Consider the following 69115-nt stretch of genomic DNA (forward strand, 5'->3'; position numbering starts at 1 on the left):
ATTTTAGAGTGTTTGAGTAAGAATAGAGAGTTTTTTTTATGGTGGATAATTTGTGGGAATGATTTGATATTTATAGAAGTGATTGGAGGCTTTAAAATATTTGACAAAAAATTTCCAAATTTGAAAAAAAACGGCTATAAACGGCTAGTATAATTTTTGGGTTTTTTTTTTATATTTTTATTATTTTTTGAAATTTTTTTAAAAAAAATCAATTTTAACGGATATAAACGACGCCCACTCGCCGGCCGGCGAGTGGGCGTCACGCACGAACCACAGCTCGCCAAGGTGCGTGGCGAGACGTCTCGCCAACTGCCTCTTCGAAAGGAAACGCGGGACGCGACGGAGACGAGATGGCGATGAGACGGAGCTTGCATCGCTGTCTCGCTGCCGAGATGGAGACATCCACGCGATGCGCTGTGGGTGCCCGTAATGGAATATGTCTAGTGAAAATGTGTTTTATGAAGAGGTAATCATTTTCATAAAACAACTACACTATAACAATCTACAAATACTTGATGTGATAGGCTTACCCTACATAGCTAATAAATATTTTGATGAAATTCCGACTTAGGACATTTTTGTTAAGAATTGGAAATTTCTAGAAAACAATTAAAGCCAATTTGGCCAATAACCGAACCAAGCCATGATTGAAGATGTAGGAGAATGGAAATTGGACCGAACGCTGAAAATTGAGTTTAATTATTGTGAGTGTATTGGGCTAGGTATCTCAAACATTAAAAACTAATACTAGTAGTAACAAATAAAGAAAAAATGTTGGGCTGAGTTTAATGAATATTCAAGTACACAAAACTGGGCTGATTTTTTGAGTCGAGTAAGAATAAAAAAAACACTACACTGACCTCTATTTGGCAAGAGATTATCTTAATCAAAAGTTGGAAACACAATAAAATTAGGCCATATTAAAAAACTAATTAAAAGTTGTTAAACAAACTTACGTGGCCCAATCTCGTAAAATACGCAGTAAAGTGCAGAATTGACTGGAAAAAGTAGTAAATGTCTGTTTCCATATTAAGAAATTAGTACATAGCATATTCCCAATGAAACAAAACGTGCAACAGGCATTAGCCAGTAATAATTTCTTTGATTTTAATTCCATGATTAACAAATTGAGGTCTATCAGATCATGAAATATATTCTGTACTTTTCAGTATAGTAGTACATGACAAATCCTCTAAGCAGAAGTATTAAACAAACAATCAAACAGGAACCCAAATTTTTTGGTTCATTGTCCCGGGCAAAAAATGTACTAGTGTCTAAATTTTTTTTAAAATAAATAAATTAGGAGTGATATTATGTAGTAGTACTACTGTACTATATAAAAGGTTCTGACAAATAAACGTAATTATATGCTCCATTTATAAATGAACAATGAAAAAAGAACTATGCCTATATATACATATGGAACTGAACGCATGCATTTGTGCTCAGCTCATTCTACAAACAGTGCTTTTCAGATATTCTTTTACCTTTTGATATTAGTATTATTTACGCCTATTTGAAATTTACAATAAAATAAAATAAAATCCCGATGATACTTCATGAGGTGTAGCTTCTTCTTTTTTAGGTATAATAGAAATACGATCGAGCTGTTGATTGATTTCAAATACTAGGATACTTGAGCCAAAAAGAGAGAAAAAATAATTCAATCATTTCCCACATATTTGCAATAATATAATCTAATCTTGACATTCTCTCAATGTGTACTTTGCTACCCCTTTTCTTTTCCCCCTTTATTGGTAAACTAAAGTTTTACTAATTGGTAAAAACGTAGTCAAATATAGGAAGCTTTCGGCAAAACACCATCTTTTACCTTCCTTCACTTTCCTTCATAAACTTAACAGTTTAAAAAATAATTAAATTTCAAACAATTAATTAATTAATTAAGCCACTTTAGTCAATTCCGCTAAACACAAAAAAAATCTCAGAAACTGCCAATATATAGCCATAAATAAGCCGGGCGATGGTTCCCATTTGCTTTATGTGACTAAGACAGGAAAATGTAAGATAATGATAAAAAAATAATATGATGAGTTTATAAAATTGATGATTATAGAGATGACTCTTTTGTCTCCACTCTTTATGAATTGGAGGCCACTATCACATTTTTTTGCAGACGCTCCTCTCCATTAATACATATATATACTAGTAGCTCTATAGCACCTCTATTCTTATTCCACTCTCTTTATTTTTTTCAGCTCCTTTTGTGGCTTTCCAATTGGGATCCAAAGCCAATTTTTTCTCATCCTTTTAGAGAGAATTGAAACACATCTTTTAACAAACCTATCATGTTCTAAGCTTACATCGCTTGCAAAGTTTCACGTGTGATCTTTGCTTTTCATTAAAAAATCTTGATGAAAATGCCATTTTTCTATTTATATACTCTGACTACTGTTTATTGCATTGGGCAAATTTGTGTTATGAACTTTATTGTCCCATATCGATTGTAAAAGACAACTGCTATCTCCCTAATAGTGTGATTAAGTTGGTAATCAAGATTTTGACACGGAATTAATAAGGATTCGAAAAAGAAATTAAGGAATTAGCGTATGAAGTTCGGGGTGGTGATAATGATGATAACATAAAATTCTAGAGCAAAATGATTATAGCTAGAACAGTCGATAAGTAATCATGCACATTGCATCATGTTTTTATTACATCTACATTCCTCTCTACATCACAACCATGGCACTTTGCATCTACACACATATTGCATATATATAGGCCCCTATGTATATATGATTGCCTCAAATACTATGATAACGAAATTTTATCAACATATATATACTTGAATGTTCTCTGAAAAACATCTTCTCTCTTTTGCAATACACTCTGGCAATTTTCAGTTATGATGTAAAGTTTTAAATAAAAATTGAATTATTTAATGGTTAAATTATTTCAGAGTGATGTAATTTAACTAGCCATAACGTTGTTTGATTTTACAAACAAAATAAGTTCAGTTGCTAGTGGTTTAGTAATTAAAACACTTGATTCACCTAAAAATCATAATTTTTGTTATGAATTATACTATATACTATTCATTTGCAAATCATTATCTAGATCTATCCGAAATAAGTAAAAAGAGGTACTAATAATTTTAAGAGATTTGATCAATAAATATAAATTAATAATTTAGCATTATTATTGCTTTTATCAATTGATAAAAATAAGTTTTTATAGCTAGCCACAATGTGGTTGCATAGCTTTATTCAACAAATAAGGCATTAAAAAGCATAATGTTTCTTATGAATATTATAAATGAGTAATGATGTAAATATATGGAGTATGAACATAAATAAGATAATTCGTTTATTATTAAAAAAAATTATAATATATACTTTTATGGCCAATGATATTGTTCATGTTCGATTATGTTTACTATTTTCCCTCAACTCTAAAAAGGGGGACAACAGAAATGCAAGTGATGCTGTCTCGCATTCAGCATAAAATCTCTGCTCTATCTGGAAAAAATAAGAAAAATTTTGTAAGAGAATTATTCCAACTTTTGAAATAAACTCTCATTTCAGGGTCCAATAAAAACGCCCCACGAGATGCACGTAATAGTCTTACAAAAAAAAATGAAATAAAAGTTTATAAAGCTGAATTTTTAGGTCATCCTTTATCTTTGTCACACATATGCCTAAAAATGTTTGAAAATTTGGATTTTAATTGAATTAATTTTGATGTAAAAAGAATAGGAGAAAGTGACTGAAGAACGCTCCTCTATACCCCTCCAATAGATGGATTTCATGGGGAGAGAGAAAAGTTTTTTTGGCTTTTAGGAGAAACACCACTTGGGATTCTCTTTATATTTATACTCACTTCGACTATTCAAACATAGAATGTAGTGTTGGATTTTTTTCTTGTTCATATTATAAACTCATCTCCTTTTCCATTTTGCCACTCCTTGTTTCTTTTTTCTTTTTTTATAGTTATTCTCTTTTTTAAATGATTAAATAGATTTGATTTTTAAAAGTCGCGTTATGGTGAACTTGAACTCGAGACATTAGCCTTTGTCATTAACCACTCTGCTGTTAGCTCAAATCAATACACTAATAAGGAGAGAGAAAGTAAAAAAATGACTAGGAAGGATGCGAAATCATTTTTCTAAAAGAGGAATCAAGTAATATCATGAATATGTACTATACTATGTAAGGAACAACATGAGAGATCGTAAAAGGTAAAAGAAATTAAATGGAGTATTTCTTCAAGATTTTGTTCAAAATTGAAGATTCAAGATTCTAGCTATCCATAACATTTGTGATTGATCGATATATCTATACTGTGTAATTAATTCTTTAAAAATTAGTAGTATAAGTATTGTGATGGAATTGTGGGACGTGTAACATGCAACTGATGGAGCTTTTCCAGAATGGTCACTAAATAAAGTGGAAATCCAATGCTAGCCGAAAGAGAATATTCAAATAATAATCTATTTTACTTAGCTAATTTACAAACTTATGAGCATTGCATTACAATACGACCCCACTTCCTAAACAAAAATTTCCATGCATCGTGCCAATATTATTTATTTAACTCTTATCTTTAACTTTTTCTAATACACACATGCATTAAATAGTTAGCTTTATGACTGTTGTGGATAAAATTAGCAACACCAAAGAACATTTAATAGTAGTAGTGTTAAATATGTCCACTCCTCCTTGGCAAACTGCCTATTCACATCATAACACGCAGCCAAATTATGGTTTCTAATTAACACAAGCCATTACACATTAATACATTAATGTGGGTTTTGTAGTTTATGTTCTGAGACATGCCCAAAAAAATATATCAATTAGTGAAATGTCTATTTTGCCCTTTCACTGCAGTCTCTTCAATTCATGTCAAGAATAAGAAAGAAAGTTAAAGCTGCCACTGCGATTGCACGCCACTCGTGTCTTATATATTACTATCTCCTTTTTTTTCACTAATTTCCTTTCATTGCATAAAGTATTTTTGTTTTGATGTAGTTTAGTGTGGCCTGGTGGCCTGGCTGCTATTGCATAATTAATCACACTTATTGGTTGCTTATTACCTAACAAACCCACAAGTAACATTTTTTAGAGGGAAAACATCAAATATCAATATATATTGCTCAAAATTCAAATACTCCAAAGTCTTTAAGACTTTTCCTAGAAAATTGATCTCTAATCTAATTGGCATTTGCCACGCACCCCAAATAATTGAAATGTAGATAGCTACTTCTATCATGATCCATCATCTTAAATAATTAGCTAAAATGAATTCAATTTTTTTGCTTATGGGGGCCACTCCATATGGTTAGATTCAAATTGGTATTAGGACTTTGCCTAAAGCTTTAGTGCAATTTCAAAAGTTACAGCCCAAATTTCTAAGTTTTATCTGAAAATGTAAACTGATATCAAGGTCTGAAGCTCTGGTCCCACTTACCCCTTAGTATATCAAAAAAGATTACAAAATGCACATATATATTATTCAGTGTAAGAACCAATCAAGGCCATCCATTTGCTCAAGATCCACGGATCACATTGATTATGAGAAACCCTATGGCCTGACCAATCTCCATATATGGGGGCAATGTGTTTTGTTTTTGCTTATTCATTATTAAATTAGATGCCAGTCTAATGAGGTAATCTCAAGCCTCTAGCTGACAAAAATTGTCACAGAGTGGTTATATTATATGTGCAAAGTGGAGCACACACCAGCTGTTGGATATAATAAAAAGAAGCATGATTGACAGAGGGAATCCCCTCATTTTTGGGTACTTAGTAATTTTGTACCATGTTAGATCTTATGTTTAAAATAGGAGGTGGATTATGAAAGCACAGTCACTCCCTTTTACAGACCACATTCATATGGACACGAGCCATGTTTCTTTTTAAAAACAACTAAAATCGACAAATTGTATGTCGGGTATATGGGGGAGATATGAACAACGAGTATTCTCAAAATTAATTAGAATTTTAATAATATGCAAAGGCAAGGTCACGAGAAGAGGGAGGTTAAGGAGTCACATTCATTGATTTGGATGAGTCGTTTATTGCAGGAGAGGGACCAAGGCTCAGTCCCTTCATCTACAATCACCTCCACCACTGATAAACCAAATGGCTAACCTACAAAATCTTCATTTTCAGTCACATGCACTCATGGGTCGAGGTCGGTTTGGTGGGGGCAGCTCACACTATAAATTTATAAATAATCTTTTCATTTTTTTAATTATTTCATCCAAGTACAAACAACAAGAGAAACAACCAAGAGCGAAAAAATGAAAGAAATTCCACAAAATTTAAATAAAAAAGGCCCCAAAGACCTCTGTATGGTTAGGCCACCTCTTATCGGCCAGAGAAAGAAAAAAAAAGAATTCGATATATGTGCGTACATCCATATACGCACATATGTTCGATCTTCACCCGAGAAAAATTGAGTCCAGTATATGGTTAGGACAAAAAAAAAGGGAGAATTCCCGCAAAAAAAAAAAGCACACATACTCAAAAATTGACAAACGGAACGGTAGTCTTGTTTTTCTGCCTCTCCTCGTTGTAGCAACCTTGAATCTTGATTGATATTGGAATCCCCATATAAATAATTATCTCTGGATTCTGGATCCCACCAAACTCAAATCCAAATATCACTTCTCTTTCTTTCCACACTCCCAACTAAATTATTGATTTTCACTTTCTCTCACACGAAATTATATAATTACTATGTACCAAACCCCCCCCCCTTTCCCTCTTGGGAATCTGCGAGATGTAGCATTTCCCACTAAGAAATGGGTGACCAATGAAATCTCTCTTGTGCATAACATACCATACATTATACTCCCTAATTATCTACATCATATTCTTTACCCCTCACTCACCCATGGAATTAAAAGAAAAACTTGAGGATTTGAAGTCTAGACAAACCTTGGACCACCACCACCACCATTATTATTATATTATTTTAGTCCCCTCCCCTCCTCGTTTTTTCTTAATCAGAGCTCCTCTTGTCATCACCCACCCACGCCTTGCTATTCACTCTCCTCCTCTTATACGGTGGTGGCGTGGACGACGACGACGAGGAGGCTGACGACGATGTGTCACTAGACGACACAGCAGCACTCACCCGCAGCTGCGGCAACACCTTCGGCTGCTTCCTCGGTTTGTTCTTTCCCGCCACTTTTTGAATCAGTTGGTGGCATCTTGTGATGCTCTCCTGCAAAATAAAACATTTCTTTTTTTTTCAGTTTTAATCACTTGCGAAATGTACGTACGTATATATTCATTTTTTTTACATTTATTCTTACTTTGTCGAGTCCATCACTCCATGATTCGGCATGTTGAGCGCTGATCAACGAGAACTTAGGTAGATCGTTTGCCGCGGTGAGTATGGCTGCCGCAGCAACGCATGATGGCCGAAACTCAATGAAGCTCACCTCTGTTTAATTTAACAATTCAAATTTTTATTATTTGTCTTTTTTTGGTAGTTAAACATAGTAATTGATAATGTGTATAAAAGTCAACACTAAATGAGTATAGTAGATTAAGATGATTTTGTATAAAGAATACCTTGCATTGTTGAGAGGATGACTTCTTTTGCCCTTGAAACAAGGAAGCCGGTATATGTCGCAGTCGGGTCGATTTTCAGTGCAAAAAAGCTTAAATACCAAAATGGAGATATTGATCTTAGTCTCCACTCCAAGACTCTTAGCACCAGAAGCTCCATTCTTTGGATATTTTTTGGTTCAAAAATAAATTTTGAGCTTTCAACCTATAAATCAATGAAGAATTATCAAAACCATTTAACCCCAAAAATAATTAACTACTATTAGTATTAGCATTATTAATTTACTTACCTGAAGATCCAAAAGAGAAGGAACAATGGGTTCCTCCATCTTAGCAGCTAGTGACAAGCATGCAACCGACAACAGTTGCAACGGCCACCCGTTCATTTTCTGAAATTATTGTACAACTATATTCATCAGCATGCAAAAAAACAAAAAATAAAATAAAAAGATTAGGTGTACATACTAGTACAATAATACGATGCATAAATTCTGAGGATGTAGCAGACCACCAGGGGACAAATGGACCAGTCCTTATTAAATTATGGAGAAGATAATTTTGCTAATTAATTATGATTAACAAGCATGCTTAATATTGAGTCATCATTCACAAACTGCATAATCTCATCCAAGTCATCAAATAATAATGTAATTAGGAAGATGCTACCCCTCAACAGTATTTATTGGATATAAATTAATTGTTGTTATTTATTACTTAGTGTTTACTTAGGAGGAAGCGGAACTAATTGCCTTTAATTAATGAAAGCGCCCTCCATACGTGACACTTTACGCCAATTGGTATAGTATTAATTTATTTAGTGGGCACCAAGTGGTGGGACAAGAATACTGTTTATATATATAGGAATATACATGGATTTAACCAAAAAGACATAACTGATACTTTTTAATAATTTTAACTCAAAATCATGGAGTTTAATTAATAATTTATTTTAATATCTACCCAATATAAATTTTATATTGAGGAAGGATTCCTTATTTATAGCTATAGGTCATTGTCATATTGGTATTAAAAGTCAATTTATATCTAATGCTTTGGAAAGGAACAAAGTCAATATTATTCATTCACGCTAATTACTGAGTGGATGAAAGTTTGGAGATTACTGCAGCGTGATTTTGACTAAAATGAATAAGATTTTGTACGAAATACTTTCATTAATTATGTTGTCGAGATTAAATGGGCAGTTCAGAAGCTGATGGATAGATATTAATTGCTGGAGTGGTGAAAAAATAAGATTTAGATTAAATGAATATTAAAATAGTAATAACCATTGCATTAATTAGTGTTATTGGTGTATTTGCCAACTCAAAAAAAGAAAAAGTAGTGTAGTTGACGGTAACGGAGTCTTACCGGCAAATGATGAGAGTGAAGGAAACGATCGAAATAGTTGACGGAGAGATACGCCGTTAGTGGCTGGAAACAGTAATATCGTTGTACCTGCATCAAAGCAAAAAAACTCTCCCGTCATAAAATGCGCTGAAAACACTAAAGTGCGCCGCGAGCCACTGTTTCATCGCGTTGCGTTCTAGAATACTCCGCCGGTGGAGTTTAGCGCCTCTAACCTGACCAGTGAAACGGAGTCTGGAATGAGGAAAATACCTTGAGAATCCATGCAACGGAATCCGCTCTTGTAGATGCGTCGATCGATTCATGAGAGAGAGGCCAATTGATTCCGGCGAGATCTCTCTCGTCTTCCAAAAGTCCGGCGATGGATTCCTCGACGTCCGGCGGGCCGGAATCGATGTCCGATGAATATTCCGGCAATTCATCCACGCCGGCGGCGAATATGATATTGGAATCCTCGCCGCAGAGAAGGTCGGAGCACGACAGTGACATAGCGATTGGCGAATGCGACCACCGATGATCGGCCGTTAATCTCTTCTGATCATTCCACCTCGAAAATTTTTGGATTCGGTTATTGCCGGATATTCATCGGAATTGTCGCCGGAAAATGTGGCGGCGGCGGGAGGTGTGTGTGCTAGGGTAGAAATGTGTGTGTTTGGGTTTGGGTTTGGAGTCTCTCCTGTTTGCGTCGGATATATAGATAGATAAAATTAATTTATTTTCTTTTTTTCTATGTAAAGTTTGTGGTATGTTTTTTGTACGTTTCTATAATATAACGAATCTCTTATTTACTGGAGTATAATGTATTCTTCTTAATTAGCTAAGAATAGAAAGTTAATACTTTGTTAAGAAATGGTAGATTGAAATGAATGGATGGGAGGTGGTGGGGAAAAGAAAATAGAAAAACTAAATTTGTAATTAAGAATGCACGAGTATATATAAAGATTATTGTAATATGAGTATGAGCTATCATATTCATACATAGTATAGACTATAGATAGGGATGGGGTAAGATTTCAGCTCTTGTTTTGTTCCATTGTTTCTCTTGATGTGTATTTGTCCAAATTTAATTTTATGAGGACCACATTTATGCTACTTGGAGAAATTATTTTAACTGCCTTATGTACGTTATTCGTATTGCTAATGCTATAGATTTTATATACTCCATGTTGGATATTCAATATTCATTCTTTAAGCCGTTTAATTTGACTTGTGCCATTGTCGAAGCAATTAATCAATGAATATGATAATCTACACATACTCCGTTTATTGTTTGTTGTGAGTTGTAACCTGCAAGAGTGCTATCTCATGTGAAGGAAGAAGGATTAGTTAAATAATATTTATCTTTCTTTACATAAGTATCATAAAATGTTTTACATAAGTATCATAAAATGTTCGAATCAGCATCAAACAATGTGGTAACAATGTGGTGAACAGGACCAAAAGATGACCTACAAGAGTATTGACAAAGACAACAAAAAAAGCAGCATAACATTTACTACAAGAGAAGATTTCCAAACCAAAAAAAGCAAAGGAACAACAACCAAGAACCTAGATCGAACCAACATTAACATCTAAAGCTACCAACACCAAGCAAGTTACAGCCATTAAGGAATCCTCAAGGCACGGAATCGATAAATCAAATCAGTGTACTCCCAGTGTAAGAATTCACTTGGAGTAGTAATTAGCAATAAAAGAATAAGTTTTACAACTCAAATAAGTGGGCAAGTTTGTGGAGAAGCTTGAATATCTTTCAATGTCGGCAAGCGTGCGAATTATAATGACAAGTTTAAGCTAATGACAATCATCAACAAATCGATTTCATGAGCCCAAACTTGGGTATATATATGGAAAAGAATCTCCCATTTCATTAGAGCAAGGATCGAGTTATTCAAATTGTAATTATGTCTGTTTGTTCATTTTTAGCAAACTCGTAGAATTTGAGAATACACATTGATACAAGTAAATTATGTGTTTTTGTACTCCAATATAGCATAGCTTTGCACAAGTAGTCACTAACCCAACAAGGCCCGATCCAGCAGCAAGATGTTATGTACGATTGCTTTTGACAATTTTAAATTTTATTGTATTTTTTTAATTGGCACAAAAATGTGCTATTTATTCCCACATTTGAACTCTCGATTAGCATCTGCAGCTCTTCAGGCGTAATTCAAACCATAAACAATTAATTCTCTAGTATATATATGCGTATCTATGAAACACAACACTAACATCCTGAAATTAAATTCAACATTTGTGATTATATACAATGATGTAGCTTTTTATAACACAAACAATTGCATGCATGCTACCAAACGATGTGTTTGGGCCGGGCCGGGATAGCCCAATTGCATGCACGCAACCAAACATCGGCCCAAATATGAACTAAACACGAACCTCAGTCCGAATCCTAGCTACCAAAATCTGGCTCAAATATAGTAGTAATAACTTATGATGCAATTTGTAAAAGTAACTATTATATGTACAAATAAATAAAAAATAATTATTCACAGTATATAGAACAGTAAATTCCGTTCCTGGCCTTTTTAATGTTCTCATTGACGACGTCGTTTAGGCTGGGAGCATGAACGCAGAGTATGACGGCGTTGGAGTCTTCCTCCTCCGGCGAGGCCTTGTCATCCATGGTGGCTTCCGGCCAAAGTGATGATGCTTACTTCTTCGTCATGGCTCTAAGCCTCTAACTCTCCAACTTGCCTTGATCGAGATTCATTTTCGTCGAATACTCGGCGTAGTTGCTTTAGTTGTTAATATTTGAGAAGCTGAAAGATGGGTTTATTTTGGTAGTAGGTATTATTTTGAATATAAAAGATCACTTGGATTTAATGATGATTGATGATGGGTAAAATTCGTTTTAATTTATATAGTACATGCTACTACATTTTATCATTTCTCCAATATTATGTGCTCCCGTCTTGAATTGCTAATTCTCAATTAAGATTCTTTCCTACGAATAATTTGGTCCCCCATTTGTTTTTTTTTTAATAGAGGAAAGCATATATTTTTACCAAGGGTAGTGATAAAATGCAAACTTATATATTATATAAACTCAAATTATTCAACACAACTTCAACACAGTTTCAATACAATATCAATACAGTGTAAAATATCAAGATTTTAATGTCAACACAATATCAACACAACATCAATCATTGACTACCGTTGAAATTCTGTTGACATTTTCTTGTTAATGTCTTTTTGTGATCTGTTGACATTTTTCAATGGTCCAGATCATAGTTTTGAGTTTGTACAATATTTAGAGTTTTCATTTGATCACATCCCTTTTTACTGAACTCTTACAATTTTTACTAAACGCATTATGTAATACATTGATACTATTAACTATTAAGGAATGTCAGTGCAGCACGTGGTTTGTGGACTGACCTGAATAGCCTTCTAAACTTAGAGGATTATGATTGAAAATTTTCAATCCGATTAATCCGCACTCGATTAACCTGCAATTGAGTAGGGTGGACCATAATCTGATAGGCTGACTCGATTGACATCCATAGTGATATTCATCATTTACGTTGGGCAACATGTAAATCGAGCAACCACTTTTCTTTATTTTCATTAAATTTATGTATAATATTTTATTTTGAGTTATTAGTGTGGATATTTTCCTATGTTTTCCGCTCTATAGCTAGAGTATAATCCTATTACTAATATAAGTAATACTTTCTCCGTTCCTTAAAATTTGTCACACTTTAACCGGACACGAATTTTAAAAATTGTAATGAAAATTGTGTTGAAAAAGTTAATAGGTAGTGGGTCCTACTTTTAAAGTATTAGTTTTATAATATAATATAAATGGAAATGAGTTAGTGGAATATGAGGTCCATCACAAAAAATGGTAAAAAATAAAATGTGACAAAATTTGTTGGATGGACGGAAATGGAAAAATATGACAAATTTTTAGGGACGGATGGAGTAGTTGTATGATAAAGCTTTTCCATCTTTTTTTTATAGGAGTAATTTTTATATACTCCCTATGTCCCACGTTACTTGAGTCATTTCTTTTTTGCACTCGTTTTGGAAAAATAATAATAAATAGTTAAAATGGAGAAAAAAAAAGTAAGAGAGAGAGTAATGTAGAGAAGAGTCTTAACTATATTATTGTTTTTTTTACTTTATTTTCTCTTCACTTTAATTATTTATTATTATTTTTTCAAAACGAGTGCAAAAGAGAAGTGACTCAAGTAACGTGGGACGGAGGGAGTAATAAATTTACAATGTAACACACCCTTGATATGATCAATCAGTCGTGATTAATTTATTGATCGTAAATATGTAGTTATTCATTCAAATTTGGTGCTCAAGGCACTCGTTGTTCAAGTATATATATGTATTTTTCATGATTTTCAATATTTCATTTCAGTTTGGACGTACTTTAATTATGAATTGGTATTTTAATTTATAGTATGTGGTTTAATTTTTTCAATCCAGCGATGTAATTAAGACAATTTATTACTTTATCATAAATGTATAATTAAATTGATATAATTAATGTGATGGTAATGATCATTTATTTATGAGCATAAGTGTATCCACCCATAGATTGTTATTTATATTATTTAAATATAAAAAATAAACATTAAATATGGGGTAAATGAACTTAAGCTACACGATAACTCGTGTGACCTGCAACATGATTAGGTGAACAAGCTAATATACATGTATGTTGCCGTCTGACTTTATTTATTTATAATCGTTTTTTTTTTATTTAATAAATACGTACTCCTATATTTGATTCAGAGCATGACTTTAATTTATATTATCATAAAGTCACGCTTCCAATTTTTGAATTAGTAAATCTTGTGCGCATGGGTAAACTAAGATAGAATTACGCTTCCAATTATTAAATTTATATTTTACATAACAAAATTAGTGGGAATGTGGAAGGGTTACATTTTAAAGATTTTGATCAATTCAACTATATATGTATAGTCAATCTAAGTCACTATTTACACCATATATGTTTCCAACTTTTCTAGTGTTATACATGACAAAAGTCTCATTTCACTTACGAAAACGTGACGAGTTTGTGCACTATAATTAAATCAATAAGCTTAATATGGAACATAAATTACATTTTATCTCATCTAGTACACCCCACGAATTTTCTCTCTTTTTCCTTTCTCATATTTTTCTCTTTGCCAATTAAATCCATGAAGAAATAAAATTATTATGGTGCCCTTCCCACCAACAACTGAAGTTGAACCAAATAAATAAGAATAAATATACATGGAGAAAGGAAAATCTGCCCAAAATGTGGGGACTACAAACATTTCTACCTCTGCCTAATTCAATTAATACTCATCGCATATCTCAACTATATATTGCTAACCTACTAGCACATTATCTGTCACCTCAATTTATTGCCCATTCATATATATAATTCTTCAATTACTTTCATGTCCATATACAAATCAAGTTAATCAAAACTTATTTTTAGACTAGTCAAAGTTTAAAACACATTTTGCTTGACCCCTTCTTTAGCATATGTCCAATTAATGCGTGGTATATCGAAAATGATCTCGATTTGCATCTTGTTATACTAGTCTCTGGATTGAAAATTCCATACCAATACATTGATGCACAAACAAAAATCCTCAAATTATAGTGGTTCAAAATGGCACTAATTTAAGGCAATAATGAAAATAGAAATGTAGTCAACATCCCATGAATAAAGCATAGTGCCCATATCCTGAGGAAGAGAGATGGGGTGTTGCTGGATGTGGGATATGCATATGCATCTCCAAATTGAGTTTGTTTTCTAACACACCTCCATAATTCTATGCTTTGTGACACAATATATGAATCATGTATGCATACTATACTTTTACTATAGCATGCCCAATTTATTATTATTGAGAACGTAAAAACACATGCATTTAACGTGTCAAAAATAAATATATTTGCTGTAAAATTTAATTACACTCCAACAAATAAAAATTTTGTCTCCTCCAAATTTTAAAACAAGGTCTGCATCACTCAGCAAGAGAGATACATCCTTAATTAGATCTTTATCATCTAATGACTAAATATACTTCTTAATTTCATAACCGAAAAATGATTTTATTTGAATTCCCCATATGTGTATTGCAAAGTGGAAGTGTCATTTGCATCACTTCTCACATGGTTTGATCAATATCACTCCTCTTTATGTTTTTCAACATTGCATTATTGCACTTTGACAAAACCTTAATGGTCACTGTTATATTTGTGCGTTGTGCATTTCCCATTTTTCCCATTTCCTATTTTCCATTATTTGGTCTAAGAGAGTATTAGCTTGTCACTATTTATCCTTGAGAGCCGGATTTGGTGGAGTAGAGCTTTGCAATTGGGTGGTGTAGGTCCAATGCAAGATCTAACAATTTTAATCATAAATAACAATAAAATTGAGCCCTCATCTCTAATCCTTATATGAGTGAAGGATAGTACTGGACTACAAGTTTGTGGCAAAATTAAAGAGCCATTTTTATATATTAAATTATTACTATAAATTGAATCCAGTATCCATATTAGTGGGGGATTATTTATAATAATTTTAACATTTTAATTGAAGCCATTAATTAATCTCGACCTATATAGCTAAAGCCACTTGTAGTGCATGGTGGGTAGATATAAAATAATTAATATGCACTCACTTTGTATAATTCATCACTTAAATTATTATTCAAGGTAAATTTATTACACATGTGGCGAATACAATTTTATACGAAAGTCATTATTCAATTTCCACATCAGTGAAAATTTTTATTACACATGTATAGTCAATCTCGAATTCCTTGATGCATGTATCTTTGTCGCTTTTTCAAGTCTGATGACTAATACTAAAGTCCAAACAAAGTTTAAAATTTATAATTAGATGAATGTATAATGTCTCTATTATTTATAGGTGGCTGCTTATATAAAAAAACATTGGAAAAATCAAGGTAGCATGATGCCACTGAATTGGAGGTTTGTGATTTGATTCCAAATTAGTATGTAATTATTAAATTATGAATAAATTGTATATGAATCTATATAATTCCAAAGGAAAATAGACAATACAGAACTTTTCAACATAAGCTCAAAATGATGTCTTTTCTTGAAGAGAATATAAGATATCCATGTTTTAATGATAATTAAGTGTGTTTGTTTGACCAGAAATCGGTAATATTAGAACAAAATGTGGAAATGGACAATTATGCTAACAACCAAAAATATAGTGAAAGTGGTGTTTTCATTCTTGTTATTCGGCACAACTCTTGTCTTAACTCTTAACATTTCCTCTGCTAAGTGTCAATTATTTGGCTTCATTGTATAATCAATAAACCCTAAGCTTATCCGCTCCAGTAATTATAGGGATTGGTTAACATCAAATCTTCTTACTATGAGAAAGTGACAATATATTTGTATTTCATGCATGTATAAAGAAATTGTTTTGCAATGAAAATTAATTAACTGCACTAAAAAAATAAGTATACTCAATCGAGAACTTTTAGGCCTTCTGAGCCCAATTTCCTAAATTCAACTATATATATGGTTTATTTAAACTGGGTGAGATGCTATTAATTTTCTTTTGCAAAGTAATGTATCTAGTTATTATAATTTGTTAGTGATATTTTATGAGAAAAATAATTTATTCACATAAATATGCTATTGTCACTAGACTAAACAACACCTCATGTTACACTATTGGTTATAAGAAGTATATAAATCTGCACTAATTAACTCATAAATTAACATATGAACAGTGATTGTCACGGTCGATACGATTATTTTTTTAATGCAACTGTAGAAAACGACTGATTGGAGCCATTCCGACAAAACTTGTCAAATCGAATTAAGGATTAGTAATTATTATTTGGGCCGTCTAGAAGTCTATAATATGATTCAATCAAATCCTCATTTTATGACTAGCTAGCTATATATATGTGCAATCACAATTGAAATAAAATTTGATAGTAATATTGAAGTAGAATCGGTAAAGCTAGTTCCCACTAACGAATGGTAGTCACTTATATTGAGGGGACATAAATTAATTATTATGATAGATTAAGAAAACATAAGAACGATGATTGAGTATTTAAATGATAAAATGATGAAAGAAATTCAAAACTAACCTATCTATCAGAAATATACTAGTATAAATTAATTTGAATTATTAAATCCATGGTATTCCTATTAATCAAAGTAAACACTTTTTAAGATTCAATATCCAATAATAATTGGGCCATTATTTTCGAGAGAGGTGTATATCAAAGAGAATTTATATGGGCCTAAATAAAGTAATTATTTGACGGACCGGCCCATTCAGTGCGTCCAAACAGATTTTCCTTATCTGAAATTGACTCTATGAAGTGTGAAATCCATTGGAGCTTGTAATTGAGAGAATCGCGTGGAAGAAATGCTGAGCCTTGGAAGATTTCCTGCCAAGTTACAGCACAATCCCATCACAAACAATCTTCAAGTTCCCCCCAAATCCCACTTCCCGTATTCAACCCACCTCAACTTGGAAGCTGTTCTAGCAAAGACGCGAACTGAGCTGTGCTGCAACGCCTTGAAAACCAAGAAGAAAGGCGGCGGCGGCTATATCGTGAAAGAAAAGGAGGAAGCTGACGAATTCGAATTCGAAGACGAAGATTTTGACGGCGAATTCGTTGATTCGACTGAAATTGAAGACGGCGATGACGAGGATGACGTCTTTGTTCCTTTGAGGGATATGAAGAAGTGGCTTGAGAGGCGGCCGCGTGGTTTCGGCGAAGGCAAAGTGTATGATACTTCAATTGAGGATAAGTTGATGGAAGAAATCGAGCAGAGTAGGGTAGCCCAGCTTGCAAACCTGAAAAAGCTCAAGGAAAATTCACTCAAACCCACTCCCAAGAAAGAGAAAGGTTTGCCATTTTTGGGGATTTTAATTTTGTAATATTTGATTTCTTCATGTTTTGACATTGGGTAAATTGAGAAGCTTGATTTGCACACTAGTTTTGAGATGTTTTTGGAGAAGTGGGAGGGCTGAAAAAGATTAATTTTTTTGCAGTTAAACTGTTTGTACATTTGTTTAAGGTATAAGTCGAATACTTACTTGTATGTTTGGTTGGATTGTGTCTTGATTTGATAAGAAAGAATTTGAGCAGCACAAGTTTTGGTGTCTTAACCGTTGTGCCTCGCTTGTTTATGCTTACTTGGCTCACTTAGCGAATGCCGTCGATCGAGTAGGATGCTTAATTTGTACCCAATTTCTTGGATAGCTTGTATGAGCCGGGAGCTGGTTTAGTGGTTCATCCCTATGAGTGTGCAGCTCGACCAATATCGACCATATCTATTTGTTTGAGAACTTACTATCTAGTTACTACCTTATGTTGCAAAGGCACCTTACTTATCTTTTCTGCATGTTTATGGCATTTTGTTGTAGAATAACAAAACGTGCACGGCTTCTGCAGGACCTCAGCCTCTCTTTGATGGATTTCGAGTGCGTTTGGTCAATCTCCCTAAGAAGAAGAACATTCACAAGGATTTACGAATAGCATTTCAAGGAGTTCCTGGAATAGTAAATATAATCCCAGTAGTTTCTGGAAATGAAAAAACAAGGGATCCAGTTTGCAAAGGGGTTGCTTTTGTCGACTTCAAGAAGGAGGACGAGGCACATAGGTACATCTACCAGACTTGCATATGTAATTTGAGTTTTCATATATATGAAAATATTCAGTTGGCTGCACTTGTTGTTGTGTTTTGCTAGATTTATGCAGAAATTCACAGGTAAAAGCATAGCCTTCGGCAAGGTTGAAAAGCAGATAAAATGTGAGATGGTGAAACTAAAGCTGCCAAAGCCTGAATTTGATCAATCAGTTGATGGTAGTAGTAAGGGCCCCTTTCAACAACAACGCATTCTCAACTCCGATGAAGAGATCAGTGTTTCACTGCTGCATTCATCGGAAGAGAGTGTAGCTAATGAAGCGGGTGAGAAGATGCATGATGTGTCTGGACAATGGGAAGAAGATGATGGAGGGATCAGTGACGCCTCAACCACCACTGGCTCTGAGTTAGCTGATGAACCGGAAGAAAGAAAAGATCCTGCTATTGAGAAAAAGGAGATGAGAAAAACAAAGAAGCATCCGAAAAAGGTGGCATCAAGACGAGTGAAACCCAATGTTCCAACCCTAGACATACCGGGATCTGCTAAGAAGTAAACCTCCCTAATACTATACAGAAGCACGAGAGCAGTAAACGTTCTTGTTTCCTTGCTAACATTTTTTTCAAAATGCAGGTTGAAAGTTAGAGAGCAAGCGGTGCTCTCAGGCGTGTTTTCAAAATATGGAGCAGCTGCTGCTTCGACTGTACAGGAAGAGAGTAGATAACAAATGACACTCGTGAACAAGAATTTTGTGTTTTCAAGAATGTGAGATAATTTCTGTTGCAACTCGTTCAGAAATGGAGAGTTGTTTTTGGGTTTATATTGCAAAATGTGGTTGAATTCATTCGACCTTTATCTTTACTGCTCAGTATATTTCCAGCTTAGATTGATGGACATGGTTGAGCATTCGACTCTGTATTCCATTTTCAGCTCAGTAAATGTGAAATTCACTCGGTCAAAGAAACAAGATGCCTACATTTACACACACCAAGTTTACATGATACAAGGTATTTATGCATAAAATTTCATGCTAATTTGCAATTGCATAAACAATTAATCATTTTTTCAATATCAATTCAAGATCAACGGTGGAAGGGGACCATTTAAAACCTCAAGAATCACGTTACAAAAAGAGTCAACTCAATATAGACATCCCCTCCAACAATGAGAGATTTAAGAATATGGGTCCGCAAATTTTTCATTTTAGAGGATTATTGCATTTTTCTCTTATTTTTCCTTTTCTTATTATTTTCATCACAAAATACAAAAATTGACCAAACTATCCAACAAGATATTTCAGTATTTGGGATCCAATTGAATCTCATATTTGCGCTTACTACTTAGTTTCTTATAGTTGGACTTAAGATGAGTTTTTTTAATCCTGCTTTTGTGTAAGTATTTTGTGGAAGTATTTGGTTAATTCTTGTAAATTTTATATGTGCAAAGAATAATAAAATAAGAGGAAAATTGCAAAAATTATAATAAATGAAAAGGTTCGCATGCTCTGATATCACATTTTTTGATAGAGGTGCGAATTAGATCCCAAATACTGAAGTATTTCGCTGGGCAGTTCATGAATTTGTGCTAGAAAAATAAGAGAAAAATGCAATAATCCCTTAAAATAATAAAAGATTTGCATGCCCTGATTTTATATTTAAAAACAATCATCTTATTTAATCCAAAAAATTGAAAGATGATCCAATTTAATTACATATTCTGAAATCTCTCTACTAAAATAAGAAATCGATATACATGACCTAATTTTGGTAAATTTTATTATAACCTTGAGCAGAAAAAATGAAAATGTCCTAAAGTGGGATAATGGCATAAAATAGTAAAAATGAAAGTTGAAGATAAGAAAACAGTTTGAGCCTTGGGGGTGGATTGGGCGGTGAATAAGCTCGAAAAAATAAAACAAACTTTGATTTTCATTGGTTTCATTAAAATCACACCTAAAACCCAACTCCCATCCACCCCCCACCCACTCCCTAATCTCACCTCCGTCCACAAACTTGCTGACTCTCCCCCCACCCGTTCCGTACAACCTCAGCTCCACCACCCTTTTCCCCTACCCTACTCCTACACCACCCCCTACCTATACCTTTCCCCCCTCCCCCTCTCATGCTATTGCTAACCTCACTTGTTACAGGAAGGGTTTCGCTAATCTTGCTGCGCTACTTGATGTTTTATTTTCTCTACAATTGATACGGTATCATACATATTTTGTGTTTATTCGCCCTTTTTATTTCTGGGTTTTGCTTTCTGTTATTTGTATGTTTTGGTTGATGAGAAGCTTCAATTTTGTTCAGAAGTTGGGGAAGTTTGGTTCTTCAAGTAGGAGATACGGAAACTCTGTAAGTTGATCGCTCTTATACTATTTATCGCTGAATGAAGAGTTTATGCTATCTTTGTGTCTGCTTAATCTGTTTTTTTTATTTCTTCAACTGATGCACCAGAAATAGCAGTGTTGTATAGCTTCTCCACAATAAAGGAATTGTCTTTATTGTATGAAGGTTTTGAACTTTGTGGTTTCAGCATGTAAACAGGGGCTAATTGAACGCCCCAGTAATTGGCCCAAAATTTGTTCTTGTGTTTGTCTTACTTCTGAATGAATTTGAGATGTCTGGTTGACTGAAATGCTATAGTGACATTAGGCATGTGTGTCTCATTGCAGTATCCTGCCTCCCTTTTTTTTTTTTTTTATGGATTTCTTGATGAGGAGAGGGATCTTTTTTTTCAGAAAATCTTGAGAACTGGAGGGAGATAAACTGTAATGATCGGTTTGTTTCGTGCATGTGGTCCATCAATATTCCCGGGAACTAAGCATTTCATTACTACAAGCCCATCGTGCAAAACTCTTTTTAATTCATGGGGAGCAAGCTTGCAGAATTCTAGTGCTAGGACAGTGAAGTTTGAATTGTTGTTTACAAGGCTTCAGTGTCAGAGCTATTCATCAAAAAAGTTGGGGGGAGGTAGTTCCCGTAAGGGGAAACTCGAGTCTAAACCACTAATGAAGGACGACAAGGAAGCCTTTTTTGTTCTTCGCAAGGGTGATCTCGTTGGGGTTTACAAAAGCTTAAGTGATTGTCAAGCTCAAGTTGGAACCTCGGTAATCACAAGTTCTCTGACATTGACTTAAATTTCTGCATATTTCTTTTCTATTTGGCTATATAATTATGCAGTGATTCCTAAAACTTGATGCAATTTTTGTTCACTGTTTGGTTCTAATTATCCCCACTTTATTGTAGACTTGTCATATATGGTTTCATCTTGTGTAATCATGCCTTTTCAATCATCCAACTTATGTGGTTTGCTAAAAATTTTAAACTATTTTTTGGATATATCTTCCAGAAAACTGCACTTCCCTTTTCCATGGTTGAAACTATATATCTCAAATTTGAATTCAAACCCAAACTGTGTTGCCATGGCTACGATTTGGTTGGAAGCAATTGAAACTGTTGTTGTAATTGATATTGTTGGGCATCATTAAAAATAACTCACTTGTTTCTTTATTTCCTATCAGATATGCGATCCTCCTGTCAGTGCATACAAAGGTTATAACATGCCCAAAGACACTGAGAAGCATCTCATGTCTAGTGGGCTTAAGAATGCTCTTTACTCCATTAGAGCTTCTGATCTTACTGAAGAACTTTTTGGCACTCTTATACCGTTGGTAATATTGCTCTTTCTCATCTACTGAAACTTGTAGAAACAGTGTGATTATTTTCAATTTTTTGCTGTTATATACATAGTTCAACCCTGCATGTTGCTAAATTATGAAATTTAATTGTCATTTACCTCTCTGAAACTGATAGGTATAAGACTCTTTCCTTTTGGAAATATACCAAAGTAGGGTTAAGTTAAGAATGTGTTTGTCAATATAGTGTGAAATGTGAAAATACAATATGTTTATTATCTGAATAATAAAGTGTAAAAGTGTATAATTCTTTTGGGAGACAAACAGTATTATTAGTGATAGTTTGTGGGATTTATATTGCAACATATATTGATAGTTATCAGGTATAATGTATTGTTATTTTGATAGTTGATAGGATAAGAGAATAACGTTTTACATTTATGAAAAGCAATTTCAGGCAGGAAAAGTACTACAACCTCCGTCCACGAAAATTCGTCCCGGTTTGACCGGACACGGGTTTTAAGAAATGTAATGGAAAGTGAGTTGAGAAAGTTAGTGGATTGTGAGTCCTACTTTTATATATTAGTTTTATAATAAAATGTGAGTAGGAATGAGTTAGTGGAATATGGGTTCCACTACCAAAAATGGTAAAAGTGAAATGGGACAAATTTTGGGGGACGGACGGAAATGGAAAAATGGGACAAATTTTCGTGGACGGAGGTAGTACTTTTCTTTTCCAGAGGCAATGCGTTTCACTAAATAGATATAGATTAAGTTAAATCATTCGACCGCTCCAACAAGTTGTAACCTATCTTTTAGATTAGATCTGAGTTCTGACATACTATAAGGTAAAACAATGTCTTTTAAGATGTCAGAGTTTATATATTCCTTGAAATAAACTCTAGTCAAATACCCTCTTAAATCATAGATAGTAAATGCAACAAACTCAAAGATGGTATAAAATCTTGTGGGCAAATAAAAAAGTTGTGAAGGAAGGAAACTTACTCTTCTTGAGTTCCAACATTGTCTTTTATTTTACTGTCTGGTTAAAATGCTCACACCAATAGTTGAGATATTTACAAAGATTGAATTCTTCACTCTGCAGCCTGCCTCATATAGAGGTGAAACATCTAGTGAACCTGTGTCAAAGAAGAGGCCACAGGAACCTATGTGGTCAGAATATGGGGTAAGTCAGATGTTTACCAATCTCCAATTCATTTTCAGTGAATGAGCTGGATTTATCTGCACTTTTTAATTCATAGATAAGTTAAAATTCAAGTTTGAAGTGTCATGGGTCCATGAGTGCAATGCAATTGAATACTGTATAAAAGATCTCCTACTCTCTATGTAACCAAAATTTGTAATCGGAGGAAAAACATATTGATCATTTTCTTTTGGATATGCTCTTGATAAATGAAGTTGAGAACTTCTTGTTATGCATGAGATTGGAAATGGCCATGGTGTTCTTTGTATGCATTAGTTTGTGTGTATTATTAAGTATTCTATTGGCTTAACATAGTCAGTGAGGGTCTTTTTAGCCTGAACACAACTTTAAGTGTTTTCATTTATATGATCAGTTTGATTGGAAATTTAACTAGGCACTGGTTTGTTTGCATTCAATTTGCAGGAGGCTGTTGGACCCGTCTTGACTGCAAGCGATGCATTAACAAAGCATTTTAAGTTAGACCCTTATAGAGTTGACCAGAATCAATCAGTTTGTGTGAGTGGCATATGGTTGGAATTCATAGTACTCATAACACTTTCTTTTTTAATTAGTTTCAATATAAAAGCTTGTCTACTTATAAAGTGTCACTCAATTCATAGTAAAAGATATAGTAATGTTGAAAATAATAAGCACAAGTTTCTGTGCTTAAAAAGTTATCTATGTGTCCTTCACAGCGGTCATGTACTATCGAGTTTGATGGTGCTTCAAAGGGAAATCCGGGTCAAGCAGGGGCTGGAGCTGTACTGCGATCTGATGATGGAAACTTGGTGAGTAGATTGCTCTGTTGAGAGGTTGTATGTCTTTATTGCTCTGGTAATGAGATTGACATTTTTCACATATTAAGATTTGCAGGCTACGTGAAGGCTTAGGCGTTGCCACCAATAACTTTGCTGAATATCGCGGCTTTATACTTGGGTTAAGATATGCACTCACAAAAGGTTTTACAAGTGTTCGAGTTCGAGGTGACTCCAAACTTGTTTGCATGCAGGTATATGTCCCTGTTAAATGTTAATGAGTAAGAATTTCTATATCTGAGCAGGGGCTAGGGAAAATAGTCATTCTGGCTCTTTTTCTCCAATTTGTTGCACTAATGATAACTGCAGTTCCTTGTTTATGGCCCGCTTTATTCAAAACATTCTGTGTCCCATTTTCACTTTCTTCTTTTTCTTTTTCTTCATATTTACAAGTATTAGTCATAATGTAATGTTAAATTGAAAATTTAGGGGCTTTTTAAATTGTTGGGCAGCTGAAAACTTGGATAATGTTTTTAGTTGATGGTAATCTATCATTGTAGCATGTATGTCTTAGGTCTTTGCAGCATTAAGAGGTTTAGATCCTTGCAGCATGTTTGTTTTAGTATGCTTTTTGGTCTAGCATAGCTTCCTTCATTCGTTTATCTTTGCCTACGAGGCATGAAACCTATGATTTCTCTGGTAGATTCAGGGATTGTGGAAGGTCAAAAACCAAAATATATCTGGCTTGTTTGATGAGGCTAAGAAATTGAAGGATAGATTTCTCTCGTTCCAGATTATTCACATTTTAAGGGTAAGTTCAAGACAACGACACGATCTGCGTAGTGCAACTACCTGCTATATCATCATGATTGAGATTAACTCGTTATTTCTATCTTCTTAAAAGGACTTAAATTCTGAGGCCGATACCCTGGCTAACTTGGCTGTAGATCTTGCTGGTAATCTGTTAATCCTCTTACTGTTAATCAATTTAGTTATGAAAGCTACATCATTTTGATCTGGTTTGGTATGTGGCTGCAGAGGGACAGATTCAGGAGGAGATCGATAAATAACTTCGACTGACAAGAACCTTGCGCTTCTTCTTCCTAACGCAATTTTGCATTTTTTATTGGCATTTTCTTATTTTCTTGGATTTATTGGTTGCCTCTGTATCATCTACTGTTGCAATTTTGAACAGTTAATATGTTAAAGTGGAATGTAAAGTATCAGTGGCAAAGGGCTTTTAGTTTTCAGTTTTAGATGCATGATCTTGAACTAGCTAGGTCTTTATGCAACATGGATGCTTGTCAAAATTTCTCAGTAATTATAAAACGTTACCCACAAATCTCTCCTCTATACACAGTTTTATACTAGTACTACTAACAAAATTTGTGTTGGAAATTGGCTATTTGGATAAGCTAATTATAGTTTGGTTTGTCATTTGTCAGTAAACAAAAAAGAATTATATATAGTACTGTATTCAGTAACTACATTATAGAGGATATAAAGTTAGTGCATTAACTTTCTCACAACAATGTGCTGAGATATTGTCTTCAAAGTGTGTGAAAAGAAGGTAATTTGCTTGAAAATTGTACTTTGTCCTGCAATTCTAAAACTCTGCGGTAGTAAAAATAATACTCCTTTCGTCCCATTAATTATGCAACATTTGTTTTTCAGCATGAGATTTTATATGGTTTTGCTCCGCGTGTTAAGTTGGGATGGAATGAGTAAATTTTAATATTTTCCTCATTTTTGTACAAGGTTTAATTTAGGGTGAGTATCTAATGTGTCAACTTAAATTTTCAACATTTACAACACCACTGATGAATTTTATTAATTTTCTCAAAATATTTAGCAAATTAACTATGTCATCAATTTAAAACACATGTGTGTTAAATTAAAACACACTATGAAATTTGATTTTTTTTTTTTGTTAAATGAAAATTTGAGATAAACTTTAGAATTCATAACTTTTACTAGTCATTTCATGGTTGAGTATCTAATGTGTGAGTATACTTAGTATACTTAATGATAATTTGACATATATTCATAATTTTAATGATAATTTATCAAAACAATAATTTGTAATTAGTACTATTTTCTAAAGTATACTTAGTCCCACATGATAGCTTTAATTTTAAAGTACTCTTGATAATTTTATTTTATAAAGTTTGACTTGATTTTGAATTAAACACTTTTATTATTGTGATTAATTCGCACATAGTGATCTAAATTTAATATATGTGTTTTTTTTTAATTATATACCCATGTACATGGATGTGCTTAAAAAATATCCATTTTTAAAGTTATAATATACTTTCAACATCGTGCAGCCGCGTGACATGTAACCAGGGGCGGACATAAGTGGTGCCATGGGGGATCCTTGAAACCCCCAACTATTTTCATTATTACTATGTATGATATATTCATAATAGAAGAAAATACTAATGCAAGATGTAGTAGAGTTGGTTGGCTACTGTGACTTGGAAACTTGAGGTTAGTGTTCGACTTTAGAGCTGGACATTGTTTGTGGTTTTTTGATGCTACACAGTTACTATTTAATTAGTTTATTTTATATTTTTTTACTTTAGTAAATTTTTTTACTTCTTCATTTGTATAAATATTAAGTAATGATATTTATAACTTAAAATAAAAATAATACTCCCTCCGTTTCATGGAAATAGATTAGTATTCTTTTTTGGGACTTCCAATATAGTAAAGTCATTTCTATATTTTGCTCTGTCTCATACTTTTCCACCTCTTTTACTTTATTCTCTCTTCATTTCTCTTACTTTATTCTTCCACTTCACATATTAAATATGTATTTCGTAATCTCTGTGCTGAAAAGATATGCATCTATTAATATGGAACGAAGGGAGTAATTCTTTAGAGTTCATATATTAATATTAGTAAATATAATTTGAAAATTAGATTTTTTATTTTAAAATAAATATATTTCTTAATTATTTTGGTGACGCCAATAATACCATATGCAACAATTGTTAACTATAATTTGGACCCTCCCACTAAAAAAATCCTGCGTCCGCCACTGCATGTAACTTGCAATATTGTAAACATAAACATGCAATATACATTTATGGAAGTTTTAGATTGATTTCCGCATATTACATGTTAGTTATAGGCAGATTGCATTTTTTATTTTGGAGTTTTGCATTTTAGACATTGACTGTTTAATTTGCATTACATATATTGATGAATTGCATTTATATATATAATTTATTTTGCATTGTATGCAATTTAGGTTTATGATGCAAAACTCAATAATATAAAATGCAATATGCCTATAACTAAAATTCAATATGCGGAAATTCATATACAACTTCACAAATGCATATTGCATTTTAGTGTTCATAATATTGAATTTTTAGTACCACGTGCAACACGAGATTGGAAGTACCTTGTGACTCTAATTAAGGATGTGTCCTAATGCTCCCTTGTATGTATATAATATAAATATCAGTTGAACATTTAATTCATATAATTGTCTTATTCGTGTATATATAATGACTCAAAATAGATTAGATTTTTACAGTACAATTTTTATCTAATGCAACACATTTAGGCTTTAGTTTTCATAGTAGTACTATAATAGCATCTCCAATAGCGGCTAGCCGATTCGCGTCGCTAGCCGAACTATTGGAAACGGCCAGCCGCGAATCGGCGAAAAAATCAGTGTGTGCTAACCGATTTGAGGGCGCTGGCCGCCATTGTGGCGTGCCGATCGGCCAGCGCCCAATTTTCGTTTTTTTTTTAAAATTTTTGAAAACCTATATATACGCGATTTTAGTTTCATTTTCATTTGCACCACTTGTTTTAACGAGTTTTCTCTCTCTCTAAATTTTTGTACAAGAGAAATATCGAGCGATGGACAACAACAACGAGTCCAGTCCGGCGATGAGCGGATCTCAGACTCCCACGGTACCCGTGGGATCTGGATGGGGCCAGATGGGCGGGCAGATGGGCCCAGGGTTTAACGTCCCTTGACAACAATTGATGGGATGATGGCGGGAGCGCAGGGGGGGATGCGGGGGGGAGGGGGGAGGAACCAGGGGGGATGCCGGGCGGGGTGCAGGCCAGCGGCAGGCAGGCAACGCCGGGGTGGGGAGGTATGCCCCAGATACAGCAGCAGATGATGCAGCAGATGATGGGGATGATGCCGGTATGGCAGAGAGGGATGCAGTCCGGTATGCATCCCGGGATGCAGGGGTCAACGGGGGGGGACACGGTCTATCGTCCCTCTCTTGATTTTTTGACGGCTTCGTCTCACACGTCGACCCAAGTGGAGACGCAATTCACTGGCGATGACCTTTTGTCATTGCATGAGATGGGGATCGATCTCGGGGAGCCGGACAATCCCATTCCAGCGGGTCGGGCCGCGCCGAAGAAGAAGAAGAAGACCAAGGGGAAGGGCAAGGTGGTCGGCGAGTCGTCGCACCCCACTGTTCACGACACCCCCACGCGGAGGAAGTGGACGGAGGATGAGTACGCCGGCGTGGCCAAGGCATGGTTGTCGGTTTGCGACGATCCTTTGGTTGCGAACAACCAGCGGGTCGTCAACATGTGGGCGAAGATTAGAGCAGCCTACAGGAGGAACTGCCCGCACGGAAAGGACTACAGCAGGAAGGAGTGCCGGAAGGGGTGGGAATGCACCAGGGCCACGGTCGGCCGATTTTTGGGGTTGTACGCTAACGCCCTCCGCATGCTGACTAGTGGGCAGAAAGGAGGATGCCCGGAGGATAGCGGAGAGTCAGTTCCCCTTGCCGGGGAAGTATAAGGAGTTCACCTTTTGGGAATGTTATGTGTTGCTGAAGGACTCCGAGAAGTTCCGAGCGGGGTGCGACGTTGGGTGGCCGAAGAAGCAGAGGCTGAACTATTCCGGCGACTACAGCGGCAGCAACGGCGGATCCCACGACCTCCCCCGGATGCTGAGGAGTTTCCGTCCCCTCCATCCTTTACTCGTCGCCCTCGCCCGGTTGGCCAAAAGCGGGCGCAACGGGCAGCGAGGGGAGGATCCCCCCTATCGCCCCAGGAGGTCATCTCGGCACCCCCCCCACACGCGTACACCTTATTCTCGCGTGCAAAAACGGAGGAACGGATGTACAAGGTCTTCCAAGAGTGGAAGGCTGCAACTGACCCCACAGAGAAGAGGTTTCTCCACTCGATGCTCGAGAACATGCAGGTGGATTTGGATGCCACGAGGGCACTGGTGGGGAGCTCAGACGCGGGCTCAGATACCCCGAGTGGCGGCGGCGAGGACGGCGGAGGCGACGACGAGGAGTAGAGAGCGGCGGGGCTCGTGTATGGAAGCCCGTTTTTTTTTTTTTAAACCATGTATTTTTTTATCTATGTACCTTTTTTTAATGAAATGAATGAATTTTCCGGTATATGTCTCCTAAATTTAATTCCGTAAATGAAGTTGTTTTTGAATTATTTTTATTGCGGCAGGCCTAAGGCTAGCCTATTTGAGTAAAATGCTGATGTGGTAGGTGGATTTTTAGTGCTGATGACGTAGCAGAGAGAGAGAGTGGCTGGCTTATGGCTGGCCTATTCTTATTGTGGATGCTCTAATATTTGGATTCACCATAACTTTACATACATATATTAGTAAAATTTAGTGATCTTTATAGGAACATACAATAATTTTAATTTGTGCATTCATAGATGATATTTTATCAGTGAGAAATGATATGTTGAGCATATTATTTGAGCGACACTTGAGCGTGAGTATATTTTCTCTCTCCTCACTTCCTCTCTATCTCTTTCTCCTCCCTTCCATGTTTCTCTTTTATTTTCATTGTCATCAATTTCTCTTTCTTCACCCGCTTTTGCTTCCGTCTAATTCAACTAGAGGGAAGAAGAAATCCTCACTCACTTTCTCATCCCTTCGAGTCAACCTAGTAGAAAGAAGAAATCCCTACCGAATTTCTCATCCTTTTGATTCAATCCAACAGAAAGAAGAAGAAGAAATCATCACCCGACTTTCTAATTCCTTTGATTCAACCCAGCCGGAAGAAGAAGAAAAAAAAACTTGGATACAGTTAAGTTCTGGCGAAATGAAAGATTTCGGAAAAAAAGATTCATTTCGCTGACCTTTCAAAATTTAGGATTAAATAAATTTAGGACCTTTCGTAATTTGGGATTGTGGCATGCATATTTTTCAGAATAAGGGATTGCTGATTTTTTTTTTTTTTTATCTTGTTTTAATTCTTTTTAATATTGTTTTCCTCCAACCATTTATCAATTACCTAAATTACTCCCTCAAATATTTTACCTAATTTCTTAAAATTCAGTGACGTTTCTATAATCACTTCCAAACCACCAGCCTTTTTTATTTGAAGCCTGCTTCTCCTCTCTCCTCCATGCCGCCTTTGCTCTTCACTGCCTTTATTGTCTCTTTTCTTTACTCTAGACCCGTCTCCATCCTCCTTCACAGCGCCTTCACTGTTCGAAATAATCGTTGAAGAGGAGTTTTGATGGTTGCTCATCTATATAAATATGTTGTTTTTTGGATTTTTTTTTTTAAAAAGTCATAAGTGAATACATGTTTCTGGATGGTATGCGATTAAAAATTGTCTATTTCTTTCACTTAAAAGTTAAAAGCATAGCTTGTTCACGTACGGAGATGTATGGAATTGTCTTGAACAAAATTATTTATTTAAATGGACTAAAGAATTATTCACGTACAGAGATCTACAATGATATGCAAATCATCAATTTTATAATATTTCTTACAATATTATTATATAGAGGTGTGTTATATTGCTAACTGTTTAAATTGCTAAGAGCATTCACAATGGTTGGTGAGCGACGGCTAGCCGATTTCCAGCGTTGGCCAGTCCGCTCGCCGAACCATTGCAATCGGCGAGCGCCATTTCGGCGAGAAATTCGGCGAGCGCTGGCCGATGCGCTCGCCGCCATTGTAGTCTGGCGATCGACGAGCGATCGGCCAGCGCATTTTTTTTAATTAAATTTTCAAAACACTATATATACGCGATTTTCACGTCATTTTCATTCGCACCACTTGTTTTAACGAGTTTTCTCTCTCTCTTAATTTCTGTATAAGAGCAACAACGCGAAATGGATAATAACAACGAGTCTACTCCAGCGACGAGCGGGATTCAAACTCCCACGGTACCTGTGGGAGCTGGATAGGGGCCAATGGGCGGGTGCTACAACATGTACCCTTGGCAGCAGATGATGTCCGGGATGGCAGCCGGGGGTACTATGGGAGCCGGGGGGATGCAGATGATGCCGCGGGGCAGCGGGCAGGGGGTACCAGGGATGCAACCCGGTATGCAGATGATGTCCGGTTGGGGAGCGGGGATGCAGATGATGCCGGGGTGGCAGGTGGGGGTGCAGCCCGTGATGCAGGGGACGCCGGGGGGGGGGGGGGGGGGGAGGATGCCTATTGCCTCAGTCTTGATTTTTTTTACTGCGTCTTCCCACACATCGACCCCAGTGGAGACTCAATTCACTGGAGATGATACTTTCTCCTTAGAGGAGTTGTTGGAACAAGTCGATCGATACGATGACACTCCCAGGGATACAGGGGGAGTCGGTCAGGGGCGGGGTCGGGGTTGGGGTTGGGGTCGGGGCGCACCGAAGAAGAAGAAAGGGAAAAAAGGTGGTCGGCGAGTCGTCGCAGCCGTTTGATGACGGAAGCCCGTCACGGAGGAAGTGGACGGATGATGAGAACGTCGCGCTGTCCAAGGCTTGGGTGTCTGTTTGCTATGATGCCCTCGTTTCGAACAATCAGAGGATCGTCAACATGTGGGCTAAAATTGCAGCAGCCTACAAGAGAAATTGCCTGCATGGGAAGGCATACAGCGGGGAGGAGTGCCGGAAGGGGTGGGAGCGAATCAGGGCTGCGGTCTCCCGATTTGCGGGCTTGTACACCAACGCCTCCGCATGAAGACCAGTTGCCAAACTGACGAGGACTGCATGAGGATATGGAAGAAAGTCTTCCCTGTGTCGGGGATGTATAAGGAATTCACCTACTGGAACTGCTATCTGCTATCTGGTGCTGATGGATTCCGAGAAGTTTCGGGCGGGTGTCCATGTTGGTTGGCCGAAGAAGCAACGGCTGAACTATGCTGGTGATTACAGCGGCGGTTCCCATGACCTCCCCGAGGATGTTCAGGAGTTCCCGTCCCTTCCATCGTTTACTCACCGCACTCGCCCGGTTGGTCAAAGGCGGGCGCAACGAGCAGCGAGGAGAGTCGCCCAGGGGTCCCAGGAGGTCCAGTCGGCATCCCCCTGCTGGAAAGTCGTCTACCAAGCTCGCCTTCTTCGCGCGTCAACAAACGCGTAAACATATGCACAAGATCTTAGCTGAATGGAGGGAGACAACTGACTCGTGGAGAAGAGGTTTCTTCACTCAATGCTCGAGAGTATGCAGGTCGATTTGGATGCCCCGCGGCACAGTTGGGGGGATCAGACGCGGGCTCAGATGCCGCAGATTTGGGGGTCCCGGGTGGCGGCGAGGATGGCGGCGACAGCGACGAGGAGTAGAGTGGGGTGTGTGGAAGCCCGATTTTTTTATTATGTAATTTTTTTAGTTAATGTACTTTTTTTATATTTAAATAAAATTAATGAATTTTCCCTTATATGTGTCGTAAATTTAATTCCGTATTTTGTGTTTTAATTCTGTAAATTTTTAGTTGTTTTTTTAATTTTGTTTGATGTGGCTAGCCTATGGCTAGCCTTTTGCTTGTCCAGTTGTTTGTCCTGATGATGTGGCAGGAAGAATTTTAGTGCTGATGATGTGGCAGGAGGAGTTTGTGGCTAGTCTATGGCTGGCCTATTGTCATTGTGGATGCTCTAACTCCGCTAACTCATCAATATAGTATATTAAAAATGTCAACACGGTGACTTCAAAATGTCAAACACATAATATCAACACATTATATTAAAGTTCAAAAATATTATGTGTTGACATTTTAATGTCATCGGTTGACATTTTTAATACACTGCGTTGATGAGTTAACAAGTTAGCAACTTAAGAAAGTTAGCAATTGATCACACCCCTTATTATATAAGTATGAAAAATATATAAAAAAAAAACTGGACAAATCCTTTGTAGAAACGGATGGATCTATGATTTTGTAGAATTTAGGTAAAATATTTGAGGGGGTAATTTAGGTAATTGATAAATGGTTGAAGGAAAATAATACTAGCAAATACTCCCTCCGTCCCGCTTAAGATGACACGTTTTCCTTTTTAGTTTGTCCCAACTAAGATGACACATTTCCTTTTTTGGTAACTTTCTCTCTCCAATTAATACACTCAACCACTTTTTCTCACTCCTATTAAAATATCCATCTTATTTATCTCTCTACTTTAATACTTACACCCACCTTCTCTCTCTCTAATTAAACACTTTAACCAATAACTCCTAAAACCCCGTGCCGGCTAAGCAATGTGTCATCTTAGCCGGGACGGAGGGAGTAATAGAAATAAGATAAAAAAAATCAGAAATCCCTCCTAAAAAATACGCATGCCTCGATCCCAAATTACGAAAGGTCAGCGAAATTAATAACAAATTTTGAAAGGTCAACGAAATTAATCTCTTTTACCGGAATTGATATCTATATCTATACTAATATAAAAAGCGAGTTTTGGCGTTATTTAGAAATACTTATAAGTTTTGTCCTTATTTATAATATTGATAACTTAAGTTATTCATCAATACATAATTGCATCATTTTTTAGTGGAGAACCGTTTCTATCAATGAGAAAGAGGTGCAAATTACATTCTCTCACTTTTCCCAAAATCAATTGTGAAATAATTATTATATTTTCCATCATTATTATGCTTTAAATTTTCAACGGCAGTTTTTTAAGACGCCTTTTCATCTAATCGTATTTATGGTAAATTAATTTGTAGAATATTATTGTGCGTTAAAGTTGAATGGGGCAGTTTTTTTGTGCAGTTCAAGAGTCCCGGATCTTTGGTGTAGTTGATACGCTATTTTAAACCCTAAATACGTCAGAGTTTTGATCAAGTAGCTTAGATATTTTTTAGTATATAAATTTGGATTAGTGTAGATTAATATTTCTATAATTTTATTCGATCACTACGAGTCATAGGTATAAATTTGAAGGTGAGTTACACCAATAATCAATGTTATACCATGAATAATAATTTGTTACGTTAATCCATTTAATATGATTTGAAATTATAAATACCCCTTTTAATTTTTCATTTTTTATAACTTCCATTAGTTTAATGGTGATTTAATACATGATTCTTCATCTCCTCAAATCATGTATATAAAAGACATGGAGGTGTAGATGAATTCCATATTTCAACTTTACTCATGTATATGTTTTTTTTATATATAATAACAATATAATATTAGATTGTATATAGGAGTATTGTGATTTGTGTTGCTCGGTTCTCGACTAGACATCAAGTTCGTGAGTGCAATTGAATTTGAGGTGCTTCAACTCGATATAATAGAAGTTATTTGTGTCTAAACGTTTTTTTGGTGGAAAATGCTTAGTCACCTGCTACAACACTCTACCTTAGCTTCGCTGCTCCTTCGCCCCGTTGCATCCATAACCAATATGCCAAGTAGGCAACCTAGAAGAGGTAGTAAGATGAAAGAAGACGACGTTATGACAATGTTGGGCGAAGAAGAGGAAATAAGTATATGCATTATTGTATATATTGAATTTTTAATTTGTAATTGTAACAATTTGTTGTGTGAAATAAAATATTCGTAGTGATTGTTGATGGAAAAATATTGGGAAAGCTTCTTCATACGTTAACATAATAATTGAATTTATTACAATATTTATTTCCACAATTGCACTTATTAATACATATAATATGCACTATATAATTTCATGGAATTAGCGGTTACAATTAGGGCTGGGGAAAAATACCGAAATATCGAAATACCGGCTTTATCGTATCGAAAAAATACCGAAAATATCAAATTTTCGGTATACCGTGACTTTTGGTATGGTATGATACCTTACCGAAAGATTCCGGTAAGGTAACGGTACGAATTTTCAAATACCGCGGTATACCGCTGCATACCGAAATTCGGTATATACCGTAAATTAAGGTATATACCGTAAACTGAGGTGTATACCACAAAAATATAAACACAATTATATATAAAATATATTTTATATATTTTTAAATTATAAAATCTATTGTGAAATATAAATATAATTATAAATAAATTATATTTAATTTATTTTTAAAATTATAAAATATAAATAATATTCTAAATACTCTTATTTTCTATTTTAATTGATGTTGAAAGTCAGGTATACTGCAAAAGTAAGGTATACTGAACTTTGGTACGGTATACCGTAAATGAGGTACGGTATCGATATGGAAATTCGTCATACCGAAAATAAGGTATACCGAAGTTCGGTATACCGAAAACTTTGGTAAGGTAAAGGTATGACTTTTTTGCATACCGTATTTACGGTAAGGTATACGGTATGATGGTTTCGATAAGGTATACCTTACCTACCCACCCCTAGTTACAATAGTTAATATCATTATGATATGTTTTATTGTATTTTAATTTTTTGAATTATTACTTTTTTGTATTTAATGTATAAATAATCATCTTTCATTATAGTATTTCAATTTGTATCAAGATCTTTGTTTATAAAATATTAATAAGCTAATGTGTAATTTAGATAAAAATATAAATGCATGATTGAAAATGTATAAATAACATGTTTTCTAAATTTCTTATATCTAACTAAAATATATTTACACATCTAAATTTATCAAAATATTAAATTTAAGTATAAGCTGTATCATTTCAGGCCAGCCATGCTCTTACTTAGATACTATTAGTATTTTTATTTCTCTTTTATTAAAATTGAATTTCTATTAAGTTGTTTATATTGAACTTTAATTTAAAATTATATATTTACAATTTTTTATACTTTAAAAGTTATTTGATTTTATTTTTTGAATGATAAATTTTTATTATCTTATTTCTCAATATGAAATAAGTGTGAAGAAATAAAATAGTCGTGCATCGCACGGGGTGATATTAGTCCCCAATAATAGGCGTCCCCAATAATAGATGCACGGGGTGATACTAGTCCCCAATAATAGGCGAGTAATTTCCATATTTTTATTGTTTTCAATTTTTGTTAATTTTCTTTTACCCATTGATTGAATTCAAGGATTCAACTGAATTCTCGCAAAATTTATCTTCATTGTTGCTTAATCAATATTTTCTGCCATGCACGCAAATTTGTGTTTTCTTCTCTTTTTTTCTGAATCAATTATCGACAACGCTTTTATTAAAAAATTTAATTGCAATAATATCTATGGCAATAGGCAAGAGTGAATAAGAAATTTTTGTGGGTTTCACATGTCTGCAATTTTGGTTTTAGGAGAAACTAAAAGCACATGTTTTGTGGAATGGAATATGAATTTTAGAGAAAAAAATCATTGAGAGGAAACTGCTTGGGTATGAATAATGTCGATGGAGAATTAGATTTGCAGAGCGCTCAGGACATCTCTCCTTTATCAATTTAAATAAACAATTAAAACATCTAATTACGATATTATGAAAAATAAGATTAAAGTTATTTAATACTATCAAATGAAATGATAGTTGATGTATAAATTGCAATGATATTTTAATTGAGGAATAAAATGCAAAACCTACTACTAGTATAAAATAGAGGCCCAGCCCATTAGGTTGCTGCCTCACCTTAACTTACTCTCTTCTTCTTGCCGCCATTGTTGCTGAGGCCGCCACACCATCTCCAAACACCGTAAGATCCTCACTCCTCTCGCTTTTTCTTCTTGGTTTCCAGGAATAAGTCTTCCTGTTTGGTTTCTACGCTGCTCAAGGTTGTTTTTAGTTTAATTTGAATTGCTGTTTTTATACTTTTATTGAAAATTTAATTTTTGTTTGATGTTTCATTTATGTAAGTGAAATCAGTTGATATTACTCCGTATTCAATTTCGGTGAGCCTTATTGCAACAAATTGAAATTACCTGGCCAGGTTATAGTGATTGTTCTGTGTCTAGCTGATTTTCCGTTGCTTCTTTTTGTTTTTAATTGGTTGGTAATCCATGCCTCGATGGTTATTTTTGCTGCAGTTGTGTGTCAAGTCGTATTTATCCGTGAGAGAGTGGTATAAGCTGATTTTATTCTGCAAGTTTACTCATTTTTATTATTGCTTCTGTTTGTGTTATTTGCTATATCAATTAGCTTGTTTTGTTTTGTTTGTCTGGTGATTTGAATTCTCATAATGTTATGTTGTTTAGGATAAAGAGTAAGCCATGGTTCAGTACAATTTCAAGAAGATTACTGTTGTCCCCACGGGGAAGGAGTTCATCGATATTATTCTTTCTCGTACACAACGCCGAACCCCAACCCAAGTGCACAAGGGATATGCCATTTCGCGTCTTCGGCAGTTTTATATGCGCAAGGTGAAGTTCACCCAGCAGAATTTTCACGAAAAGCTGTCAACAATTATCGATGATTTCCCCCGGCTGAATGACATCCACCCTTTCTATGGTGATTTGCTGCATGTTCTTTATAACAAAGACCATTACAAGCTTGCTCTGGGCCAAATTAATACTGCAAGGAACCTGATTGGAAAGATTGCCAAGGACTATGTCAGGCTATTGAAGTATGGGGATTCTCTCTATCGCTGTAAGTCTCTGAAGGTTGCTGCCCTTGGGCGTATGTGTACTGTTATCAAAAGGGTTACCCCTAGTTTAGCTTATCTCGAGCAGATAAGACAGCACATGGCTAGGTTGCCTTCTATTGATCCGAATACTAGAACTGTGCTGATCTGTGGGTACCCCAATGTTGGAAAGAGTTCATTCATGAACAAGATCACGAGAGCCGAAGTTGATGTACAACCATATGCTTTCACCACAAAGTCATTGTTTGTTGGTCATACAGACTACAAATATCTGAGGTATCAAGTGATTGACACTCCTGGGATTTTGGATCGTCCGTTTGAAGATCGGAATATCATTGAGATGTGCAGCATTACAGCTCTTGCACATCTTAGAGCAGCTGTGCTGTTTTTCCTTGATATCTCTGGTTCTTGTGGATATAGCATTGCTCAGCAGGCTGCTCTTTTCGATAGCATCAAGTCTTTGTTCATGAACAAACCCCTGATTATCGTCTGCAACAAGACTGACTTGCAGGCATTGGAAGGGCTTTCTGAGGATGATATGAAACTGGTCATGGAGATGAAGTCGGAAGCTATGAAAACTCTAGTAGGCCAAGGGGGTGAGGCAACTGATGGCAGTAATGTACTCTTGACTATGAGTACTTTGACTGAGGAAGGAGTAATAGCTGTAAAGAATGCTGCTTGCGAGAGGCTATTGGATCAACGGGTGGAACAGAAAATGAAGTCCAAAAAGCTGAATGACTGTCTGAACCGATTCCATGTTGCCATGCCTAAGCCGCGTGATCAGAAGGAAAGGCCTGCTTGTATTCCCCAGGCTGTTTTGGAAGCCAAAGCTAAGCAAGCTGAGGTTGATGCTGAGAAGGAGGAGAGGAAGCTGGAGAGAGATCTTGAAAATGAGAATGGAGGTGCTGGTGTGTACTCTGCTAGCTTGAAAAAGCGCTATATTCTTGCGCATGATGAATGGAAAGAGGACATCATCCCAGAGATTCTTGATGGGCACAATGTGGCGGACTTCCTCGACCCGGATATATTAATGAGACTTGAGGAGTTGGAGCGAGAAGAAGGTGTCCTCCAAGGACTGGAGGAAGATGATGATTTTGAGATGGACGGGGCTGAGCTGACCCCTGAAGAACAGGCTGCACTTACAGAGATCAGGAAGAAGAAGAGTTTACTTATCCAACAGCATAGAATTAAAAAGAGTACTGCCGAGAGCCGACCAACTGTTCCCAGAAAATTCGATAAAGATAAAAAGTTCACATCTGAAAGAATGGGGAGACAGCTATCTTCCCTTGGACTTGATCCATCGATGGCTATTGACCGAGCTCGCAGCAAATCTAGGGGCCGCAAGAGGGAGAGGTCCACTGATGGAGTAGAGTCTATGGATGTTGATGGTGATAAACAAAACAAGAAAATGCGGTTGAAGTCAAGATCTATGTCTAGGTCAAGGTCTATGTCCAGACCACCGGGTGAAGTTGTACCAGGGGAGGGCTTTAAAGATTCTGCTCAGAAAAAGAAGGCTATTAAGATTGCTAAAAGTTCAAGCAAAAACAGGAACAAGGAGGCTCGTAGAGGAGAAGCAGACAGAGTCATACCAACTCTCAAACCTAAACATTTGTTTTCCGGCAAAAGATCAACTGGCAAAACAGACAGACGCTAGTAAAATCAAGGTAAATATTAGCTCAATGATATCTACTAATTTCTCGCATTCTCTATGTTGCTAAGCCAAAATATTATGCTATTGTTCATTTCATCATCCTTTTGGTCTTTCATTGAAACTGTCTGTTCATTTGTAGACTTCATATTATTATTGTGTTACACTGTTATTCCTGTTTCTAATTTTTGTGAAATGCAAGTGTGTTCTTGTATTCTTGGACGTCCTTGTTATCAATGCTCACCCAAAAATCTGAAACTTATTTTCTCTCATGTCTGATGCAGATCATCTTTGCTGCTGTATGGTGCTGCTGTGGGACTCAAGTTGTGGTGGCTAGTGTTTCAGTCTAGATGTTTGTTTTGGTTTAACCCCATATGTTGGAACATGTTTTATTTTACTCAATTTTGGCCCGAAGTGTTTTATTGTTCATGGATGCATTTTGATAACTCTTGTTATAGTAAAAGCATATGAATTTTGTTTGTTTGTTATTCGATTAGTGGAGTTTATAAGTGAATAGTTTGTATGCAGCTGGCCGAGGTGATTGGCTCAAGTAATGCTTCTCACCAAGTTAACAGCTGCACATATCACAAAATAATGGTATCAACAACCAGCTCTTGTCTCCCTCAGTTTCGCGGTCAAGATAGAGAGTGCCGTACATGTCTTCAATTTTGATTTTCTATTTTTTTTAAAAATATTATTTGCATACCACTACTCTAATACTCTTTATTTGTTTTGGTAAACATAAATTGGTGTTTGGTGTCTAAATTTATGGTACTTGTCACATATATTTGTTATGGAGAAAATTGGATTAAACCACTGTTTCAGTACTGTTTGTATTTCGTTTGAACCTTTTCGATTATTGCAAGGTTTTAAATCATTTTACAACTTTTGTCCATGAAAATAATTATTTTTTCTTTTTTTTGGATAGTTTATTAAAATTAGTCTTTATCTATTTATGATAAATTTTTCATCTATAATGAGTTTTATTTTGTACTAATAATATTTTAATCACTTTAATTTCTTCAATTTTTACTTTATCAAGGAGTATGTGTTAAAATATGTAAAAACTTTTGATTTGGATGGAGGTAGTGTTTATTTCATGAAATGATAATATAGTAATTTTAAATCATACATATGCAAACGTTAATAACCAGGCAAGAAAGATGAAATCTGAAAAATTATTAGTAAGAGTTTAGAGAGGGAGTGTTATAGTAGTAGCAGTATTTGATTTGAGTGAGAAGATATAGAAAATACGTTTCTTGTCGAATTTGTTGGAGTTGGGCCCTACTTGCGTGCGAGGCAGTAGGAGTATAAAAAGTGCACCGCCTTGGAGCGTAAGAAAGCATAATAGGGACGACGGTTTCTCTCTCAACATCCAAAATCAAGTGATGGCGGCGCTGTTGAGGCGACCGGCTCTCACCCTAACCCGAACCTGCTCCACTGCATTTTCGGAGCCGTTTAGCTATCGCGGCTATGCGACGCGTGCACCTCCGGCGGAGCTACTTGACCATGCCGCGCCAACCCTGGTTGCCACGCTGCCGGTCAACATTGAGCGTCGTGTGGTCCTGTACGACGGCGTTTGCCACCTTTGTCACGCCGGTACATTTTTGTCGAAATATAGCTATGCAGTCTCTGATCTATGCTTATTATTTTGTTGCGTCTTATAATTCCAGATTTTCCCCTTCTTTCTCTCGATTTTGGGGGTTTATCTGTGTGTTTTTCTACATTTCGGTGATATTTGTGCTGTTTCATCGTTTAATCGCGCATGTAGAGAGGTTTCGTTGTACATTTTCCCTAAACCCTAAGAATCTCAAAATTAGCATGTGCTATGTTCTTTCTGGTGAGTGTATTTCATTTTCTGAAGCAATATTTCCCTTGAATTCTATCAATATTGTAGGAGTGAAATGGATCATAAAGGCCGACAAGGATAGGAAAATAAGTTTCTGTTGTGTGCAATCAAAAGCAGCTGAACCTTACTTGAGCCTATGCAGAGTGAAGCGTAAAGACGTTCTTCGTCGCTTCCTGTTCGTTGAGGGCCCCAATTCATACCACCAAGGCTCTGCTGGTAATCGCTTGTCCACAGCCAAGTAGCATCAAATGAAGCATAATGTTGGCTGATGATACTTTTTTTGTGTGCAGCTGCTTTAAGGGTTTGCTCATACTTGCCCCTGCCTTACTCTGCCTTGAGTTCTCTCATGGTTATTCCGGCTCCGTTGAGGGATGCTGTCTATGACTATGTGGCAAAGCGGCGCTATGACTGGTACGGAAAAGGAGATGACTGCCTGGTCCTCAACGAAATTGAGCTGCTCGAACGCTTTGTCGACTGGGAAGAGCTTCTGGAGCGCAGCAAATCCAAACAAGAATGAGGCTCCTTTTGGGACATAATGTGAATATGTTGTTCTTCCACTGGACACAATTCCACAACCTTGTGTGTGTGGTGTTTTTGGTTTGATGTTTAGTGAAATTTGAAACCGTCACAAGGGAGCTGATCATGCTAGCATCTTCAATATGATGGTTCTTGAATTTAGATGAAATAAATCAATGTTTCTAGATATTCTGAACTACTTTCATTTCTCAAATAGTACAAATATAGTTGGATTGACATAAGTTGAGGCGTTCTATGCTGTAGGATAACTTCACTTTTTGGCTAACTATTCTACAAATAAGATTTGAATTCTAGGTGCTAGTCCATTCTTTCCAGTCTTTGTCTACATGAGCTTGTGCCCATTTTATGGCTGCTCGGGCAGCCTGCGGTCCTCCGGGCAAGCCCTTTTCGTTGATGGTATCCGCCATATCAATGAAAGGAAGCACCAAGAGTGTTCCTGGACCACCATACTCGGAGTGCAAGAAGTTATCGAATATCTATTACAAGTGAAACACTACACATTCAGCGGTTGCAACAGTCTTCATACAAACAAAAATAGATGTTTTGAATATAGATTTCTGATATCTGATGTTCAGCATGAATATAATCCTCTGTTTTTAAGTCAACCATTATTTGAACTCCATCCCAACCACCAACTGAACTTTCAAAGAGTGAAATACTACTCCACAATTCTACTAGTATATCCCAAGGTGGCGTTCGGTTGCCATGACTAATAATCATGAGACTATTGATCTAGAATTAAGTTGTAGGATTATTTTAGTTGGAGGAGAGAGGCTATGACTAATTATCATGAGACTATCCATCTAAGATTAAGTTGTGGGGGTTAATCTTATGAACCAAACATGATACATATTTAATCATGAGATTTAGTCTTGCCAATCGAACACCCCCTAAGAAAACCGCTTTCTAAAATTCAACATTACAACAGCAAACAATCATCAAGAATATGCATTAACGCTGCAAGTTAAATCCTCCCTATTAGTCCTAATTTGCTAATACAGCATGATAAAATTAGCATTGAAATCCCAATTCATTATTGAAAGAGAAGTAAAGAGATTGGGGGAAGTACCTCAGTACAGACTCCAACAACTTCATCTAGGGAATCTCCAAACATATCTTTCTTGGCCAACTTCTTCTGCAAATGGGACTTAAACTTTTCAGTCTCCTGGCGAAAGAGAGAGAGATTCATTATCAGACAACTGAAATTGCAAAACATAAAAGGCGGACGAAGCAAGTAAAAAGGGAAAAGAATAAAGCTGACGGATTCAGCGAATTCGGGAATTGGGTCGGGGAATTTGTACTCCTTTTCAGCTCTGCAAATGAGGTTTGATTTGGTGGTCTTGAGAAGCAGAGGAGGAGTTTTAGGTTTGGACTTGGTAGTGGATGAGGAAGCCAAATTAATGGAAAATAAGAGATTTGACGGCGGGAGGAAAGAGGCAACAAGTGAGGGAGCGGGAGCTGCTGCTGCTCTACATATGCCACAAGCCATTCTCTTATCTTCACCGCTTCGAATAAACTGGGGTTTTGGTTTCTCTATTTCTTCAGTATCTAAGGGTTTATCTGCACATTCCTGAATATTGTATTAGTAGTAACATTTTTCGTCGCAGGGCAAAATAGTCATTTTATACAATTATGAAGATATGCTCCCACCTCCCACCGTCCGCCATTAGGAGTCCCATTTGTTATCAGCACAGGTTTTAGAGCATCCACAGTGGATGCCCCAGTGATTGCCACATCAGCACGCCTTATTTTTATGCAATGGTGGAGCCCTATTAAATGCCCTATCTATTATCCATTTTTCATTTCAATTTTATTTTGTATTTTATTTTATTTTTAATTACTACAATACCAAAATATATTATACTCCCTCCGTCTCCGATTAAGAGTCACACTTTTCCATTTCGGTTCGTCCCCAATTAAGAGTCACACTTTATTTTTACCATAAATGGTAGTAGGTCCCACATTCCACTAACTCACTTCACTCACATTTTATTATAAAATCAATATAAAAAAGTGGGTCTCACATTCCACTAACTTTTTCAACCAACTTTTCTTTACATTTCTTAAAACCCGTGCCTGGTCAAACTGTGACTGCTAATGGGGGACGGAGGGAGTATTAAACACCACAAATGCAAAAAAAAATAAAATACATTACTTAATTAAAAAAAACTACATTACTTAATTAAAAAAAAAACTACATCATACGTGGCTAAAAAAAACTACTATTAGTATGCCTTGAATTCGTATAGTTTGCCGCTAGCCGAACGGGGGTCGACGCTGCATAGCATGTTTCTGTTTTAGGACTTAATTTTGTATTGAGTTGAATTAGGGTTTCAAGAATTTTTTTTTAAAAAAAAGCAAAAAATGCATGGATCGGGCTCGGGCGCGAGGCTGCATTGGATGCCCGATCGGGCTCGAGATCAGGGCGACCGATCTCTCGGTCGTTGTCGGGCGCGCCCGACGCCTGCAATGGGTGCCTGACGACGCCCGAGCCCGATCTCGACTGATCGGGCGTGAAATCGGGCACCCATTGTGGATGCTCGAAAGAAATGTTAAGAAAAGTGGATGAAAAATAGTTAGTGGAATACAGGTCCCACTTGTATATATTAGTTTTAAATTAAATGGGAATGAAATGAATTAGTGGAAGGTGAGACTCTATTACCATTTATGGTAAAAGTGAACCGGAACTTCTATTCGCGGACGGACTAAAATAGAAAAACAGGACTCCTATTCGCGGACGGAGGGAGTAGTTTGAGGATTTGAATAGAAAAACACAACTCAAATTTAAATGAATTACAAAAATGCGACGCGACAAGTATATTACTATAAGATTACTTATACACAAATGTTTAAACCGACGAAACACAAAATCGGAAGATTCAACATCTGTACATACATACAAATGGTTTACATTGATAATTAGAGTGGTTAGCATAGAATTTCATAAATTCCTTTGATTGGGCTCCAGCCATGGGAACCCAAGGAAATCAAACACTTGTTTTTCAGTTGCAAACTTCAAACTTGCGCTGCCTTTGCTTCCCTGAATTCAAAACATTATTAGTATATTAGTAGTATTTTCACAATTCACCACACTATATATATAAGGGTCGTCTAGTTTGGGTGATTAGATGTGAGCCTAGTTATCTATGCAAATCAAACATTTATTAAGTTGGATTATTTTATCAATCATGTCTTATCACTCAAACCAGATGCCATGTATAGAAAATGATGACAATATCATACCCTTTTTTCCCCTGAACTATGAGTTGCAGGGAACAATCCTGTGTCATCAAGCCTGAATCCCTTTGATTCTGCTAATATTCTCAGCCTGTTCAAACATAATCAAAACCAACAATTGTAGTAAAATAAAGAGGAGAGTTCAGCACCACCACATAAAAATATAACCAACTCTAGGCAGAACGAAAGGCCCTAAGCTTTTCGAACATGGCACTAAATAATTTGCAAATGGGCACACCTCCTGTTCAGCACATCGTTCCCTGTCCATGCTATTAATCCAAATGCATATATATCCCTTGGGTAAACCTACAGACGAGAAACAAAATTAGGATGCAGAATCTCCATGGTTATTTTATGTGATCATTTCTTAATCAGCAAAATAAGATAAAGAGTCTTGGGTAAATACTTATACATGATGACCTCAATCGTTTCTGGTAAGCATTTTATATAGTTCATTGGAATAGTATCCTGTTTTTGATGCAAAACATCAACACACCTTCAAATCTATGCGATGTCGCAACTCTCGACCAGGATAGGTGCAAAGACCAAAATATGTATCCACTCCAGAATCTGTACCCTGAGCTCACAGATGAAATCCAAATGAGAATCCTTCATATTAGGTAGTTTTCCAAACTATTAACAGATGCGGAAAATGAAACAAAATTACCTCCTCACTGTGAATACTGAAGACCAAATCCTCTCTTAAGAAGTTAATATCCTTGAGACGCTCTACATATTTTGTAAGAAAACCTATATGACTGGAGACGAAGAAGACTGAGTCTGTCTGTTCATGAAAAAGCTAAAAAGAGTATATGATAACGTATACAGAATTATCCTCCCCTTAATTTCAAATAGAAATTACTAGAGATGAATATGCTTTACTAAAATTCCTTTTCCTTCCCCATTTCCATTTCAAATGAAAGAAATAGCTCAAGGAACTACAAATAATTAGTTCAATATACGAAGCCAATACAAACAATATACTGAAGCTATATAGTAATTGTGATACATCACCTTTTCCCATCAGGGTGTGTGATCACAATATCCATATCCCCACAAGAAGCCTTCCCACGTCTGTATGATCCTCCACAAACAATGTCTGCCTGTGGAAACATAGGACCACGAGAAAAAAGATTTGAGAGGAGTTGTCACATATTAACTCCTAAACTTCTTCCAGATTTGACTGGTGTGACTAAGAAGGCAAAACTAAACTTGATAATTGCATCAAAAAATTGACCTGTGGGAATGATATCAGAAAACAATATGAAACCGCAGCAAGCATATCTGCATCTAATGTCTCATTAAAAAAAATTAACCAACTTGGTGATGGTGGCCTAAATTTCACTGGTACACGTTGAGTGTATCCCTAGTTGGCGTTCAAAAACTACTCAAGAGGAAAATTGAGACTGCGCTTTTTCTTATAAATCCCATTTAGCACATAACTGTGAGCTTTCAAAGTTAAATCAGCAGCTGAGATTCTCTCACCCCGGGCAATATCTCTTCTGCAATTTTCTTTAAAAGACTCTCCATCTCCTGAACCTAAATGGTGAATAATAAGGATAATATCACGTTCTTTGAATGGAAATATTGATAAACTAATTTAAAAAGACAGAGAGCCAACCTCGTGGCGCGGAATCCTGGTCTTGATGTCATCAAAGTATTTTAAGCCTAACCTTTGGGCATTAGTTAATGATTCCTCATTTTCAAGATCATCTAGGGTTCTGTGTCCTTTATCATAAAGTTTTGATGCAGTTGTAGGTCCAATGCCCCATACTTCTCCAAATAAACTGATTGAGCGTACCTGAGAAGAAATAAGATCATACTAGTATCTGGCAGAATAAGCAATGATCATTGGTTTGGAATGTAGGAAGAAACCTATGGTCTTTGCAGTCTAGAATCCTAATCCCTAAAGGAAAACTGTGTTAATATGCACTTATTGCATCCTTTTTCTGTACTGACATGAAAACCAATTAGCAAATCTGTTTTCCTGCACATCCAACGAAGCCAAAATACAGCAGAACATTTTGGAACCTCTCTGCCATGTTTCAGGAAAAAATGTGTTACCTTCTCATCCTTCTCAAAGTGCTCCAATTTGGATAGCCTTCCAGTATTCACTATTTCCTGAATCTGTGATTATGCAGTTGAGGATCACCAAAATAAGGCTATAGCCAAGAAATAAGCTATCAATTATCTCTTAATCTCAGATAAGATGGCTCAAAATCAGACAGAAGAGAAAATGAGTAAGATATCAACATGATGACAAAAGTGCTTACATGATCCTGGAGAGACTTTCCAATACCAGGTAAATGTTTGACCTGGTCTGCACTTTCAATTTTGAAAGGCAATTTTTCAATAACTGGAATAGCCTTGTAATAACTAAATGACCTACGATCTTCACCTAGAGCTGTCATAGTGTCATGAAGCATAGGTAATAAAGTCAGCTTTAAAATATACTAGAAAAATCATTCACTGGTGACAAACACTGTCTGACGAATAATCTTAACCTCTGTAAATGTCGATAAGCTTTCCAAATATCTCGGTTATATTCCTGTTCATATCAGGAGGGCTATACAATGACGATGCATCGCATGAGGAAACCTGATTACGAATGAAACAATGGTTACATAAAAAAGAAACAGTATCTTCTGTGTTTTTCTCATTATAACAGAATTATTGTCTCTTCCAAATGTTCATGTAAAAGAAAGCAACACAATGGCAAGCAAATCCCACGCACAGACACAGGACAGAATGTCAAGAACTTACGTCTCTATTTACACTATCCAAACTCAGACTGGTGACTTGTGGGCTTATAGGGCCAGACGATTGAGACAGACTGCTAGCATTATCACATTTTGAATAATAATATATAGCAGATTCCACTGAAAGCCTAGGCCTTTCTTCAGATTCAACTGTTTTAGAATTGGAACAGGTCTTGATCTTCTTTGATGGCAATTGGTCTTCATTACTTAAATTTGCATCGGTATGCTTCAGATTCTTGTCACTAGCCTTGCTAGCATAATCCTCGGCAGCGTCCTCCGAGAAAACATATGAATCTTCAGACACCTTTTCTCCTGATTTCAAGCAGTCCTCTATCCACTGATAGTTCAAAATTTTCTGTTCAGGGCCCATCAAATCATACCCAAGTTAATCAGACGAGTAAATGCAGAAACAAAACTATAAGATCATATCATCATCTTAAAGTATTTACATAAACAACTTAAAAGCAGCAGGAAATACTAAAGTGTTACAAATACTAAACAGTCATTTCTGGAAAAAATGTAACTGCATGCGACCTAAACTAAGAAAACAAGCAATTGCAAACAACAAACAACAAACAATCATAAAATTATGGCCACACAAACAACAAACACTGACAAATTCTTTGCAATTGCAATTTACAGCAAGCAATCACCATCGAAACAAAACAATTAACCCATCAATTGCACAGCAAGCATCGGATACAGAAGAGTTTAAGCGATAATCACACACTTACTCCTTTGAATCGCTTCAGATTCTGGGCACCAACTTTTTTGAGAAGCGAATCCGAGTTCGCGGCAAAAATGTGTGTAACCCTTTTGGAGAAAATGTCCTCAATCTTAGCCCCCAACTGCTCCAGCTTTTGCTTCCAAATCTAAAAAACTAGCGACGTCTTCAAAAGTAAAAATTTGGGCAACTAAAAGAAAGTGGAGAAAACCTGAAGGCGACGCGCTTGAACTCCGGTTTCAATAAGGAAGACGGAGATTCCAGAAAATATCCCGTTAGGATCAGACGGCGGAGATGATTTCTTCTTAGCCTTTGGCGCCATTTTGTTTGTGGTTAGCTTTTTTCGCTCTGGAAGAAGTCGTTCACTTGAAGATTGAAGCTTGCTGTAAACGGAAACAGAGAAGGGTATAACGGTCAAATCCTCAAAAGAACAAGCTTGGGGCCCAATTTCAGCCCAGCAATTTCAAGTTTTCAACCCTTGTAAAAAGAAAAGGGAAAAATATAACACTGTAAAACCCAAGCAAAACCCATCAATCGTCATCCGGAGAGAAAATGCTTCTGCAGCGTTCAATTTCAGCGCTAAATACTTGCAGAATTTCATTACACTCGCCGAGGATTTTCTCATTTCCGGCGAGCAACCTCTCTTTACTATCACTCCCACCGCCCTATTTTTCCAGTCTCAGCAGTTATCGCCAGCTCAAGTCCCATAAACTCCGGGGCTTCGCCACAAACGCCGACGACGAAAACGGCAGCGCCGCCGACACGTTTTTGGCAGAGGAAGGCGTTTCCTGGACTTCTCTCGGCGTCTCCGATTCCATCTCACGCGCTCTCGCTAATGTTGGGCTCCCTAGACCGTCTTTAGTCCAGGTTAGTACCTCTCTAGTTTTTGGGTTTTGGTTAATCATTTCCTTCAATTTGTTTCTTCTTTACATTTTTCCTTTCTGGGATGTTTAAAGTTTTGGTTTTTTTCGTTGGTGGAGTTGGAATTGCTCACTGATTTAGACATAGGATTGAATGTAACTCTTATTAGTTAGAAATCTTAATCAATTTACACAACACATATTGGCTTTCTTTCTAGAGATCATAATTAATATTCACAACACATACAATAATGATGAAACCTTGAAACAAAATCGCCTTAGTTTTCTGCAAATATAATGCTTTTTTGTGTATATTCTATACTTGCTACGCGGGGATACTGTTAAATCGTGGGGGAGTTAACATATTAGTTGGGATTCAGGCGGCCTGTGTTCCAGCCATTCTCTCTGGAGATGATGTGGTGGTTGCAGCAGAGACAGGGAGTGGTAAAACTCATGGCTACTTAGTTCCTATAATTCATAAAGTATACAGCAACTTGGATGCATTGCACGATCCGAAACTGAAAAGGCATCAACATGTTTCTCTTGTTCTATGCCCTAATGTAATGCTTTGTGAGCAAGTGGTTCGCATGGCGAATTCCCTCCTTGATGGTGCAGGAGAGCCACTTCTAAAAGCGGCAGCTGTTTGTGGCCGTCAGGTACATGGTGGTTGTGGCAAACAGTTTCTCTTATGTAGCATTTGGCCTCCAGATGCTTATTGATGATCTACTGGCTGCAGGGGTTGATAGTTAAAGATCCTGATATAATAGTGTCGACGCCAGTAGCACTTCTAAACTATCTTTATGCCATCGACCCAGAAAGGCGTAAACGTACTGATTTTATACGAGGCGTAAAATATGTGGTAATTTTCAGTTGTTGATTGTGGACTTAACATTGCTATAGTATCCAAGTTCGCTAAATTAGTTATCTATGCCGATATGCATTTAGGTATTTGATGAAGCAGACTTGCTGCTCTGTGGGAGTTTCCAGAACCAAGTGATTCGTCTCATAAATATGCTTCGTTTTGATGAGAAGCAGTTATCTAGGTTCAAAGATGCAGATGCCGGGGCTCAGGATCCTTTGTCTGTTTCCGCGGATGCTTCTGATACAGAAGAAGAAGAAGATTTTCCGGAAGATTTTGACTTGGAGGAAGCTGAAGATGGTGATGAGAAAACTATTGACGAGCCTAACACCGAGCCCAGGAAAAGAACCTGGAAAGACTGGATGAGAGTGAGGAAAATATATGAACGGAGTAAGCAATACATTTTTGTAGCAGCCACCCTTCCTCTGAATGGAAAGAGGACTGCTGGAGGAACGTTGAAGCGGATGTTTCCAGAGGCAAACTGGGTTAATGGGAGTTATCTCCATCACCATAATCCAAGGTTTTTTTCTCTTAACTAATTGTCACTCAGTTGATTCAGTGTCTTATTTTATTTTTATCTAATCCACTTTAAAATACTAGCACTACCGATTCTACAATTCAAATACTGTTCCAATGGATTAAGAAATGCATTGTTTGCCCTGTGATTAAGAACCTATATCATGCCTCCTTTCATTGCTTTATTTTATTCTGAGATATGAATTCAATGTAGCCTTAAATTTGCCTGCTAGTTCACCTGTTCATTACAATCTTTCTCCTGTAGGTTGGAGCAAAAGTGGATTGAAGTGAACGTAGATACACAGGTAGATGTGCTGATAAATGCTGTAAAAAATGGATATAAAACCAATACGGATTCTTCCTCTGGAGTAGTTTGGACCATGGTGTTTGCCAACACTGTTGAAGCTGCTGAAGCTGTTGCTAACATTTTGGTGGGAGCTGGTATTAGGTGTGTACGGTATCATAGAGACATCTCTCTGGAGGAGAGGACAGAGAATCTGGTTGATTTCCAGCAGAATGGTGGTGTTTTTGTATGCACTGATGCTGCTGCTCGTGGACTTGACGTACCAAATGTGTCACATGTTATTCAGGTGTCTCTTTCAACTTGTTCACTTTATATGTTTTAAAGCCAATGTTTGATATTTGTTTCAAACTGGTGGTAATTTCTGTTACACACTAATTAATGTGATTCTGTTAATTCCATCTAGCCATGTAAGATATTCAATGCGATTTAATTTCTGTAATCAATGTGATTCTTTACTTTAGCCTGATCTTGCCATATTTATTTCGTTGTAGGCAGAGTTTGCTAGTTCTGCTGTAGACTTTTTGCACAGAGTTGGAAGAACAGCCAGAGCTGGTCAGCCTGGCCTTGTCACAAGTCTTTATACAGAATCAAATCGGGAGCTCGTTGCTTCAGTTCGTCAGGCTGAGGAACTTAGTATGCCTGTGGTAATTTTTACAACTTACTGCTATTGATGTGATAAGAAACTGTGATATGGTCCATCCACAACCCTTGCTTGATCTAAACATCAAATGGATTTCAAATAATGAAAATAGTTTGGTACTGTAATATTCCCATCTTAGACTGCAGTAACCAGCTTTCGTATGGTTGCAGGAGAAGGCATTTAGTAGAAAGAGAAGCTTCCGGAAAAAGCTCAAGAAGAGAGGTAACTTACCATATTCATCTTGTGATCACATTGACAACAAAGTGAAGGAGCAATATCTTTTTTTTTAAGTATATTTTTCAACACTAAAGCAAATTCCTCTTCACATCAGGTTTAGCTCAGCGAGATGGTGCATCATCAGTGTCGCGGCCAATCCCAGCGTAGGCTACTTGGTGTCTAGAGCAGCTGTATAAAGCCCTTGATGTCTTGAAAAGATTGTAAAGCCATCCCTCCCCAGGGTTATCGAGAGCCCTAAGTCAAAAAATGGGCACCATCTCACCATATGTAGGCTGTGCTTGCAGTTACTCCCTCTAATTCAGTGTGTTTTAGTTCCCTCTTTCATTCTTGTGAGAGAAGGAAAGGCCATCGCGGTGGATCATACCAAGCAAGTTCATATTCTTTTTTCTCACTGTTGTGTATGAATTATGATAGCATTACAATATGGGCTTGTTGGAAAAGTGACAACAAATTAATAAGTAACTTTTGATTCCATTTAAATAGTATCTTAAGAGAGTGTATTATTTATTGAAATAAATGAAGCACCCAAAGTTTGGTCATTTAGTAGTGCTTTCACTGTCTGTCTGTCTGTCTCTAGTTTTGTACAGCAATCTTCAATTTCATGACAAATTCATTAATGGCAGTGTCTGAGGTACCCCCTTCATCAGTTGCTTCAATAGCCAGCTCCCTCCATTTCCTTGCATTGCTCCTCATCTTCACTCTACTCTCTCCTTCCATCACCTCTTTGAAACAATAAAGCAGCTCCTCTCTCCCAGCAACCCCAAACTCATCCTCCTTAGCCCTAACCCCCACCCCCCATATCTCCTCTATGAACTTGGCATCCGTCACCTGGTCCGACCACTGGGGCAGCGCCACCATCGGCACCCCCAGCGCCAGCCCCTCCAGAGTCGAGTTCCACCCACAGTGCGTCACAAAGCAGCCAATCGCCGGATGCGCCAGCATCTCCAGCTGATTGCACCACGACACGATCAGCCCCTTCCCCTTTACGGACTCTGCGAATCCAGCCGGGAGCTTTTCGCGCTCGGTCTCCCTGACCACCCAGAGGAAGTAGGAGGCGCTCGACTTCACCGCCCACGCCATCTCCTCCATCTGTTTGGACGTCAGCGAAACCATGCTCCCGAATGAGACGTAGATCACCGATTCGCGTGGCTTGGTGTTGAGCCAGGCCGCGCATTGCTCGCTTAGCGGCTTCCATAGGCTCGCGCCGTACCCCTTGTCCCCTTCGATTCGCCCATCCAGATACGCCGACGGCACCATCGGCCCCACCAGCTTCGCCGGCCAATTCTTCTCCGCGCTTTTCACCTCCTTTTTTTGTCAACACACAAACCATACCAATTAGTTATGGTTAATTCAATCTACACACACCGATTTGCACTAAATCTAATTAGAATGCAAGTACCTGTCGTTCTAGTTGGTGGAAAGTGTTGGCGAAGACGAAATCGGCATTTTGGAGATTGGAAAACTGGCTCAATTTCATAGCTAAGTAAGCAGGGTAGCTACTAGGGTTCCTGATGAAGGTGGGGACGTCGCAGGCGTTCAAAGGCGGCAGTCCGGGCAAAATCAGAGGCGCATCATGATGGACATTCACCGGCAGCGTAATCGTGCCGCCGCAGATGTGGCTGAAGATGGCGCAGACGGCGGCGGAGTTGGTGAAGAAGGCCGCGGCCATGGCGCCGTGGCGGTGGGCGACGTCGAGCGCCCAGGGGAAGAAGGCGTCGTAGATGACGCAAGTAACGGGGGAACCGGCGGATTTGTAGGAGTGGAGGAGTTTGGCTAGGGATTTGGAGCCGTGGTCTCGGATTGAGGTGAGGTAGTCGCCTTGCTTGCCCGCTTTGGCGAAGTCGGTGCCGTCGAAGCCGTCGGAGATCGGGGCGACGGCGACGGCGGCGGAGGCGTGGATGGACTGCATGGTGTTGGCGGTGGTGGCGAGGGTGGCACGGACGCCCTTGGCGGCGAGGCGCTTGGCGAATTGGAGGAGGGGGTTGATGTGGCCTTGGCTGGGATACGGGATGACTATGACGTGAGCTAATTGGTGGTTAGATGTCTCCATTTTGGGGGGTTTGTATTTGGCTTGGGCCTTGGTGAGAGGGATGATCGGCTTTCATCTTTATTTATAGGCGCCAATGCCATCACACCGACTAAACCATTTTCATTTATTGCATACTGCCGACCTCTTCTATACCTTCTATTTTTGAGTTCACTTTTGATGCCGAAACGTGTCATAGTGCTGCATGGAATATTACCTGTAATTGTATAAACTGCAATGAGGAGTATGTCATTTCAATGAAATTATAACTGTTGACAAATCGACTCAATAAGTAATTCAGTCTGAGAAAGGAAATACTCCCCCTGCCCACTTCAGGATTCTCGCATTTCATTAACCTTATTTTATTATAAAATTAATTCATGTTCATAAAAATTTAACTTACATTTCAATTGAAACTTTTAAATTGGGATTGAGGAAAACTAAATGAAATGCTATTTAATAACTCATTCTATGTTATTGATAAGGCTAATTTCATGCATTGGTTATGTAGTGAAAAACATCACATTTCTGCTGGATCTAACAAGTTTTGTTAAGCCAGGTGTGTGTGTAGCGCTAGATCCAGGAGATGCTGGAGGAGGATATCTAGCGAGGAGCAGGAACGGAATCACGAGGAAAAGCTAGAGGAAGGAAGCCAAAAGCTGAGGGCAATCAAGTCAATCAATACCTCGCTGGGCCCCACCTCGAAGCTTATAAATAAAGGAGTGCGCAACAAGAATGGCAGATCGGTTACACTCCACACACAGTCACGCTCTTAGCACACACACTAGGGATATGGGAAATTTGGGGTGGTTTTCGTTTTCAGGAGTCTCGTATCAGTGCACCACCGTCCCTTGAGGGCGAAGAAACAATTGTTCTCTTAATTTCTGTTTACTACTCTGTTCCGTCTCGAACTTCACTTTTGGAAGTCGAGCTTGCTGTTTTTGTTGCTGAATCAGTTTATCCGTTCTATTTACATTTGATTTGCTTTGATGAAGTTAGATTTCGTGTTGATTATTATGATGCTTGCTATTTTGGTTTGTTTATTTGAGATGTTCTCTTGAATTTGTTGCTGAATATTTTAGGAGATTCGAGAATCGTGGTATTGAAGTTGTGTTCGGTTGGATTTTTGTTCGGATGCTTGGATCCGGAGTGGATTTAGCATCCGAAGTGTGGATCTGAACAGGGGAGGTGAAATTTGTGCATGAGATTATGGGGATTTTGTTCTGCTTGGTTTGCTTCGTCTAGTAGTGTGATTTCCGTCGTTGTTTCGTTTACCGTTAAAATTATGTTTCCAATCTACATCTGAGTTTGTTTTTCTCGATCTCTGCATTTATTTGTGTTCGTTGAAGAAGATGAAGTCATTTTCAGTTGATGCTTTAGTTAGTTAGGCTGCAGATTCGATTCTGTCCGTACTTACCTTTTTCAGAGTTTGGTCCCCACTTGTTTTAATCTCCTTGGTCTAGAGATGTTCGTAGAAGTCCCAGATCTAGTAGTTGATTTGATTTAGTTCTTATACATAATTCATTTTTTGCCTAGATCTAGCAGTTAGCATAGCATACTTTATTTCCAAATTCACTTAGTTAAATTCCTCAACCCAAAATATGCGTGGCAGCAGCCAACCCAAAAATAGTTTCCAAATCTCTATGCATGTACTATACGAGTCCATCTCTGTGGGATCGATCCCTACTTCCCTGTGCTAGTTTAGTATCTGTGGTTGAGGGTTTTGAAGGTTTGCTTGCGTACCAACGACCAGACTTCCAGTCTTGTGAGTCTCTAGACCTTGTGATCTAGTTGATTTACTGGATCTAGGAAGTGTGTAATTAGAAATTGATAGGATACAGCAAGCAAGAAAATCAACTCTTCAAATGGCGCCGTTGCCGGGGATGGATGGCGTAGTTTGTTTATGTGTTTAGAGATTTGGTGTAAATAGTTTTAATCTTTTGAATTTCGCTTTTGGCAGTTTATGAGCAAGGGCTCAAGGTCAGGAATCTGGAGCAACCCATCTTGGTCAAGGAACGTGCAGTTGAAGTGGCAAGTTAAGGAATCAACATCCGCCATAACTACCAGATCGGGGTTGTCAACTGTAGATCCATTTCCGTTTGAATCAGGGAGTGAAGAAGAGTGGAATTCATCGGGGAAAGAGGATTCACGGTCGTCGTCAGAAACTGAGCATTCGGAAAGGGAGGAAGAGGAGTCTGTAATGGCAAACTTAGTGGACCTAGACCCAGAGATTGGTTCGCTAACTGCACATCTCGACGGAGAGCCAGCTCATGCCATAGTGTCAAATCAACGTCAGCGGTCTATTGAGATCAAGACGAATGTGCTGGGCGTTTTACCTACATTCTCTGGACGGAGGAATGAGTGTCCTTATGAGTTTTTGAACGAGTTTAGTAAGCTATGTAGCATCCAGAAAAGGCCTAACGAAACTACCGAGGAGGACTATCGCCTGCGAGCGATTCCATTTGCATTGAAAGGAGAGGCAAACACTTGGTTGCTGAGGCTTCCACCTGACTCGATCACCACATGGAGGGATTTCAAATTGGAGTTCCTGGACTATTTCTTTCCGTCCAATAAGACAAACGCTTTGAAAAAAGAAATTCAAGAGTGTAAGCAGGACTACGATGAATCTTTAAGCCAATATTGGTCTCGGTTTAAAGGCCTGCTTGACGCTTGCCCAAATCACAGGATGACGGAGGCTGAAACATTTTATCTATTCTACGAAGGGGCAAATCCTGAGTCCAAGGACTTAATGAATTCCTCGAGCGGGGGGAATTTCACCAAGAATAAGGCAAGCGAGGCACGCGAGATTCTGGGAAGATTAATCGACGCGAAGAAGGCGTATGACTGCCCGCGTGCTATCATGAGGAGAAGCTCCGCGAACACAGTTAAGGAACGAGAAGGAGAAGAGGTTAGAGACAGAATAGATCGACTGGAGAAGGCACTGCTAAATGCCATTGAAAAGAAAAATACCCCTGGGTCGACTGATAAGGAAAAAAACCCAGGTCAAGAGGAACATCAGCTTCAATTTTACAATAATCCCTCACTCGATGGAGATTTCCAAGCTCAAGTGAATGCAATGGGGAATTGGAATCAAAGTAATCAAAATACCAACTGGAACCAGTGGAAGATTAAGGAGGCACCATGGAGGGACAATCCTTGTTTCAGATGGGCTGAAGGGAACCAACAACCACAGTCACAACACCCAGGTCCAGCGGAGAACCAGCAGACATGGCCCAGCCGGAATCAGGAAGGACCACAGCATAATTCTAACTGGGCAGGGAAGCAGCAAGAGGGGCTGAACAACTGGAATTTCCGTAACCAAGGGGATCAGCATAACTGGAACAACAGGAACCAGAGCAACCAAGGGAATTCTTATGTGCCACCGCATCAGAGGAACAATTCAGGAAACAATCAAAATTTCCAACAGAGTCACCCAGGTCCAGCAACCCAGTACAACAATAATCAAGGAGGTCAGGGAAATTTTCGCCAGAACCAGGTGGTTGGAACCAATCAAAATCAAGGATTTAATCCCAGTTCAATTCAAGGTTTCCGACCACAGCGGAATCTTGATGACATGGTGCATGACCTGGTAAATTTCCAACAACACATGCAGAATAACATGCAGGCTAATAATGACGTGGTGCACAAAATTCAAGATGCCCAGCAGGAGCAGAAGTCTGCCATGGACATGTTGGCAAAGCAGATGTCCCAGTTGGCCACGTCGCTGAACGAAATGCGGGGAAATGAAGGGAAATTGCCTGCCACTGTCAAACCACCAGACCGAGCAAATATTAGTCAAATTACCTTGAGATCGGGGAAAGGCTATGAAGGACCGAAGCAAGTGATAAACGAGGAGACACCCTCACAGATGAACGGAGAAAAGGGGAATCAGAAGTCTCGAGGAGATGATCCTGGACTCAGAGAAATTCCTATACAGGATGACCTCCAGGAGGGAGATTTAAGGGGATCTATGCCTCGACTAAGTGACCCATTTTTCCTTGATCCAGAACCTGAGTTGGAACTTAAAGAGGGAAGCAGGGAGACAGGTGCAGCCCCAGCAGGGAGTTCCACGAATGCAGTAAAGCGACCCAAACCATTCCCATATCGAGGAGAAGCCAAGAAAAAGAAAGATGATACTGAGGACCTTGTGGAAATATTTAGTAAGCTGGAGATTAACCTACCCTTTTTGCAGGCTCTGAAAATACCCACCTTCAGCAAGTTCATCAAGGAATTCATAGCAGGAAAAACCAAACCTGATGGGAAGATTGTTATAGGAGAAAATGTATCCGCCGTGATACAAAAGAGGAGGATGCCGTCAAAGTGTACAGATCCAGGTATGTTCACTCTTCCTATTTCTATAGGTGATATTAAAATTGAGCATGCCATGTGTGATCTAGGTGCTTCGATAAATGTCCTACCGCTGTCAATATATAAAAAATTGGTGGGAGTCAGTTTGGTCGATACTAAAGTAGTGATTCAGTTGGCCGATAGAACATGCATATCGCCTGAGGGAGTATTGGAAAATGTCATAGTCAGAGTGCATGATTTCCTATACCCAGCTGATTTTCATGTGATAAAAATGAGGGGTAATGAATCTGCTGAGTCTAGTGGGGTGTTACTGGGGAGACCCTTCCTTCGCACCGCGAAGACTGTTATTGATGTGTTTGATGGAACCATATGCCTGGACTATCATGGGGAGAAATACACCTTCAACATTGAAGAAGCTATGAAAAAACCGCTTGATGTTGAAAACTTGCATGTTGTAGATGTAATTAACCCCCTAGTCCAAGAATATCTTGAGACTGAACTAATGCAGGAACAGTTTGACAATTCGGAGCTGAGCCAGACTGTAGAAAAGGAGGTGACAGGATGGTGTGAAACTTTTTTCACACAGGACTTGACAGATGATCAGATCAATGAAGCGATCATGGCATTCTGCCACCAGCCACTATCATTCCAATCAGCCAGATCTGTTCAGGAGAAGAGCCCAGACGAGGGAGCGAATCTAGAGGAAATGGCGCCAAGAAGTAAGGCGGAGAACCCTTTACCTCAGGAAGCCATCACACCGAAGAAGGAGTTGAAAACTTTGCCTGAAAATTTAAAGTATGCATACCTGGAGGAAGGAGAAACTTGTCCAGTGATAATTAACAGCCGCTTGACTGAAGACCAAGAGAGTGCGCTGCTGGAAGTAATAAGGAGGAACAAGAAGGCCATAGGGTGGACACTTTCTGACCTAGTTGGAATTAGCCCTGATCTTTGCATGCACCACATCAGACTAGAGGAAGGGGCAAAGGCTCGGCGTGATCCACAAAGGAAACTGAATCCAAACATGAGGGAGGAAGTGCTCAAGGAAGTTCTGAAACTACTGTCCCTTGGAATCATATACTCTATTCCAGATAGCGAGTGGGTCAGTCCGGTTCACATGGTACCGAAGAAATCTGGAATACAAGTGGTGAAGAATGACAAGAACGAGTTGGTGCCTACTCGACTGGTCACTGGATGGAGGATGTGCATCGACTATAGGAAACTAAATGAAGCCACCAAAAAGGATCATTTTCCTTTACCATTCATTGACCAGATGCTAGAGAGGCTGGCTGGCAAACAGTATTTCTGTTTCCTCGACGGATATAGCGGTTATTTCCAGATTTTCGTGAACCCAGAGGACCAGGAAAAGACCACATTTACATGCCCTTTTGGAACTTATGCCTACCGAAGGATGCCATTTGGTCTATGTAATGCACCAGGGACATTCCAACGTTGTATGATGAGTATTTTCTCGGATCTACTAGAGGTGTGCATCGAGATATTCATGGATGATTTCACTGTATATGGAGGCTCATTTGACACTTGTTTAGCCAGCCTTGACCTAGTGCTGCAAAGATGTCAAGAGAAACATCTAGTTCTGAATTTTGAAAAATGTCACTTCATGGTAACTGAGGGGATTGTTTTAGGTCATGTGGTCTCTGAAAGAGGAATACAAGTGGACAAGGCAAAGGTGGAAGTGATTGCAAAGCTACCTTACCCTACAAATCAAAAGGAAGTTAGAGGATTCCTCGGTCACGCAGGGTTTTATCGAAGGTTTATCAAGGACTTTGCAAAAATTGCGCAACCACTCACTCATTTGCTGCACAACGATGTGGAGTTCGAGTTTGATGAGGGATGCAAGAGGGCATTTCAATTGCTCAAGGAGAGACTAGTGTCCGCACCAATTATCAGGGCACCGGACTGGAATCACCCTTTTGAGATAATGTGCGACGCGAGCGATTTCGCTGTGGGAGCCGTCCTAGGGCAGAAGATAGATGGGAAAAACTACGTAATTTTCTATGCGTCCAAGACACTAAATCAAGCTCAGAAGAATTACGATACTACGGAGAAGGAAATGTTGGCTGTCGTCTACTCGTTCGAAAAATTCCGCCCTTATCTTCTTGGGTCAAAGGAGTTTGATTGGGAAGTAAGAGACAAAAGAGGAACAGAGAATCGAGTGGCTGACCACTTGAGTAGAATTCATCAAGGAGATACGGACGAGGCTATTCCCGATGTTTTTCCCGAAGAGCATTTGTACTATATGGACGAACCACCTAGACCGATAAGCTGGGAATCTGTCTTAGTTTTAACAGGTCCAGGAGAATCTGATCGAGGAAAGCGCGTACGTAACGCAGAACCATGGTACGCCGACCTGGCAAATTACTTGGTCACGGGAGAGGTGCCAAGTTCAGAGGAAGCTTCCCGGGCCCAGAAGATGAAGCTTAAAAGCGAAGCCAAATATTACTTCTGGGATGATCCTTATCTTTGGAAGATGTGCGCAGATCAGATAATTCGACGCTGCATTCCTGAATGGGAACAAAGAGATGTACTCCATCATTGTCACTCCTTGGCGTGTGGAGGGCATTTCGGACCAAGGAGAACCGCAAGGAAAGTTTTAGACAGTGGATTCTACTGGCCTACATTGAACAAGGATGCCTTTGAATACTGTCAATGCTGCGAAAGATGTCAACAGACAGGGGGAATCTCGAGGCGAGATGAGATGCCCCAAGTGCCCATAGTGATGTGCGACCGCCCAGAGGTTTTCAGCGTAGACTACTTCTTCAACAAGGGCTTGTTGCAAACTCAAGGCAACAAGACTTACTTCTATTCGCTGGGAGATAAAGCGAAGGCGGAGCCGGAGGAAGCTGAGGAGGCCATGCCAAGTGAAGAGGTGGAAGAGCTTAGGAAGGAGGTGCAGGACATGAAAAAGGAAATGCAACTGATGAAAAAGGAGATGATGAAGGAACTCGGGGGAATACGGAAGGAACTCAATGGGAGTCGGGAAGAAGTAAAAGTTCTGAGCAGCAACGTAGCAGATTTGGCCACGAAATGTGCCAAACAAAGTGAAAGAGTGGCGGAAGCTGTGGAGATATCTACGCGGATGTTGAAATGGCTGCATCAGACGCTTCCCTTGACCCAGTCGAAGTCGACTCCTGGGTCAAGTGGCGAGGCACAGAAGATCATCCACAGCAGTCCCTCGATCAAGCCATTCCAGCAGTTGACCACCCCGACTATTCCCGAGAAAGTTCCAAATCCACCGAGGACGAAAATGCTAATGAGGAAACCAGGACTCGATCAAGCTGCAGAAGGAAAGGAAGAGCTGGAGCAACCAGCGAAGAAGAAAGTGAAAACAAACCGCCCCAGTGTTCCACCACCGTCTGGCTCTCGCGGGAGCCAGCCCCAGAAATGAACAATTTCCCCAGACCAAGTAAATTTTAGTTTTTGTGTTTTTTTTTTTTTTCTTTTCTGTGTCTTATTTTCATGTTTTTGCTGTGTTTTATGCTACCTTCTCCCACTTAGCCCAATCCTTGGTCTAAGTGTGAGAAGTTCTGTGTTTTCTGTTGGTTTGTTCTTCTCCCACTTAGCCCGTTGCTCGGTCTAAGTGTGAGAAGTTGTTTTTTTTTAGAATTGTTGTTTATTTCTGCATTGAATTCTCTTTTTCCCCCCTTCACGACGATGGCTTGAGGCCAAGCTTGAGTGAAGCGGGAGGGGGAGAGGAGTCAATGCAGTGTTATTATGCTTTGAGGAGTCGTAGGTCTAGGGGTGTGTCGCATGAACTAGTGGATATAATACGGCAGATTCCCTTAGGGAGAGCAATTGAAAATAGGAGGTATTCCAACTTAGAAGCCTGATTCTTTAGTAAGCCGAACCAATCTGAATGAAGCGAGAACGATAGTAAATGCCTTTACTTGCTCAGTTGTGAAGCCCTACTCTAGAGGTGAGTTATAAGCCTGTGATAACACTTAGAGCTAACATATGTCAAAAGTCTGCCACTGAATGCTGAAGGAAAAGAGAAGAAAAAAAAAAAAAATATAAATAAAAAAGGGGGAAAGGAGAAAATATATAATCATAAAATCTGGAGGTATAAGCTGGACGAAGTCCAGAGGAGGAAATAAAAAGAGAGAAAAAAATCAAGGAGGTATAAGCTGGACGAAGTCCAGGAAATCAAGGAGGTATAAGCTGGACGAAGTCCAGGAAATCAAGGAGGTATAAGCTGGACGAAGTCCAGAAAGAAAAAAAAAAAAAAAGAAAAAAAGGGGGATAGTGACGGAGGATAGAAGGAGGAATTCTCATAACCCGAGGCTTCAGTGGTTTGGCAATAACTTAAGAGAGAATCGGTCCTAACATCCCTGGTAAGGAATGAGCGATCGAGTGAATCTAACAATTGGGGAAGTAACAGGCTATCTTGACGAGCTGACAGGTTGGCTAGGTAGAGGGGAGAAAAAGGCCTATTTGGAGGAGTGCAGCCTGTTGGATTGACCTTAATCTTGTGGGGACGGTTGTCTAAAAGTTGAAACCAGTTCATGCATATGTGTTTATATGTTTTCATCCTATGTGATTATGTACTCTTTGTTTTAGTGTCTAGCTTTGCCTCAGTTGTGTCTAGGTGTAGGAGTTTTGTCTAGAGTCTGTAGAGTCGGTCAAGGGGATAACCATGCTTGAAATTCGCCTTATTCTTCTTTTCTTCTTGTCTTTATACTTGAGGACAAGTATGGTTTAAGTGTGAGCAGTTTGATAAGGCTAATTTCATGCATTGGTTATGTAGTGAAAAACATCACATTTCTGCTGGATCTAACAAGTTTTGTTAAGCCAGGTGTGTGTGTAGCGCTAGATCCAGGAGATGCTGGAGGAGGATATCTAGCGAGGAGCAGGAACGGAATCACGAGGAAAAGCTAGAGGAAGGAAGCCAAAAGCTGAGGGCAATCAAGTCAATCAATACCTCGCTGGGCCCCACCTCGAAGCTTATAAATAAAGGAGTGCGCAACAAGAATGGCAGATCGGTTACACTCCACACACAGTCACGCTCTTAGCACACACACTAGGGATATGGGAAATTTGGGGTGGTTTTCGTTTTCAGGAGTCTCGTATCAGTGCACCACCGTCCCTTGAGGGCGAAGAAACAATTGTTCTCTTAATTTCTGTTTACTACTCTGTTCCGTCTCGAACTTCACTTTTGGAAGTCGAGCTTGCTGTTTTTGTTGCTGAATCAGTTTATCCGTTCTATTTACATTTGATTTGCTTTGATGAAGTTAGATTTCGTGTTGATTATTATGATGCTTGCTATTTTGGTTTGTTTATTTGAGATGTTCTCTTGAATTTGTTGCTGAATATTTTAGGAGATTCGAGAATCGTGGTATTGAAGTTGTGTTCGGTTGGATTTTTGTTCGGATGCTTGGATCCGGAGTGGATTTAGCATCCGAAGTGTGGATCTGAACAGGGGAGGTGAAATTTGTGCATGAGATTATGGGGATTTTGTTCTGCTTGGTTTGCTTCGTCTAGTAGTGTGATTTCCGTCGTTGTTTCGTTTACCGTTAAAATTATGTTTCCAATCTACATCTGAGTTTGTTTTTCTCGATCTCTGCATTTATTTGTGTTCGTTGAAGAAGATGAAGTCATTTTCAGTTGATGCTTTAGTTAGTTAGGCTGCAGATTCGATTCTGTCCGTACTTACCTTTTTCAGAGTTTGGTCCCCACTTGTTTTAATCTCCTTGGTCTAGAGATGTTCGTAGAAGTCCCAGATCTAGTAGTTGATTTGATTTAGTTCTTATACATAATTCATTTTTTGCCTAGATCTAGCAGTTAGCATAGCATACTTTATTTCCAAATTCACTTAGTTAAATTCCTCAACCCAAAATATGCGTGGCAGCAGCCAACCCAAAAATAGTTTCCAATTCTCTACGCATGTATTTTACGAGTCCATCTCTGTGGGATCGATCCCTACTTCCCTGTGCTAGTTTAGTATCTGTGGTTGAGGGTTTTGAAGGTTTGCTTGCGTACCAACGACCAGACTTCCAGTCTTGTGAGTCTCTAGACCTTGTGATCTAGTTGATTTACTGGATCTAGGAAGTGTGTAATTAGAAATTGATAGGATACAGCAAGCAAGAAAATCAACTCTTCAGTTATACATGTAAATAATTGTTAAATCATTTTTAAGTAATTACTCTTACTATAATTTAGTAACTAACTTAAAATTTGATTGAATTTTAATTAATGCGATGTATCCATGACATTCTCATTTCGTTTATCAGGTTTCCTTTGCTCAAAAATATTATTCAGAAAAGTTTTTAAAATTTTAAAATTATTGTAAGTTACACCATTAAATCAGTTGTCAAAGAGAAGTCACTCAGTTCAATCATATTTTATAAGCTAAATATTTGTATTACTTTTTACGGACTTAGCGATGCAACAATCATACTCCTTTTGTCCCACATTAGAGCATCTCCAATGATCGGCTAGCGACCGGCTAGCCGATTTTTCGCGCTGGCCGATCGGCTAGCCGAACCATTGGAGGCGGCCAACACGAAATCGGCAAGCGGACTGGCGTGGGCTGGCCGATGCGTTGGCCGATCGGCTAGCCGCCATTGTGGCGGCCCGATCGGCCAACGGTGATTTTTGTTTTTTTTTAAAAAAAAAAAAAAAAACCTATATAAACGCGATTTTCGTTTCATTTTCATTTGCACCACTTGTTTTAACGAGTTTTCTCTTTCTCTAACGTTCTGTACAAAAGCATCATCGAGCGATGAGTAACGCGGGTGGTAGCGGTGGTGGTAGTGGTGGGGATGCCGAGGAGTACGATCGGAGGATGAACGAGGCTATGAATGTTGAAGAGTTGATTTTCTGCTTGCTGTATCCTATCAATTTCTAATTACACACTTCCTAGATCCAGTAAATCAACTAGATCACAAGGTCTAGAGACTCACAAGACTGGAAGTCTGGTCGTTGGTACGCAAGCAAACCTTCAAAACCCTCAACCACAGATACTAAACTAGCACAGGGAAGTAGGGATCGATCCCACAGAGATGGACTCGTAAAATACATGCGTAGAGAATTGGAAACTATTTTTGGGTTGGCTGCTGCCACGCATATTTTGGGTTGAGGAATTTAACTAAGTGAATTTGGAAATAAAGTATGCTATGCTAACTGCTAGATCTAGGCAAAAAAATGAATTATGTATAAGAACTAAATCAAATCAACTACTAGATCTGGGACTTCTACGAACATCTCTAGACCAAGGAGATTAAAACAAGTGGGGACCAAACTCTGAAAAAGGTAAGTACGGACAGAATCGAATCTGCAGCCTAACTAACTAAAGCATCAACTGAAAATGACTTCATCTTCTTCAACGAACACAAATAAATGCAGAGATCGAGAAAAACAAACTCAGATGTAGATTGGAAACATAATTTTAACGGTAAACGAAACAACGACGGAAATCACACTACTAGACGAAGCAAACCAAGCAGAACAAAATCCCCATAATCTCATGCACAAATTTCACCTCCCCTGTTCAGATCCACACTTCGGATGCTAAATCCACTCCGGATCCAAGCATCCGAACAAAAATCCAACCGAACACAACTTCAATACCACGATTCTCGAATCTCCTAAAATATTCAGCAACAAATTCAAGAGAACATCTCAAATAAACAAACCAAAATAGCAAGCGTCATAATAATCAACACGAAATCCAACTTCATCAAGGCAAATCAAACGTAAACAGAACGGTTAAACTAATCCAGCAACAAAAACAGCAAGCTCGACTTCCAAAAGTGAAGTTCGAGACGGAACAGAGTAGTAAACAGAAATTAAGAGAACAATTGTTTCTTCGCCCTCAAGGGACGGTGGTGCACTGATACGAGACTCCTGAAAACGAAAACCACCCCCAATTCCCCATTTCCCTAGTGTGTGTGAGCTAAGAGCGTGACTGTGTGTGGAGTGTGACCGATCTGCCATTCTTGTTGCGCACTCCTTTATTTATAAGCTTCGAGGTGGGGCCCAGCGAGGTATTGATTGACTTGATTGCCCTCAGCTTTTGGCTTCCTTCCTCTAGCTTTTCCTCGTGATTCCGTTCCTGCTCCTCGCTAGATATCCTCCTCCAGCATCTCCTGGATCTAGCGCTACACACACACCTGGCTTAACAAAACTTGTTAGATCCAGCAGAAATGTGATGTTTTTCACTACATAACCAATGCATGAAATTAGCCTTATCAAACTGCTCACACTTAAACCATACTTGTCCTCAAGTATAAAGACAAGAAGAAAAGAAGAATAAGGCGAATTTCAAGCATGGTTATCCCCTTGACCGACTCTACAGACTCTAGACAAACTCCTACACCTAGACACAACTGAGGCAAAGCTAGACACTAAAACAAAGAGTACATAATCACATAAGATGAAAACACATAAACACATATGCATGAACTGGTTTCAACTTTTAGACAACCGTCCCCACAAGATTAAGGTCAATCCAACAGGCTGCACTCCTCCAAATAGGCCCTTTTCTCCCCTCTACCTAGCCAATCTGTCAGCTCGTCAAGATAGCCTTTTACTTCCCCAATTGTTAGATTCACTCGATCACTCATTCCTCACCAGGGATGTTAGGACCGATTCTCTCTTAAGTTATTGCCAACCACTGAAACCTCGGGTTATGAGAATTCCTCCTTCTATCCTCCGTCACTATCCCCCTTTTTTTTTCTTTTTTTTTTTTTCTTTCTGGACTTCGTCCAGCTTATACCTCCTTGATTTCCTGGACTTCGTCCAGCTTATACCTCCTTGATTTCCTGGACTTCGTCCAGCTTATACCTCCTTGATTTTTTTCTCTCTTTTTATTTCCTCCTCTGGACTTCGTCCAGCTTATACCTCCAGATTTTATGATTATATATTTTCTCCTTTCCCCCTTTTTTATTTATATTTTTTTTTTTTTTTTCTTCTCTTTTCCTTCAGCATTCAGTGGCAGACTTTTGACATATGTTAGCTCTAAGTGTTATCACAGGCTTATAACTCACCTCTAGAGTAGGGCTTCACAACTGAGCAAGTAAAGGCATTTACTATCGTTCTCGCTTCATTCAGATTGGTTCGGCTTACTAAAGAATCAGGCTTCTAAGTTGGAATACCTCCTATTTTCAATTGCTCTCCCTAAGGGAATCTGCCGTATTATATCCACTAGTTCATGCGATACAATCCTAGACCTACAACTCCTCAAAGCATAATAACACTGCATTGATTCCTCTCCCCCTCCCACTTCACTCAAGCTTGTCCTCAAGCCATCGTCGTGAAGGGGGGAAAACAGAGAATTCAATGCAGAATTAAACAACAATTTCACTTCTCACACTTAGACCGAGCAACGGGCTAAGTGGGAGAAGAATAAACCAACAGAAAACATAGAACTTCTCACACTTAGACCAAGCATTGGGCTAAGTGGGAGAAGATAGCATAAAACACAGCAACGCATGGAAATAAAACACAGAAAAAAAAACACAAAAACTAAAATTTACTTGGTCTGGGGAAATTGCTCATTTCTGGGGCTGGCTCCCGCGAGAGCCAGACGGTGGTGGAACACTGGGGCGGTTTGTTTTCACTTTCTTCTTCGCTGGTTGCTCCAGCTCTTCCTTTCCTTCTGCAGCTTGATCGAGTCCTGGTTTCCTCATTAGCATTTTCGTCCTCGGTGGATTTGGAACTTTCTCGGGAATAGTCGGGGTGGTCAACTGCTGGAATGGCTTGATCGAGGGACTGCTGTGGATGATCTTCTGTGCCTCGCCACTTGACCCAGGAGTCGACTTCGACTGGGTCAAGGGAAGCGTCTGATGCAGCCATTTCAACATCCGCGTAGATATCTCCACAGCTTCCGCCACTCTTTCACTTTGTTTGGCACATTTCGTGGCCAAATCTGCTACGTTGCTGCTCAGAACTTTTACTTCTTCCCGACTCCCATTGAGTTCCTTCCGTATTCCCCCGAGTTCCTTCATCATCTCCTTTTTCATCAGTTGCATTTCCTTTTTCATGTCCTGCACCTCCTTCCTAAGCTCTTCCACCTCTTCACTTGGCATGGCCTCCTCAGCTTCCTCCGGCTCCGCCTTCGCTTTATCTCCCAGCGAATAGAAGTAAGTCTTGTTGCCTTGAGTTTGCAACAAGCCCTTGTTGAAGAAGTAGTCTACGCTGAAAACCTCTGGGCGGTCGCACATCACGACCTCGGGAGCAAGCTCGGCGATCTTCACCTCAATGTTTCGTTGCAGGCATGACATCAGCGACCGTACTCCTCCATAATTGTCGGCATTTTGAATTTCAAATTATAACTTCCCTCCTCAACTGCTCCTTCATGCACTCTTCCTCTAATTGATTCCCTTGACCGCGACCTAAAAAAATATGAAGACCCCAGACTCCTGGGTCAAGGTTAAAGTACGAGACATAAATCCCCTTTGAGTTTGGGTCTTCGAAAATATTTTTGGAAATTTTTGAATTTTTATTTTGTTTGGATTTTCTTTGTCTTCTAAAGCAATTAAACTATGTACAATTACCTTTGAATATTCTCGAATCCCCTGGATCAGTGTGTAAAAACATAACATTTCCCTTGACCCAGGAGTTCATCGAGAATATTCCTTTGTCTGGCTAAGTGATAACTGAGAGCGCACGTAGTGGTATTTCCTCCACTACGCATAGCTCAGAATTATCCCTATAGACTTTCAATCTATGGCCATTAACAAGAAAAGGGACCGAGTTAGGAGCACTTCCCTGGATTTCCACTGCTCCGTGTGCGCGGAGGCCAACGATGGTATATGGACCTACCCACTTTGACTTCAACTTCCCT

The 69115-nt window shown here is 38.3% G+C and overlaps 9 protein-coding genes across 12 annotated transcripts; 5 read left to right on the forward strand and 4 right to left on the reverse strand.

Moving 5' to 3' along the window:
• Positions 1–6263: 6263 nt before the first annotated feature.
• Positions 6264–9593, reverse strand: LOC125208627 (cyclin-D1-1-like). The gene is made up of 6 exons (XM_048108281.2): positions 9159–9593; positions 8910–8996; positions 7832–7930; positions 7545–7746; positions 7283–7413; positions 6264–7191 (listed from the first exon to the last, which is right to left on the reverse strand). The coding sequence occupies exons 1-6, from the start codon at positions 9393–9395 to the stop codon at positions 6967–6969; spliced, it is 981 nt and encodes a 326-aa protein (XP_047964238.1). The 5' UTR covers positions 9396–9593; the 3' UTR covers positions 6264–6966.
• A 7682-nt stretch (positions 9594–17275) lies between these two features.
• On the forward strand, positions 17276–19404 carry LOC125203220 (RNA-binding (RRM/RBD/RNP motifs) family protein). Its single transcript, XM_048101530.2, has 4 exons — positions 17276–17803; positions 18353–18560; positions 18649–19095; positions 19177–19404. The coding sequence occupies exons 1-4, from the start codon at positions 17317–17319 to the stop codon at positions 19265–19267; spliced, it is 1233 nt and encodes a 410-aa protein (XP_047957487.2). The 5' UTR covers positions 17276–17316; the 3' UTR covers positions 19268–19404.
• Positions 19405–20527: 1123 nt separating this feature from the next.
• Positions 20528–25395, forward strand: LOC125205002 (RNase H family protein). Of its 3 annotated transcripts, none has more exons than XM_048103780.2 (11): positions 20528–20752; positions 20853–20897; positions 21284–21652; positions 22067–22216; positions 23286–23366; positions 23808–23914; positions 24080–24172; positions 24258–24393; positions 24843–24950; positions 25044–25095; positions 25178–25395. In XM_048103780.2, the coding sequence occupies exons 3-11, from the start codon at positions 21317–21319 to the stop codon at positions 25207–25209; spliced, it is 1095 nt and encodes a 364-aa protein (XP_047959737.1). In that variant the 5' UTR covers positions 20528–20752; positions 20853–20897; positions 21284–21316; the 3' UTR covers positions 25210–25395. The 3 variants fall into 3 exon arrangements, with proteins under 3 accessions (XP_047959737.1, XP_047959738.1, XP_047959739.1); XM_048103781.2 differs by having other exon boundaries at positions 20856–20897; XM_048103782.2 differs by having other exon boundaries at positions 20532–20752; positions 23808–23900; positions 24250–24393.
• Positions 25396–36818: 11423 nt separating this feature from the next.
• LOC125205000 (nucleolar GTP-binding protein 1-like) lies at positions 36819–39946 on the forward strand. 2 transcript variants are annotated; one of them, XM_048103777.2, is made up of 3 exons: positions 36819–36925; positions 37425–39474; positions 39743–39946. In XM_048103777.2, exon 2 carries the CDS (start codon positions 37440–37442, stop codon positions 39462–39464), a length of 2025 nt encoding a protein of 674 aa, XP_047959734.1. In that variant the 5' UTR covers positions 36819–36925; positions 37425–37439; the 3' UTR covers positions 39465–39474; positions 39743–39946. The 2 variants fall into 2 exon arrangements, with proteins under 2 accessions (XP_047959734.1, XP_088918162.1); XM_089062036.1 differs by having other exon boundaries at positions 36868–37004.
• Positions 39947–40076: 130 nt separating this feature from the next.
• LOC125205003 (Putative thiol-disulfide oxidoreductase DCC) lies at positions 40077–42028 on the forward strand. Its single transcript, XM_048103784.2, has 3 exons — positions 40077–41057; positions 41356–41523; positions 41598–42028. Exons 1-3 carry the CDS (start codon positions 40847–40849, stop codon positions 41822–41824), a joined length of 606 nt encoding a protein of 201 aa, XP_047959741.1. The 5' UTR covers positions 40077–40846; the 3' UTR covers positions 41825–42028.
• Positions 41954–43403, reverse strand: PRIN2 (Serine/Threonine-kinase). Its single transcript, XM_048103785.2, has 3 exons — positions 43106–43403; positions 42914–43009; positions 41954–42320 (listed from the first exon to the last, which is right to left on the reverse strand). The coding sequence occupies exons 1-3, from the start codon at positions 43331–43333 to the stop codon at positions 42135–42137; spliced, it is 510 nt and encodes a 169-aa protein (XP_047959742.1). The 5' UTR covers positions 43334–43403; the 3' UTR covers positions 41954–42134.
• A 1230-nt stretch (positions 43404–44633) lies between these two features.
• On the reverse strand, positions 44634–48951 carry POL{LAMBDA} (DNA polymerase lambda (POLL)). The gene is made up of 14 exons (XM_048103778.2): positions 48776–48951; positions 48575–48712; positions 47845–48195; positions 47586–47679; positions 47355–47485; positions 47146–47208; positions 46703–46882; positions 46567–46620; positions 46096–46184; positions 45749–45839; positions 45578–45658; positions 45320–45387; positions 45088–45172; positions 44634–44884 (listed from the first exon to the last, which is right to left on the reverse strand). Exons 1-14 carry the CDS (start codon positions 48884–48886, stop codon positions 44786–44788), a joined length of 1635 nt encoding a protein of 544 aa, XP_047959735.1. The 5' UTR covers positions 48887–48951; the 3' UTR covers positions 44634–44785.
• A 121-nt stretch (positions 48952–49072) lies between these two features.
• Positions 49073–52460, forward strand: EMB3108 (DEA(D/H)-box RNA helicase family protein). Its single transcript, XM_048104558.2, has 8 exons — positions 49073–49431; positions 49805–50080; positions 50161–50283; positions 50370–50803; positions 51065–51389; positions 51595–51747; positions 51914–51965; positions 52075–52460. Exons 1-8 carry the CDS (start codon positions 49117–49119, stop codon positions 52125–52127), a joined length of 1731 nt encoding a protein of 576 aa, XP_047960515.1. The 5' UTR covers positions 49073–49116; the 3' UTR covers positions 52128–52460.
• On the reverse strand, positions 52461–54120 carry UGT74B1 (UDP-glucosyl transferase 74B1). The gene is made up of 2 exons (XM_048104560.2): positions 53380–54120; positions 52461–53285 (listed from the first exon to the last, which is right to left on the reverse strand). The coding sequence occupies exons 1-2, from the start codon at positions 54028–54030 to the stop codon at positions 52554–52556; spliced, it is 1383 nt and encodes a 460-aa protein (XP_047960517.1). The 5' UTR covers positions 54031–54120; the 3' UTR covers positions 52461–52553.
• Positions 54121–69115: the final 14995 nt, after the last annotated feature.

The sequence above is a fragment of the Salvia hispanica genome, chromosome 6, assembly GCF_029641045.1.
Source record: "Salvia hispanica isolate PSC_SH4W2 chromosome 6, Shi_PSC_v1, whole genome shotgun sequence".
NCBI lineage: Eukaryota > Viridiplantae > Streptophyta > Magnoliopsida > Lamiales > Lamiaceae > Salvia > Salvia hispanica.

Excerpts from the sequence above, each read along its gene's own strand:
- LOC125208627 (XM_048108281.2), bottom strand. The coding sequence starts at position 9,395 with ATGTCACTGTCGTGCTCCGACCTTCTCTGCGGCGAGGATTCCAATATC. Across the intron at positions 7,931-8,909 it reads TTCACTCTCATCATTTGCCG|AAAATGAACGGGTGGCCGTT; the intron begins GTAAGACTCCGT and ends CAATAATTTCAG. Across the intron at positions 7,192-7,282 it reads GGAGTGATGGACTCGACAAA|GAGAGCATCACAAGATGCCA; the intron begins GTAAGAATAAAT and ends TTTATTTTGCAG.
- LOC125203220 (XM_048101530.2), top strand. The coding sequence starts at position 17,317 with ATGCTGAGCCTTGGAAGATTTCCTGCCAAGTTACAGCACAATCCCATC. Across the intron at positions 17,804-18,352 it reads CACTCCCAAGAAAGAGAAAG|GACCTCAGCCTCTCTTTGAT; the intron begins GTTTGCCATTTT and ends CGGCTTCTGCAG. Across the intron at positions 18,561-18,648 it reads AAGGAGGACGAGGCACATAG|ATTTATGCAGAAATTCACAG; the intron begins GTACATCTACCA and ends GTGTTTTGCTAG.
- LOC125205002 (XM_048103780.2), top strand. The coding sequence starts at position 21,317 with ATGATCGGTTTGTTTCGTGCATGTGGTCCATCAATATTCCCGGGAACT. Across the intron at positions 23,367-23,807 it reads CTATGTGGTCAGAATATGGG|GAGGCTGTTGGACCCGTCTT; the intron begins GTAAGTCAGATG and ends TTCAATTTGCAG. Across the intron at positions 25,096-25,177 it reads CTTGGCTGTAGATCTTGCTG|AGGGACAGATTCAGGAGGAG; the intron begins GTAATCTGTTAA and ends ATGTGGCTGCAG.
- LOC125205000 (XM_048103777.2), top strand. The coding sequence starts at position 37,440 with ATGGTTCAGTACAATTTCAAGAAGATTACTGTTGTCCCCACGGGGAAG.
- LOC125205003 (XM_048103784.2), top strand. The coding sequence starts at position 40,847 with ATGGCGGCGCTGTTGAGGCGACCGGCTCTCACCCTAACCCGAACCTGC. Across the intron at positions 41,058-41,355 it reads TTGCCACCTTTGTCACGCCG|GAGTGAAATGGATCATAAAG; the intron begins GTACATTTTTGT and ends TCAATATTGTAG. Across the intron at positions 41,524-41,597 it reads ATACCACCAAGGCTCTGCTG|CTGCTTTAAGGGTTTGCTCA; the intron begins GTAATCGCTTGT and ends TTTTGTGTGCAG.
- PRIN2 (XM_048103785.2), bottom strand. The coding sequence starts at position 43,333 with ATGGCTTGTGGCATATGTAGAGCAGCAGCAGCTCCCGCTCCCTCACTT. Across the intron at positions 43,010-43,105 it reads TTCCCGAATTCGCTGAATCC|GAGACTGAAAAGTTTAAGTC; the intron begins GTCAGCTTTATT and ends CTCTTTCGCCAG. Across the intron at positions 42,321-42,913 it reads TTGTTGGAGTCTGTACTGAG|ATATTCGATAACTTCTTGCA; the intron begins GTACTTCCCCCA and ends CACTTGTAATAG.
- EMB3108 (XM_048104558.2), top strand. The coding sequence starts at position 49,117 with ATGCTTCTGCAGCGTTCAATTTCAGCGCTAAATACTTGCAGAATTTCA. Across the intron at positions 50,081-50,160 it reads CAGCTGTTTGTGGCCGTCAG|GGGTTGATAGTTAAAGATCC; the intron begins GTACATGGTGGT and ends TACTGGCTGCAG. Across the intron at positions 51,390-51,594 it reads ATGTGTCACATGTTATTCAG|GCAGAGTTTGCTAGTTCTGC; the intron begins GTGTCTCTTTCA and ends ATTTCGTTGTAG.
- UGT74B1 (XM_048104560.2), bottom strand. The coding sequence starts at position 54,030 with ATGGAGACATCTAACCACCAATTAGCTCACGTCATAGTCATCCCGTAT. Across the intron at positions 53,286-53,379 it reads TCCACCAACTAGAACGACAG|GAGGTGAAAAGCGCGGAGAA; the intron begins GTACTTGCATTC and ends TGACAAAAAAAG.